The sequence below is a fragment of the Lactuca virosa genome, chromosome 5 (assembly GCF_052849685.1).
Source record: "Lactuca virosa cultivar CGN04683 chromosome 5, Lactuca_virosa_CGN04683_v6, whole genome shotgun sequence".
NCBI classification, from domain to species: Eukaryota; Viridiplantae; Streptophyta; class Magnoliopsida; order Asterales; family Asteraceae; genus Lactuca; species Lactuca virosa.
In genome coordinates this window covers 316,911,503-316,983,591 of record NC_136430.1, presented here as the reverse complement: position 1 = coordinate 316,983,591, position 72,089 = coordinate 316,911,503, and the positions used below count along the sequence as shown (strand labels likewise).

Sequence of the window (72,089 nt, the reverse complement as noted above, 5' to 3'; positions counted from 1 at the left end):
GCCTGTTGTATGAGCTGTATGCTAGGACTGTCTAGTCAACAGTAGGATAGCCTGATTAGGTTATGCTTGAAGTGGTTACTCGATGCACGAATGCTGCCTGCTTTGTGCTATAGGGGTCCTGACTAACTTTAACTAACTAGTGAGCGGATATGTAACAGTATCCGCAAGCTAGTTAGGGAATGTTGGTAGGGACTCCTAGTGCAGCTGATGGCAGAGAGTAGGTCGGAGAGTGCCCTAGGAAATCCTAGGATGAGATCAGTGGAAAGGGTATCGGAAAAAGGGACTCGGTGAAGTCGAAGTAATCCTTGAGGAAAGTACGGATAGATGTGGAAGGTAGTATGGGCCCGTACTACTGGAAGCAGAGGATCCGTACTCAAGTCAAGGAGGGCTGAGATGGAACCAAGGGACTTGGAAAATGTGTGAGACCTCTCGAGAGTATGTATGATCCTGATGTTTGTATGTTTATTTTCAGTATGGTGACCACGCGACATGGAGCGGGAGGCTCGGGGTCAGGATCAGGTTCGGGCTCGGGTGAAGGATCCGAGCAGGTGGATGGTGGACTACGCGAGTTCATCGCGTCGGAGATCACGATAGGTATCCTTGATTCGACCCCGGTCATTTTCGGGTCGATCAAGGAAGGGATCATCGAGCTGATGGAGGATCGCCTCCGATCATTCAGGAGTGATTTGGCGTCTAGCCAGGCAGGTACGCGCACACTGTCCTTTAAGGACTTCAGAGGGAGTGGTGCACCGGATTTCCATGGGGTGAAGGACCCCATTGCTGCTAGGAGATGGATCGCAGACATTGAATCTGCGCAGTTGACGAGCTTCTGCCCGGAAGGGTCGAAGGTTCGTTTCGCTGCGGGATGCTTGAGGGATCGAGCCAGAGATTGGTGGGAGTTGATTGGTGATACGTTGGGAGCCCCAGCCATTGAGGCTATGACGTGGTCAGATTTTGTGACCCGACTTAGGGCCGAGTTTGCACCAGCTGTGGAGCTCCAGCAGCTGGCCACGGAGTTCCTGGATATGAGACAGACTACGGAGACTGTGGCGGAGATCACCGCCAAGTTTCGGGAGAGGGCTTTGTTGGTGCCCCAGTATGTGGGTGATGAGGACATGAGGAGGACCCGCTACCATGACATGCTACGAGCCGATATCAGGGAGCATGTCAGTTTTTCAGCCTGCCCCACCATGGATTCCATGATTGCCAGGGCAAGGGAGAGGGAGATTGATCTGGAGCACATACGGAAGAGGAAGGTAGAGGAGGGACAGACGGCAGGGGCTTCGGGGAAGAAGCCCAAGGGATCCGATGTTAGGCCGAAAGGCCAGTCAGGGCGGGACTGCTGTGGGAAATGCGGTCGGTCACATGAGGGAGTTTGCCGCACTGGGCCGGGTTCCGGCTGCTATAAGTATGGCAAGATTGGGCATTTTGGCAGAGATTGTACTACCCCTACTCCTGTGATTCAGACATCAGACCTGATTTGCTTTCATTGCAATCAGAGGGGCCATAAAAAGGCCAATTGCCCCAGATTGACAGCAGCAGCGGCGCCGACAGCGGTGCCAAATCCGGCGACTGCGCGGGTTACGGATGGACGGAAGGTCAAGACGGAGGCTCCAGTGGTGTGGAGCCGAGCATTTCAGCTGATAGCCGAGGAGGCACGCGCTGCACCCGATGTGGTGACGGGTATGATTTCTCCTCTCAAATCTTTTATGTTATGTTGTCACGATTTTGATATGTTATATGTATGCGTTCTGTTTAGGATCGTTTCATGTGAACGGTATCCCAGTTCAGGTATTGTTTGATTCGGGTGCTACCCGATCGTTTGTCTCTCTTGCGCTTAACAAGAAGTTTCCTGAGTCTTCGGGCATGTTGGATTGCCCCCTTGAGGTCGAGATTGCAGACGACCGGTCAGTGCAAGCATTAGAGGTCTACCGAGATTGTGTTTTGAGGATGTTCGAGGAGCATTACCTGGTAGATCTGGTTCCCATACCCTTGCGGGGGAACAAAGTTATTATTGGTATGGATTGGCTAAGCCCCAATGGGGCAGTGATTGACTGCGCGCAGCAGTTAGTGCGGATCAGGACCCCAAGTGGGGGAGAGCTGGTAGTTCAGAGCGAAAGGCCACAACAAGGACCAGCTTTATGTTCGGCAGCGAGGGCTAGGCGCTACCTCCAGCAGGGTTGCGCCGGATATGTCGCCTATGTTATGGATACCCGGGAGGCGGGTAAGGTGACGGTGGGCGATGTACCCGTGGTGCGAGAGTTTGCGGATGTATTCCCCGAGGAGTTGCCTGGGATACCTCCGGAGAGGCAGGTGGAGTTCGGGATCGACCTAGTCCCTGGTGCGGCTCCGATAGCCAAGGCACCGTATCGATTGGCTCCTCCTGAGATGCAGGAGTTGTCTACTCAGCTGCAGGAGCTGTTAGACAAAGGATTCATTAGACCAAGTAGTTGCTCCTGGGGAGCCCCGATTCTGTTTGTGAAGAAGAAGGACGGGTCACACCGGATGTGTATAGATTATCGGGAGCTGAATAAGGTAACGGTAAAGAACCGTTACCCACTCCCGAGGATCGATGACCTCTTTGATCAGCTACAGGGAGCATCTTGGTTCTCCAAGATTGATTTGCGTTCGGGGTATCATCATATGAGGGTCCGAGAAGAGGATGTGCAGAAGACTGCTTTACGGACGCGCTATGGCCATTATGAGTTCTTGGTGATGCCCTTCGGGCTCACCAATGCTCCTGCCGCATTCATGGATCTCATGAACCGCGTGTGCAGACCGATGTTGGATCGGTCTGTGATAGTTTTTATTGATGATATCTTGGTATATTCCAAGACAAGAGAGCAGCATGAGGAACACCTGCGGGAGGTTCTGGATACTTTGAGGAGGGAGAGCTTGTATGCCAAGTTCTCCAAGTGAGAGTTCTGGTTGCGCGAGGTGCAGTTCCTTGGGCATCTCTTCAACCAGGACGAGATTTCGGTTGACCCGGCCAATGTAGAGGTCGTGATGAGGTGGGAGGTTCCGAGGTCTCCATCCGAGTTTCGAAGCTTCCTGGGATTGGCAGGCTACTATTTGAGATTCATTCAGGACTTCTCCAAGATAGTTGTGCCCCTGACCAGGCTGACGAGGAAAGCCGTGGTCTTTTACTGGGGGCCTGGGCAGTAGGCTGCATTCGAGACATTGAGACAGAGATTGTGCGAGGCGCCAATCTTAGCCCTACCAGAGGGCATGGAGGATTTTGTTGTATACTGTGATGCGTCCATCTCGGGCTTGGGTGCAGTATTGATGCAGAGAGGGCATGTTATTGCTTACGCTTCGAGGCAGCTGAAGCCTCACGAGGCGAACTACCCGACGCATGATTTAGAGCTGGGGGCTGTTGTGTTCGCCCTCAAGATTTGGCGCCATTACCTATACGGGGTTCGTTGTACTATCTACACGGACCACAAGAGCCTGAGGTATCTCATGGACCAGCCAAACCTGAATATGAGGCATCGTCGGTGGCTTGATGTGGTAAAGGATTATGACTGTGAGATCCTCTACCACCCGGGGAAGGCCAATATGGTGGCCGACGCGCTTAGCCGCAAGGCAGCGCCGATCAAGGATATCTGTATGAGGATGACAGTGGTGACTCCGTTGTTGGAGCGGATTCGGGAGGCCCAACAGGAGGCCATGAAGGAGGAACATCGGAAGAGTGAGCGGATTGTGGGACAGGTTTCCTCCTTCGACTATGATAGCCGAGGATTATTGACATCACACCGTAGGGTATGGGTACCGTACCTCGGGGGTGTGCGCCAGGTGTTGTTGGAGGAGGCGCACAAATCCCGATTCTCCATTCATCCCGGGGCGACGAAGATGTATAGAGATCTTCGTCTAGACTATTGGTGGCCCTGCATGAAGCGGGATGTAGCATGGTACGTGGAGCGGTGCTTGACCTGCAGGAAGGTCAAGGCCGAGCACCAGAGGCCACACGGAAAGATGCAGCCGTTGGATATTCCTCTGTGGAAGTGGGAAGATATTACTATGGACTTCATCACCAAACTTCCCAGGACCGCGCGGGGAGTGGATTCCATTTGGGTCATCGTGGATCGGTTGACCAAGAGTGCCCACTTTATACCGATCCAGGAGTGTATCTCGGCCGAGAAGTTTTCCGACATATACATTCGAGAGGTGGTGGCTCGGCACGGAGTGCCAGTCTCCGTGATTTCAGATAGGGATGTGCGGTTCACTTCCAGGTTTTGGAAGAAATTCCATGACGAGTTAGGTACTCGTCTGCACTTCAGCACCGCCTTTCACCCACAGACGGATGGTCAGAGCGAGCGGACCATCCAGACTCTGGACGACATGCTGCGGGCGTGCGTGCTAGACTTCGGTGGTAGCTGGGATACTTACCTCCCATTGGCAGAGTTCTCTTACAACAATAGCTACCACGCGAGTATCGATCGTCCTCCCTTCTAGATGCTATACGGGAGGAAGTGCATGACCCCGATATGTTGGGGTGAGGTTGGCCAGAGGGTCATGGGGAGCACCGAAGTGGTGCTCAAGACGACAGAGAGGATTCAGCACGTTCGGAGCAGGCTTCAGACTGCACAGAGTCGGCAGAAAAGTTATGCCGACAAGCGCCGATCAGACCTGGAGTTCCAGGTTGGGGATAGGGTTCTCCTGAAGGTGTCGCCATGGAAGGGCGTCATCCGATTCAGGAAGCGGGGCAAGTTGGGTCCCAGATATATTGGACCTTTCGAGGTTATAGCCCGGGTGGGCAAAGTGGCGTATAGGCTGGATCTGCCGGCCGAACTCAGTCAGATTCATAGCACCTTTCACGTCTCACACCTGTGGAAGTGCCTGGTGGACGACTCAGCAGTGGTGCCCCTGGAGGATATTCAGGTCGATGACAGCCTGAATTACATTGAGCGACCTGTGGCGATCCTCGATCGGAAGTCGAAGGACCTGAGGAACAAGAAGGTCGAGCTGGTGAAGGTGCAATGGCAGCACCGGAAGGGCTCGGAATGGACGTGGGAGCCGGTGGATGGGATGATGGAGCATTATCCGGAGCTTTTCCAGGAACGAGCAGCAAACTTCGAGGACGAAGTCTAAAATAAGTGGGGGAGATTTGTAGCACCTAGTTCCTGGTATGTATTTCCTTTATTTAAGAATTTTGCATTTTGTCTTGGGACTCGACGAGTTGGCGGCCCAACTCGTCGAGTAGAATCGGTTTAGACCCGGGGTTTAAGTGGTGGACTCGTCGAGTCGGCGGCCGGACTCGACGAGTAGATGCTGTCTGGACAAAAACCCTAATCTGAGGGTTTGCACCATATTTAATCATCTCATTCAGCCCCCACTCGTCCCTATTGCTCCCAGAAACCTTCCATAGTGAACCCTAATTGTGTGTGTGAAGATCTAAGGCATTTGTGGTGATTTTTGGTGGTTTTGATCACAAGGAAGAAGGAAGAACTTAGAGGGATCAAGAGAAGACCAAAGGAGTCCTTGTTGGTTCATCATTTGCAGTCTCCAGAAGGTATAAAGTTTATACCTTGCTTGTCCTTTTGTTAGATCCCCTTTTGGGAGATTTAGGGCTTTTAAGCCATATTTTGTAACCAACCATGATTGCAAGCATGGTTGGGGGGTCAAGGCTTCGGATCTAGGACCTTGGAGGGGTCACAAGGAAGTTAGGGGTTGCTTTTGCACCCATGGAAGGCTCCATGCATCTTAAGAGCTTATTTTTAGGCATTTTAGGCTCAAAGTCCCATGCATGCACGTAAAGTTTGTAACTTTACGTGCTAGATCGATCTTAGGGGCATAGATATATCATTTGGACAAGAGTTGCACTTCAGAAATCGAAGAATCAGAGCTGGACGTTATCGACTCGGCGAGTCGTTCTTGGGACTCGGCGAGTCGGAGACTTGACTCCCTTTTTCTGTTAGGGTTCGAAGGAACCCAGTTGGGTGATTTAAGAGTTTTAGAGGATCCAAAGGAGTGACCCAACGTATTGGACTTAGCCTTAGACCTGGAGTTCATGGGACTCGGTGAGTACATGAACAGACTCGGCGAGTCCAAGGCAATCTCCCAGCATATGAAGATGAGCTCGACGAGTTGTTCATACAACTCAGCGAGTCTAGGATAGGACTTGTTATTCAGATGAAGATGAACTCGGCGAGTTGTTCATACAACTCGGCGAGTCGGATGAAGGATCATTCGATGTTCGAATAGGAGGAAAACTCGTCGAGTCATTGCCTAACTCGACGAGTAGGGACGGGAATGAGGACAATTAGATGGATAAGGACTCGACGAGTTGGCGGCCCAACTCGGCGAGTCAGGTCGGCTGGAAGTTGACTTTGGCTTGACTTTGGCTTGACTTTGACTAGGTCAGGGGCAAAATAGTCATTCTACCATAAGAGTAGTTATCAGACCTTGATTGAGTGTTTTGTGGGAATTATAGCCGGAGGATTTCCGGAGCAGCAACAGTAGACAGAGAGTTCGCACACAGATCGACAGCTACTACTACGAGGTGAGTTACCTTCCAGTAGGGGTGGGTCTAAGGCATCAATGCCGGCCCACCAGTGGGTAGTTATGTTTGAGATGATCATCTTTGTGATAATTATCTTGGTATGTTAATGTGTTATGGTCATGGGATATGCCTGTGTGATATGCTATGTGTGTAGAAGGGATTAGTTGTCCCTACCCAGTTATGTATGACTGTATGATTACCTCTCGTTACGATATGCTAGTGCTAGGGGGTGAAATAGTCCCCAATTACCGGTTGAAAGATACCGATGGCGTGTACCGGTTGAAAGATACTGATGATGGTTACCGGTTGAAAGATACCGATGGCAGTTACCGGTTGAAAGATACCGACGGTGTTATGTGGTATGTGGTATGATGGGGGAACTCACTAAGCTTTGTGCTTACAGTTTCAGTTTTGGTTTCAGGTACCTCTTCGTCCAAGGGGAAAGAGCCGGCGGCGTAGCAGCGCATCACACACATGGTTTCCGCTTCGGATTTTCTGGGATTGTACTCTGATTTTTATTGTTCCTGATGATATGGTTTTCGAGACATGATTTTATGATTTTATGAATGATGAAATAGTGACAATGTTTGGTAACCTAAATGATTATTTACTTAATTTAAAACATTTTTTTGGCCTCAAGTTTTGGGATGTTACAGTTGACCCGTGAATGGGTTTTGAGCATGGAATGGTAGCTAAGTGGTTGTTATGTATAGGGTGTGAGTAGAGCCGGTTGCGGAGCAGAGACATTTTAGTTATTCACACGACTTTGAGGTGAGTTTCCTTCAGTAGGAACGGGTCGAAGGAACCAACACTGACCCACGTAGAGTAGATAAGTGTGGGTTGGGCCCGTATCTTAGAATTATTTAGGTTTAGTAGCTAAGTGTGGGTTGGGCCCGTATCTTAGAATTATTTATGTTTAGTAGCTAAGTGTAGGTTGGGCACGTATCTTAGACTTGTTTATGATTAGTAGCTAAGTGTGGGCAGGGCCCGTATCTTAGTATTATCTGAGTATGAATATGAATTGGTAGATTATGGTTATACTTGTTGTCTGCCTGATACTTGTATGTATATTTGGTTAGCGGAGTGTGGGTGGGGGCCCGTATCTCCTGGATAGCGGAGCGTGGGCGAGGCACGTACCTCCTAGCCAGCTGAGTGTGGGTGAGGCCCGTATCTCCTACTTAGCAGAGTGTGTCCGAGTGTGGTCAAGGCCCGTATCTCATAGTTAGCCGAGTGTGGGCGGGGGCCCGTATCTCCTTGAGTGTGGGTGAGGCCCGTATCTCCCAGCTGCATGTTATATGTTATGGTATGGGGTAGTTTGGGGTGACTCACTAAGCTTTGTGCTTACAGTTTTCAGTTTTTGTTTCAGGTACTTCCGATAGCAAAGGGAAGAGCTCGGGATGATTGCAGTGCACACACCATTCATTTCAGCCTGGGATGTTTAGACTCTGATATTTTGACACATGATTTTGATACAATATTTTGTTATGATGATTTGAGATACATTACTTATGTTTTTATGAGATGATGAATGGTATTTATGGTTTTATAAAATAATTAAAAACAAAATTTTTGGACCGTATTTTTGGGATGTTTCAAGTTGGTATCAGAGCCTTGGTTTGAGGGATTCGGGCACACTCTCGGGGGTGCCTGAAATCAAACTAACGAATTGGTATGAAAATTTTCAAAAGAAAATCATTTTTATAATAAGAGCTTTGAAAAGAGAAAAGAATTTTAAAAAGAGAAAAGGGTGTGGTGCATGCAATCAGCCGAGCTCAAGTAAGTACTCCCAAATTACCCATACAAGTTTATGTTATGATATGCTTATGAGAACTACATGCTAGATTAGGACTAAGGATCTAGGAAGGATGCCTTATGTGCCTGTTATATGTGTATCAGCTTTACGAACTGCATGCTAGTACAGATTAGTCAGTGATTTGATGGCCTAATTAGGATATGCTTGATTATGTTTACTCGATGCTCGAATGCTGCTTGCTTTGTGCTTTTAGGAGTCTTAGTTAACTTTTACTAACTAGTAACGAATATGTTAAGTTACATATTGCAAGGACTAAATAATTTCAGAAGGTTAGGTCTAGCTCTATTTCGCAGCTCTTGTTTGAGTCCAACCGTTATAGGGTAGGATCTCTCATTCGAATAATTATCTAGTCTTAGTGATATGTAATGGTATTCGCGAGCTAGTTAGGGGGATATAGCAGGGACTTCTTATGCAGCTGATGGCGGAGAGTGGGATGGTGATTACCCTAGGGCAAGCCTAGGATGAGAGTAGCACGTGAAGCAGTAGTAGTAGAAGGGACTTGGTGAAGTCAAGGAAGTTCTTGAGCAAAGTACAGATAGATATTGAAGGTAGTATGGGCCATACTACTGAAAGTAGAGGATCCGTACTCGAATCAAGGAAGGCTGAGATGAATCTAGGGAACTTGTAGTATACGTGATCCCTCGAGATATGATTAGTATTCTGATGTTTGTTATGATGTGTTTACAGAATGATGGTATTACGCACTAGACCAGTCGGCAGTTCAGGCGCCGGTGAGGGATCAGGCTCAGGCTCTAGATCCGGGCAGCCAGATGACCAGACAAGGGAGTTCATCTCCTTATATATCACACGCAGTATTCTGGATCAGACTCCTGTGATATTCGGCACGATCAAGGAGGGTATTTTGGAGCTTTTGGATGAGAGATGGAGTGCTTTCCGCACCGACGTGGCGGCCATGATGGGGTCGCGCACACTGACATTCAGGGAGTTCAGAGCATGTGGAGCTCTCGATTACCATGGGGCTCGGGACCCCATTGCGAGCACTAGATGGTTGGCTGATGTAGCCAACGCATTCCGCGCTAGTAGATGAACCGAGGGGGACAAGGTTCGACTTGCGTCCTGTCTTCTAAAGGAGAGGGCCCTTCTCGTTCCGCAGTATGTGGCGGACGAGGAGATGAAGAAGGCCCGATATCATGAGATGTTGGGGAGTGATATCCGCCAGTTTGTGAGCCGATCTAGCTGCAAGACGCTGGAAGATATGATTGCTAGGGCTCGAGAGAGGGAGTTGTATTTAGAGATGGAGAGGAAGAGGAAACCAGAAGGGGTCTAGTCAGGGAGTGTGGGTAAGAAGCCCAAGGTAGATTCCCGAGGGAAGGGCCATCAGGGCCGAGGCTACTGTTGCAAGTTTGGCGGGACACGTGATGGGGTATGCAGGGCGGGTAGTTCGGGCTGCTTTATGTGCGGCCGAACGGGACATTTAATCAGAGATTGTACAGCTACTACCACCACCATGATAGTATCAGACCTGATTTGCTTCCAGTACAATCAGATGGGACACAAGTGGTCCTAGTGACCAAGTTTAGCAGCAGCAGGGCAGGTGGCAGCACCCGCTCCTGCTACATTGAGGATTACAGATGGTCGTCAGGGCCAGGGTGAGGTGCATGTGGCGAAGAGCAGGGCCTTCCAGTTGACAGCAGAGGAGGCACGAACAACTCCCGACGTGGTGACAGGTATGTATCTTCTCCTTATCTCTTTATTTATACTGGTTATTGCTTATGTTTATGTGTTTTGTTATAGGATCGTTCTTAATGAACGGTATATCAGCATTGATACTGTTTGACTTGGGTGCTACCCGCTCGTTTGTGTCGCTCGCGCTCAGCAAGCGATTCGTAGGGGCTCCGGGAGAGCTGGATTGCCCACTTGATGTGGAGATAGTAGACGATAGGACCGTCAGGGTTGCGAGGGTTCATTGAGGATGTACACTGAAGTTATTTGATGAGTAGTTTTCTGTGGATCTAGTCCCTATTCCCCTGCGAGGGAATTAGGTGATAGTTGGTATGGACTGGTTGAGCCTCAATGGGGCAGTGATCGATTGGGAGCAACAACTAGTGAGGGTTCGGACTCCTGGTAGGGGAGGGTTAGTTATTCAGGGCGAGAGGCCGCAGTGTGGACCGACTCTATGTTCAGCAGCGAGAGAGAGAGAGGCGCTACCTTCAACATGGTTGCTTAGGTTATGTCGCCTATGTCATGGATACTCGGGATAAGGGTAAGGCGACAATCGATGATGTACCGGTCATGCGAGAATACCCGGATGTATTCCTGGAGGATTTTCCTAGGATACCTCCGGAGAGACAGGTTGAGTTTAGGATTGACCTAGTCCCTAGTGCGACTCCGATAGCCAAGGCACCATATCGGTTGGCTCCTCCCGAGATGCAGGAGTTGTCTACGCGGCTGTAGGAGCTGTTAGACAAGGGATTTATCAGGCCGAGCAATTCGCCATGGGTAGCCCCGATCCTGTTTGTGAAGAAGAAGGACGGGTCACATCGCATGTGCATAGACTACCGGGAGCTAAATAAGGTTACGGTGAAGAACTTTTATCCTCTCCCGAGGATTGATGATTTGTTTGACCAGCTACTGGGCACATCTTGGTTCTCCAAGATTGATCTGCGATCGGGTTACCACCAGATGCGAGTCAGAGACGACGATGTTCAGAAGACAGATTTTAGGACTTGCTATGGTCACTATGAGTTTGTGGTGATGCCGTTTGGGCTCACCAATGTTCCAGCCGCGTTCATGGACCTCATGAACCGCGTGTGCAGATCGATGCTGGATAGGTCTATGATAGTCTTCATCAATGACATCTTGGTTTACTCCAAGACTCAGGAGCAGTATGAGGAGAACCTGAGGGAGGTGCTGGAGACTCTGAGGAGGGAGAGACTTTTCGCAAAGTTCTCAAAGTGTGAGTTCTGGTTGTGCGAGGTGCAGTTTCTGGGGCACCTTGTCAACCAGAAGGGTATTCTGGTCGATCCGGCCAAGATTAAGGCCATGATGCAGTGGGAGATTCCGAGGTCTCCAACTGAGATTCGGAGTTTCCTTGGTCTAGCGGGTTACTACGGGGGATTCATCCAAGATTTCTCCAAGCTCGTTATTCCCTTGACCCGACTGACCAAGAAGTTGGTGACATTCTGTTGGGGGCCTGAGCAGCTGGCAGCCTTCGAGACTCTCAGACAGCGGTTATGCGAGGCACCGATTCTTACTTTGCCGGAGGGTGTCGATGACTTTGTGGTTTATTGTGACGCTTTGATCACGGGCATGGATGTGGTATTGATTCAGCGAGGTCACGTGATAGCTTACGCTTCGAGGAATTTGAAGCCTCACGAGGCTAACTATTTGACGCATGATTTAGAGCCGGGGGATGTGGTTTTCGCCCTCAAAATATGGTGGTATTACCTATATGGGGTCTGTTGTACCATTTACACGGACCACAAGAGTTTAAGGTACCTCATGGATCAGCCGAATCTGAACATGAGGCAGCGTCGGTGGTTAGACATGGTGAAGGACTACGACTGTGAGATCCTTTACCACCCGGGCAAGGCCAATGTGGTGGCCGAGGCCCTGAGCTGCAAGGCGGTAGCGGCCCCGATTCGAGACATCTGTCTGAGGATGACAGTAATTACTCCATTGCTGGAGCAGATCAGAGAGGCGTAGGTTTAGGGCCTGAAGGAGGAGCGCCGGAAGTGCGAGCGGATCATAGGCCAGGTGGCCTCATTTGATTATGACAACCGTGGGTTGCTGACCCTACATGGGATGGTCTGGGTTAGGTACTGGGGCGGAGTACGAAGGGTTCTAATGGATGAGGCCCATAAGTCGAGGTTCTCTATCCATCCCGGGGAGACGAAGATGTATCAGGATCTTCGCCTTGATTACTGGTGGCCCTGCATGAAGCGGGACGTAGCATGGTATATAGACCGGTGCTTGACCTGCAGGAAGGTCAAGGCCGAGCACCAGAGACCACACGGGAAGATACAGCTGCTAGACATTCCCGTGTGGAAATGGGAAGATATCACCATGGATTTCATCACCAAGCTTTCGCACGTGGAGTAGATTCGATATGGGTCATCATGGATCGGTTGACCAAGAGTGCTCATTTTATCCCGATCCAGGAGAGTATATCGGCCGAGAAGCTGGCCGAGATCTACGTGCTTGAGATAGTGGCCCGACATGGAGAGCCTGTCTCGGTGGTATCAGACCGAGATGTCTGTTTTACTTCCAGATATTGGAAGCGGTTTCACGACGATATGGGTACTCGTCTCCACTTCATCACCGCTTTCCACCCTCAGACGGACGGACAGAGCGAGAGGACGATACAGACTCTCGAGGACATGCTAAGCGCATGCGTCTTGGATTTTGGTGGCAGTTGGGATACGTATCTTCCGTTAGTGGAATTTTCGTATAACAACAGTTACCACGCCAGCATAGACCGACCTCCCTTCGAGATGCTCTACGGGAGGAAGTTTAGGACCATAATCTGTTGGGGCGAGGTCGGTCAGAGAGTCATGGGGAGTATTGAGGTAGTACTCAAGACTACAGAGAGGATCCAGTAGGTCCGGAGCAGGCTCCAAACTGCTCAGAGTCGGCAGAAGAGCTACGCCGAAAAGCGGTGTTCAGACTTGGAGTTTTAGGTTGGCGACATGGTTCTTCTGAAGGTGTCACCTTGGAAAGGTGTCATCCGGTTTAGGAAGCAGGATAAACTGGGCCCCAGGTACATCTACCCTTTCAGGTTTATAGCCCGGATGGGCAAGGTGGCGTACGTATTGGATCTTCCATCAGAGCTCAGCAAGATCCACAACATTTTCCATGTTTCTCAGCTGCCGAAGTGCTTAGTGGATGACTCAGCAGTTGTGCCTCTAGAGAACATTCAGGTTGATGACAGCCTGAATTACATCGAGAGACCAGTAGCTATTCTCGATAAGGAGACGAAGGAGCTGAGGAACGAGAGGGTTGAGCTGGTGAAGGTGTAGTGGCAGCACCGCAGGGGTTCAGAGTGGACTTGGGAGTCCGAGGAGGAGATGAGGGAGCACTACCCAGAGTTGTTTCCCGACACAGTAGACTTCGAGGACGAAGTCTAACACAAGTGGGGGAGAATTGTAATGCCCGATTCCCGGTACGCATTTAATTATAATTTATTCATTTTTGAAGAGCTACTCAACAAGTTGGGAGCCCCAGACTCTTTGAGTAGAAACGAGATTGGACGGGGGATTTAAGTCGCCTACTCGACGAGTCGATAAGCCTCGACTCGACGAGTAGGGCTGTCAGGATGAAACCCTAATTTCGGGGTTTTGCACCCTATTTAAGCATCTTAATCCCCACTTTATGGCCTCATTTCTAGCCTCCAAGTCCCAAACCCTAATCCCTGAAACCCTAAATCGTTTGTGATCCCTTTTGAGAGAAACTTGAGGTTTTGAGTGTGTTTTTGTGCTTGGTAAAGGAGTTGGAAGAACTAGAAGCCATCAAGCTTGAAGAGAAGCTTTAGATCTGGGATCTCATCTACCTTTGGCAGCTTTCTGAGGTAAAAAGTCACTAACTTGATGAATAATAACCTAGATCTCTCTTAGTTTTGATTTATGAGTCTTTTTGATCCCTTTGTGGGAAATATGAAGCCCTTCATGGATTGTATGTCAAGGATTCCCATTTCCACTAGTATTTTGCCCTTAGAATTATAAAAAGGGTCTTACACCCGTTCTTGTCCAAGAAAAGGCCATGTTCATGGAGGTAGATTGCTATAAATTGAGTTTGGGTCCATTTGAGGCGTGCAAAACCATCAAGTTGCCAACTTTATAGAAATGGGTCATGGAAACAATATGGATTTGTATTCGGGAACCTTAGATCTAAGGAAAAGGATGTATAGGTTAGATATGCAAGGGAATTGGCGAGTTCATAAAAGAACTCGACGAGTCCGGTCGAAAATTCCCGATCCTATTCATGAAACTCGGCGAGTCGGCAAGGAACTCGACGAGTTGTGTTAGGAAGTCCCGTTTCTGTCGAGTAGGAGAAACTCGGCGAGTTGGAGGAAACTCGACGAGTTAGATCGTGAGTTCACGATTCAGTAATATATGAGAACTCGACGACTTAAAGGGTAAACTCGACGAGTTGGGTCAACTCAGGGTTGACTTTGACTGGACGTTGACTTTAACCTTGACCTTGACTTTGATCAAGGTTGAACCGTGAAGGGGTTTTTAGCATGGAATGGTAGCCAAGTGGTTGTTATGTATAGGGTGTGAGCAGTGCCGGTTGCGGAGCAGGGACATTTCAGTTATTCACACGAATTTGAGTTGAGTTTCCTTCAGTAGGAACGGGTTGAAGGCACCAACACCGGCCCGTGGAGAGTAGCTAAGTGTGGGCTGGGCCCGTATCTTAGAATTATTTAGGTTTAGTAGCTAAGTGTGGGCTGGGCCCGTATCTTAGAATTATTTATGTTTAGTATCTAAATGTGGCTGGGCCCGTATCTTAGACTTGTTTATGATTAATAGCTAAGTGTGGGCAACGCCCGTATCTTAGTATTATCTGAGTATGAATATGAATTGGTAGATTATGGTTATACTTGTTGTATGCGTGACACTTGTATGTATATTTGGTTACCGGAGTGTGGGCGGGGGCCCGTATCTCCCGGATAGCGGAGCATGGGCGAGGCCCTTACCTCCTAGCCACCTGAGTGTGGGTGAGGCCCGTATCTCCTAGTTAGCACAGTGTGGGTGAGGACCGTATCTCTAAGATAGCTAAGTATGGGTGAGGCCCGTATCTCATAGTTAGCCGAGTGTGGGCGGGGGCCTGTATCTCCTTGAGTGTGGGCGAGGCCCGTATCTCCTAGATGCATGTTATATGTTATGGTATGGGGTAGTTTGGGGAGACTCACTAAGATTCGTGCTTATAGTTTTTGTTTCAGGTACTTCCGCTAGCAAAGGGAATATCTGGGGATGATTGCAGTGCACACACCATTCGTTTCAGCCTGGGATGTTTAGAATCTGATATTTTGACACATGATTTTGATACAATATTTTTTTATGATGATTTGAGATACATTAATTATGTTTTTATGAGACGATGAATGGTATTTATGGTTTTATGAATAATTAAAAATGAAAATTTTGGATCGTATTTTTGGGATGTTTCAGTATTATAAATGACGGTTACAAAAATAAGATAGATACATGTCAAAAAAACACCCTACCATATAATGATGGGTTTGACCTATAACAACGGGTTTTCATGGGTTATACTCACCGCAATTAAACAACGACATAACTTATCATTAATGACGCGACATTTCCTCACTACAAGAAAAATACCCTTTTACGTCGTGCAAACCACGACACTCATTGATTTATGTTACGCAAAAGAGAGTGACATTAAAAAAGTGTCATCTCTTCAAAAAATTTAAGGATTTAGGTCACGCATTATTGCGTTCCCTTAAATTAGTGTCAAAAGAAAAAAATTAAAAACACGGAGGGCGCTGTATCTAAAATGCGCGTCCTCTATAAGTGTCGCTTTATAATTTTAATGAAAGGCGCGTTTAGTAGATACTGGGCAAAATGAAATCCCCAAATTTTTGAAAACCCGTCTTCTTTTTTATCCTCCATTTTTGTTTCCCTCTTTCCCTAGTTACGATGCTCCTTCCGTCCCCCTCCACATTGACTGCCGCCTTGCCCTAGTTATCGACGTTCCTTCCTTCCTTCCTCACTTGACTTCTTCGCCTGACAATATCTCCAGAAGTATAGATCTGAAAGCGTATAACTCGGACTTATGTCACTACTACAAAAAAGAGCATTACCGACGGTCAAAACTGTCGCTAATCCGTCGCTAATGCTCTTTACCGACGGAATTGTAACACACCAAAATCCGTCGGTATATTCTTGTCGCTAATTGTTTGTAACAGATTTCCGACGGCTATGGCTAATTTGTAGTGACGGATTTTTCCGTCAGAAATAGTAACGGATCACCAACAGAATATAGTTTGCAACGGATTACCGACGGAAAAAGTTACTAACGGATTACCGACGGAAAAAGTTACTAACGGATTACTAACAGATTACCGACGGAATCTGAAATAACTTACTAACGGATTACTGACGGAATTTGAAATAACTTACTAACAGATTACCGACGGAATCTCGAAATGACTACAAAAAAATTTTGTGACAGATTATCGACGGATTTTGGCATTACAAAAAAATTTACAAATCAATGAAGAAATTAAAAACTAAAAATAATTACATATTCAACACATAAATTTTTTAAACATACATCAAATCTATATTTTGAAACCTACAAATATAGAAATAAATCCAAAAATTTCAATCCTTTGACATACATTAAATCTATAAATTTCAATCCATATTGTCAAATACCATAAATTTCAATCCATATTGTCAAATATTGTCAACAACCAATAGAGAATTCCTTCTTGATTGGCTCGTAGATTCCACACCTATCATTGAGAGTTGTTAGCTAGAGAGATATTTATATATTGTCAAATACCATAAATGCCCTCAAATGTTAGACCATAAAGGGCTTACTTTATGTTTTTATTCATTATAGTTGTATACTTTCAAATAATCATAATAGAAACCATTTTCAGTTTTTTCACGATTATACAAAATACTTTATGTTTTTACTCATAATAGCAATGTACTTTTGCCATAATCAAGAACTTTGGTAAAGTGCGTTGCTATTTCTCATAATTAAACCTTTAAAATATCAAATTATTTCAATATTAACTTTTATCTTCCTGTGAATTTTGCTTCAAAAGATTGGCTTGTATTTCCTCCTGTTTCTTCACTTCCCGTTCGAGCATGCTCTCTAATTCATTTATCTGAAATATATTCCAACAAACATATATAATTAGTATAAAATAGAGAAGGAAATAGCAACATACTTTACTAATTTTGAACTAAATAGAAGAAAATGGTTCATTGATACTTAGGTTATAGATCTTCAATTTTCAATGATAAACAAGAAGAAGTCTAAGTATTAAAACATGGAATAATCACATTGGAAGAAAAAAATTCATTGATACTTTTTGTATCAAAGGTCCAGGTTTATATTATCACAAATGGTTACTATTCAAAAAATATTAAACTTTTTTGATATCCCTTTTTTTTCTACATCTTCGGCCAATCATGTGGCGCTTAATGTGATTCAAAGAGATATTTGGATGCAATTGTTATCATGATGATATTTGGAGCATTTTGATAAAATTGTATCTCAATCATTCTTTTGCTTTTTTAATAGAAGCACTAAGTTAGAAATTAACTAAAGTTGGTTAGCTACACAAAGAGAAAATAAATGTTATTTTCTCTTTGTAATTTTTTTTTTTACTTATCTTGCTAGTAGTAGTAATAATTTGTCCGCCATCCACCATATCAGGTGTATGAGAAAGGTGTCTCTCCCTCAAGTGGTCGTTCTAAAAAAATAGTAATAAAATCTCTCTTGCTTTTTTTTTCATTAAAAAGAAAAGCATTTGAGTACTTTAAAAATGAAAGTGAATAGCTAATTACTTTTTTGATTGCAGAGTTCATTACTAGACAAAAATGCCAGAGAAAATGCTTCGGTGACTAGCACAGGTCAAGTACATCTAAATCTGATTTCTACCCAACTAGACAAAATAAATATGAATACTTTTAATTGCAAATTAGTAAAAAGTTGATAAATTGGTTAATGCCAAAGAAAATAAGAAATTACCTAAAAAAACGTCCAACACAAGTTCAGCAACTGTATCCTCTTTTCCTATCCAGGAAGAAAAAATACCTATACAAAAACCAATCAAAAAAAGTTTTAGTTTTATTAATCTCACAATTCTAACCATAATTAATACTTTAATTAAAAAAAAAAGCAAACAAACAAACTCACTCGTTTTTTGAATTAATGCCAAAGCTTACTACAAAACCCATTTCAAGGCCGCTTAACATTTATAACATCAGCAAACGAGTGAACCAACTGTCCAGACAAACTACACAATACTCAAAATTCTCCTTTCCTGTTCAGTTGACCTCAAACTAAAGAAACCTGAAAAATGCAATGCTATTAATGGGTTGAATTTTAAAAGGGAAATAAGCTTATAATAATAACAAAAGTACAATGCTAAAAATGGTAAAATTTTCAAAGTAAAAGGCCTTGACAAGAAAAAATTGATTGAATTTTCACTGTAAATAGCATTAATTTATAATGTAGAAATACTTATAGAATGTGAAGGATCTAGAATTGGAGTTCTTGTAAGTAGTCCAAAGATGTTGAGGGATGACGTGGCAGCGATTTGCTCATATGGGTTGTCAAAGAAATTCGTTTTTCAGTCTATCAGTTTTACCTGGTGAAAGAAATGGGAATATTTCTTTATAAATTATATAACATTACGTAAAAAAAAAGTTTAAGAGTACAATGAAAGATACCTTTCTTTCTTGAATTGAAATTTGCATTGTGTTTGTGTAATGAAGAAAAGTATTAAGTATTTTAAGAAAATGAAGTTCCGCCTTGTGTGATTAATTTGCTCAATTTCACATATTACAATAAGAAAAGAAACTCAGACAATTTAAAAAAAAATTATAAAAGTACTCTAAAAAAAGTTATAGTAAAGAAACAATGGGATGAACAATTAAAAAAAAAGTCTCTTATATACCAACTAATAATCCCCTTGTGGATCAGAAGCAATCACTCCACTCCATCTCCAACTGTATCTTTGAAGTACCTATTTTCATTAGGAGTGTATCTAAACTCATTATCTTTATGATAATACCAAAAACAGCTATAAACCTTCTAGAACTATAACTAATGCAGGGAATCTAGGAGATTGGGCAAACCTGATTGCAAATTAAGCATGACCAAGTTGATTTTTATCAAAAAGTAAGAGATTAAAGGCTATGTTCTTTTCAAATTAAGTTCATGATAATTGATTTATGAAGTGTACTTAATCATATCATGACAATCCTGGTTTTATGAAGAGTATAAAACTATTTATCAACATAATCTGATTGGATAGGTTATCTAATGCTAATTGGAGATATGATAATCCAATGAAGAAAAAATATAAACCTAAAACTCAATCGATGTAATAGAAAAAATATAAGTACATCCTATTACACCATAAATGATTACAAACGTTGGTATCTTGAGGAGCTAGATAAAAGAAATGGAGAAGCCAAGGGCAAAATGGTCATTTAGACGACCCCAGGTTGAAAAACATTAAGAAACAATGAAATGGCAACAAAAAAATGCTTAAATTTTTTTCTTGGACCATATCCGAAAAAAATGATATTTATCCATGGGGCAACGTGCACAACCGAATACTGTCGATGAATGGAGTAGCAGTTTAACAAATGTCACAAATGTTTCAAATGTTGCAAATGTTACAAATCCAGTTATCAAAAGGCAACAATCTGGAAATACTATGGATAGGGAACATGAAGCAAGGATACTTTCACAATCACAGCCATCACCTGAAGATTTGGTTCTTTTTTATAAAGGTTCAATTCAAGGTCCTTTTATTGGTATTGATATTATTGGATGGTTTGAGGCTTCATATTTTGGGATTGATTTGCAAGTACGTCTTGCAAATGCACCAAATGACTCACCTTTTGCTTTACTTGGTGATGTCATGCCTCACCTTCGTGCAAAAGCCAGACCTACACCTGGATTTACTGCTGCTAAAAGTGAAATCAATGATGAATCCAGTATTCCTAATCCTAATGATATGATGAAGAATGATCCAAGGTTTCAACATGGGTCGACCACAGAAGCTGAGAATAGATTCATTGAGTTCGGGATTTCTGAAGGTATGCAGGGGTATTTTGGGAACCCTGGTTCGATTCCAGCTATGGGAATTGCAAAATTGATGCAGCTTGAAAGGCAAAAATCTATGTCTAGTCCTTACTCTCTTTGGTCTGGGCCCCCTAAATCTGACATTCTTCAAAATCCTTCAGTTTTACCTCAAAATCCTCCAAATCCAGAGTTCATGTCTATTCTTCAAGGCTTATCTGAAAGGTCAAACTCTGCTGCAAACAGTGTAGCTGGTCTAACTTTCCTGTTCAAAACGGGTTGGACCCATTTCAGGGTAAACATTTCCCTCTTCAGAGACACCATTTGGGGCCCACCAGAGGCTGCAAGGACAGAATCTACCCTCACTGGGTCCATTAACACCCGAAAAGCTTCTAGCTTATTACAACAACAACACATGTCACAGATAAAACACTCAAATACCTACACCACAGTTGTCTGTATTGGATGAGTACTTGTTACTCAAGCAACAACAACAGAAACAAGAACAGCTTAACTGTTGATTGATGAAGAACAGGCCAGACCATAATTTACAAGATCTGAGAGCAAAAATCTTGCCATACAAAAGGAGAAGGGTGAAGGCTCCTGAAGTTGTGCCTTTAAGGAGGAAAGAGAGATCACTCTCATCACTGGTTGTCACTGCTCTAAGAGTCTCACCCTCACCACAAACACCAACACCAACGAAAACCACAATCACAATGACTGGCAAAAGGTCAAAAGTAACCCCAAGGAAGAAATCACGTGGTTCCAGTTTCTCCATTGAGAAACCCCTCCTCAAGAAACAAGAACAACAGTTTATTTACTCCTATATTGTACTGTTAATTAGAGATAAAAATGAATATGCAGAAGAATTGTTCAACTGCTAGCCATGATGAAAGAGAATAGGAGTAAGTCTTCAAAACTTACATCATGACAATCCTGGTTTTATGAAGAGTATAAGACTATTTATCAACAAAATCTGATTGATAGGTTATCTAATGCTAATTGGAGATATGATAATCCACTGAAGAAAAAATATAAACCTAAAACTCAATCGATGTACTAGAAAAAATAAGTTAGGGTTTTTTTTACCAAAACTTGGAGAGAAAAAAAGGTGAAATCGGACCAATGGTAAGGTCCACCATGTGCAGCAGCAACTTCGACGGTGGTGGCGGCGGCAATAGACTAAGGCGAGGGCGTGAGGCTAGCCGTCGTTCGCAAATAGATAAACGGGAGCAATTTTACTCGGTTAAGAGGCGGTGGGTTGCAGGTCAGAACGACAGTGGGAGGGAGAAGGTATGTTGTGTCGAAGACTTGGAGGAGCCGGAGGGCTTGGCTGCGGGCGGTGATGGCGGATGCAGTGGCCGGATGGTTGAAGATCGGAGATGAGTGGGAGGTGTTTGTTCTTCACGTGAACTGGAAAGAAAAAAGGGGAAGCGAGAGCAGGGCAAACGCTCTGTTTTTAGTTTCAGTCGCATATTTACGGACTTGCCCTAAATATTTGAAAAATAAAAAAAGAAAATCGAATTTAACTAACGGATTTCCGACGGAATTTCAATTTTGTGATTTCCGTCGGTAAACCGTCGGTATACTGTAACGGATTACCGACCAATTTTATCCCGTTGCTAAACCGTCGCGAAATCGTCGCTAATATCCAAATAGTTTGTCTGTCGGGAATCCGTCGGAAATCCGTCTCTTTTTCCGACGGATTTTTTCCGTCGCTGAAATTCTGTCGCTATTGCTGTGTTTTCTAGTAGTGTGTGTTGGAACTCTGGTAAACTGAATCTCGTTCCAATCTTCTATCGGTTTCGCCACAGAGTTCCGCCGTTCCAAAATCGCAGATGATAAGTTTCCATCGAAGAAGACGACTGTAAAACACAAGAACTTGAATCCTGAATGGAATGAAGAATTCAATCTAGTTGTGAAAGATCCTGAAGTTCAAGCTCTATAAATCATGGTTTTCGATTAGGAATCGGTAGGGAAGCATGATAAAATGGGGATGAAACATGTACCTTTGAAAGATCTAACTCCCGAAGAACCAAAAACCCTGAATCTCAATCTACTCAAGAACATGGATCCCAATGATTCGTATACGATAAATCACGAGGTCAAATTGTGGTTTTCCATGGCGAAGAAAAGAGAACTAAGGTTTGTTTCCCCAATTCAAAATTGACGCTAATTGCTTCTTAAATTGCATGTTATTTTACAGTTTTTTTGGGTGATTTACATCCTATGAATTTTGTAAACCCTAAACTTCGATTGTATGATTTAGGGTTTTATTTCTTCTATTTTTTTCAGGAATCTTTGGGTTATGTTCGAAATTGTCACCGGAGGAAGTAAGGGCAGTGGAAGATGATGAAGGGCCTTCAACAGTGCTTTGTTTATTACACTGTACGTATCAGTTCTAGAGTTCTTTTAAAAAAATTAGGTCATCTGTACCCTTGTAAGGAAGCATTTAGATTATTTACATGCTTTTCACTGTGAACTTTTTAAATATAATTTATGTTTGATGTTCCTATAGGAGGTTTGAGGGGAATTCTTTTGAAGGTTCAATACCACCTTCATTCTTTAATCTGACCCTTTTACAGGAGCTGTAAGCCTTTATTTTATTTATAATTGATTATTATGCTTTGCAAGTTGCAGAACTTGCAATAGAAGATGGTTCCACTTGGAGAACTTGTAGCTTCTGTTTCCTCAAATTCACAACAGCTGAGCATAATCATCAAACTTTTATAACATTTTTGCCCCTGGAGCTGTTTTGAAAGTTGTTTGGGCCTAGTTTGTTATTGATTTTGCATTCGGAGCTTTGTTGGAGTGATATTTCTCCTCTAATATTATCTAGTGGTGTTCCTGATGGCATCTCAACTAGGGCTTATCTCCTGTGGGGAGTTTGTAATTCTGTAGTTCTCCTTGGAGTTATTATATGGTGTTGTATTAGGTTTTTTTCTCTTATTTTTCTGTTTTACCTTTTTGTAATTTGCAGCTTTCCGATAGCCTTGGTTTTTTATTTTAACAGAGCTAAAGCAAGTCAGTAAGAGGAACCAGTTAGCAGGAGAATGGAGACAAGCAAACTGATATTAAATATTCAAGTTTCGTTGATTTCCACTTGATTTCCTTTATTTAGTTACCCAATCTGTGAACTTTCTTTGCAATTGATCTAATATGTAGTGGTACCACCTCTACTGATCCTACTATTCAAACATTCCAAACCGAGCTTCAGGAAACAGTTTATCAGCTCCAATTAAACCATCAGGAGGTATTACTATTCATTTCAACATCAATGAAAACCCTTGTTTTTTTTCTTAAACATGTGAGATTATATATTTTTATATATTTTTTTTTAACTTGCACAGGATACAGGGATTCTATGGATGATAAGTCAAAAGCAAATTTAGTACAAATAAAAGGTAGGTTTTATGTGACATCAGAAGACCTAGATCTTGTAAAGGATATTCCATTATGTATAGTTCCTTGAAGGTCCCCCAGGTAAAATAAAATTCCAAATATGGAATTATCTGTAAATAAGTAATTTCTTTTTATGTTATTTTAATTTAATGGCGCTTGTGATTCCTTATTATTTAATATATATAGGATAAATTACTGAGGAAGTCTGCGAGTGTAGGAGAGTGGATATTTGATTCAAAACATGTTTTTGTCTTTTTTTATAATTTCATGCATTGATGCAAAATTATACATTTCTGATTTTTTTGTGTGTTTGGCAGCCTACACCTGGGGAGATGAATAGCAGTTCTATTTCTATACATAACAATTTACCTGCATCAGTTCTCATGCCCCACCTTCAAAACCTCTTTCAGCAGACATCACTTCAATAGGTAAACTAATTAAACTATGCTTACTTTTTGTTAAAAAAAATCATCAACCCATTTTAATTTTTAATGGTGTTCTTTCTCCAGGATCTTATCTTGAATCTGTTGAATAGCTTGCAACCAGCTGAGGTATCAGCAGAAGGTGAGTTAAATTCTCCATTTATTATAATAAACAATAAAAAAAATCAATGGATGTATGTTTCTATTTCGTTCATTTTTAAACCTTTAATATGGTTGTAAAATATGTTGTCTGATTGTATTTCAGCTTCTCAAAAGGGGAAGTTGCCACCATTGCCTCGCAGCTCTGAGAACAATGGAGCTGTATGTTCATGACTTACTTCCTTCCACTCCTTTCTAGTTTATTATGCGTTACTACTTTTTGTTCTTTGAAATAATAAATTAAGCATTTCCAAAGGTCCATAAACATAAATTTAATTTTTAAATGGTATTTTTTTTTTTTTTCAGGTTGAAATTTCTGATAGAGAACGTTTGCTGCTTATCAAGGTTTCTGAGCTACAATCTAGGTTGTTACTTGTTACTCAATATAAACTGGGTTCCAGTAAAATCATAAATTTTTATTTCCTTTTCATGTCTTAGGAAGTATATTTAATTTATCTATTTTTTTTTTTCCTTATATAGGTTAACAATATTGACCAAGGAATTGACTGCCGAAAAGTCAAAATACGTACAGGTGAGTTGACCAAGTTCTTGTATTTAGTTTATTAAAAATTAAAAATGAATTAATAAGAGAGTTAACCTTGTTTTGGTTTCAGTTATATTTTTTATTCTATGTTTATGAACTAGGGGAAATGGGATTCCTAAAGTACTCTCCGTTCTTCTTTAAAATCATGATTAGTCTCAATTTGTCGTGTTCACTACTGATTGGGGTTTCTGCGTATTAGGAGGTGCCGCAATCACATGCAAGAATGACTTTAAAAAGATAAATGAAAGCAATCTTGTTGAGGGTTCTTCATAGTTGCGGGAGGCAATGATGTCTGGATCTTCATCTGGGCCGGTTCTTTAAATGGATTGGAGCAAACGCCCTGGAATTTCAGAAACTTCGGTTCTTGAAATGGATTGGAAGCTTTTGACTGCAACAGTTTCGTTGTTATTCATGGAGCTGGTGAGTAAAGAATATTGCTTGCTTATTCATTCTCTATGATAAAAAGTTTTCACTGCAATTAATTTCCAATGATTTGGTTCATTAACAATCAAGTTTCCTTTTTCTATCCATTTTATGTGCCACTTTGTTTTTCAGGTTCTTTTGGTCACTTCCAAGCTAGCAAATCCGGTGTTCATAAAGGGGGGTTGAATAAACCTCTAGTGAAAGCTGGCTTTGTTGCTACTAGGATTTCTGTAAGCTCTATTTCTTTACCACTAGCTTATTATTGTTGTTTCAAGGCTATACCCTCATTCTGTTTTTTTTTTTTTTCAAGTTGTATCTTTGTAATATCTACTTTTGTATAAACTTCACCTTCATTGACTTTTTAGTATATCTTATGTTATTCATTTACTACTAAATTTATGTCTCTAACTGTTTCTCATTTTATTAGGTGACATCCCTCAATCTTGAAATAGTTAGAGCACTTGCAAGAGGTAGACTTCTCATTATCAAACTAAAGTTTCCACTCATTTTAATTTTGACTTCTGGATATCCAATTGCATGTTGACTTATGTTTTTAACTCATTTTGCAGAGGGTATTCCATCAATTGCAATGTCTCCATTTTCTTGTGGATGGTCAACCCATGAAAGAAATGTGAGGAAGCACTCAAAAACTGTCTTCCATCAACTCATTTGAAATTTATACACCTTTTTCACAACAATACAACAATGAAAATCTTTTGTTTTTACAGATAGCATCTGCTGATGTGTCAGCAGTGGTTATTGCCCTTGACTGAGGTTTTGTTCCAGTAAGTTTTAGGTTTCTCAACACAGAAGGGTAAAATTGTCATTTACTGTCATTCAGAGTGTTCATTCACAATACGACCTTGAAGGGTAAGTTTTAGGTTTCTCAACACAGTAGGTTTTGCATGGGGATGCAGTACTCGATGAGTCACTGGTAAGTAGCATCTAACAATAGGGGTGTAATTGTAAATTGTAATTGTATGCACTATATAAAGTGGAGATGTAATTATAAGTCACTTGCAGCACATTTTGTATAACTAACAAAATAGATTACTTAGTCAAAAAAAATAATGAAACATTAAAATTTTCATATGCACTAAACTGTTGAATCTTTTTAATAAAAAAAAGTTATTAAAGCTTTTTCTAAGTGGTAAAAAAACCTTTTGGTTTTATCATGGTTTAAATGGAAAGTGATTTTTTTTTCTGTTGTTTTATACAGGTACAAGAACGATTGGTGTTTGTAGAAAAGTTATTAAAGCTCATCGAATTTGTAGCTGCATCAAGATCAGGCTTCTAATTCTTTTAACAGGGTAATATATTTTTTAGAGTAAATCATAAAAATGATCCCCATGTTATCTGGTTTTTACCGTGTTTAGTCCAAAGTAAATTATAAAAATGGTGATATGATGGATTGGAGACGTTAAGAGGTTGCATTATATTAAAGGTTGGTTTTTATCGTGTTCAGCTATGCATTTTGATTTAAGGGTTTATGTCACATTTGATATTTTATCAATTAAGTTTTTATGTAGGGAGTAGAAAAAGGGGAACACTTTGCTTGACACTCATTGGTTTTCTTTTCTGATTTGAACTACTAGAAACTCTCCTGCAAATTCAAAAGGAAGATGGCACAATCAATGAGTATCCTTTGGAAGTTGCCCTTGAGGCCACCAAAAATACTTTGATTCAAGGCAGCTACAAAACTCTTATTGGTAGATCATTTTGATTCCACTCTCATACATACCATGTGTATTATTAATTAGTTGATATTGATATTGTACAACTGGCATGATTATTGTGTAGGATTTCCGTGTTGTTCTTGATCAAGAGTTGGGATTGATATTGAAGCTAAGAGACATGATGATTGGTTGGATACATGAAGGGTTTTAGAGCTTCTTCAGACAGCTTAATGACGAGTTACTGAAACAAGAAGGTGCCCCTTTATAGCAATCTAGTATTAGGTTATATAGTTAGGGAAAACCTTTTAATAACAATGTACAATCAGATCTCTTTAATATTAATGTATTAAGTTTTTTTGACATGATATTGGATGAAACTGATTGTTTTGGGATATATGTGTTTCTATATTTTTGTATTATACATAAAAGAGTATAAAGGCACGTCATATATGCATATCGTAAATGGTTGCTGAAGTTTATGACACGCAAATGCGTGTCATCTTCATTTATGACAGCGGCTTTAATGATACGCAATGCGCGTCCTAAAGGTGCGTCGTAAGGTTACGTCACGCAAATGCGTGTCGTCTTCCTTTATGACATGGCCTTCCTTGATAAGCATTATGTGTCGTAAATGAGCGTCGTAAATGCGTGTCGTAAATGCGCGTCGTAAATAGACGACGCGCAAAAGCGTGTCGTCTCTCGTTATGACAGGGTCTTCCTTGACACGCATTTGCGCGTCTTCTGAGCGTTTTACGACACACATTGCGCGTCGTAAAAGGCTGTTTTTCTAGTAGTGCCTTAAACTTTGAATGAAAAAAAAACCGACATATAGTGTGTATAATGACGAGTTTTTTTTTTGTCGTGGATAAAGCTCAATTTTGTAGTAGTGATATTTTTGTCTACCCTTCTTTGAAGTTCCGACAAACACCTAAAAGCAACCCAAGAGCCATTTAACAAGTCTGATACATTAACTAGAGTTATTTTCCAAAAAGTTGTTTTAGAGCCTATGTAGTGGTAGTTTTGACACTACCATTGATGAATTTCATTGATCCTTCGTGGTCCTTTGTAGTTACTCCAATTTCTTTCCGTCGAAAAGCTACTAATCAGTTGGGAAAGTACCTTTTTTGCTACCACGGCTAATTCCGGGGTTTCGGCTCCATATGTTGACCACCAATCTATTGCGTCCATTGTCACGACATCCGTTTGTGTTGCCGCCATGGAATAGATTCCTTTTTTCATATGGAATGTTACGAATTGTTCTCGTAACACTCGTTCCTCCTCTTCGTTTTCGGACATTCTATGGAATGCTTTCATGACACCAATCACAACCTCTTTATCTAGATTTGGAGCTTTCCTTGAAATACCCCATGGTGCTAAATTTTGAAGATGAAAGACCCAAACTTTCATACTAAAGACATTGTTACTCCAAGTTACTCCAAAACATGCTATATGCATATTTATAAACAATATTTTACATTGATAATTTGATTACAAAAGACTGGATACAAACCGACTAAGTTTTAATATATTACAAAACTACCCAGTATATTAAAGTTTTTATACAAACGTAAACCCAAGTACAAAAGTAATAGTATAAACTATTCTAAATCTTCCAACGGTATATGACTAAACTGGATGCTTATTACATGCAATTGTTAAACACTGAGAGGGGTAAGCGGTGACGCTTAGTGAGTTCAATAATAGATACAATATAACGTTATGCCATATATATACTTCAATATGGCAGAAGCAAAGGAAACAAGGAACAACAAAGGCATATGTGAATCATGCGACAAGCTTTCCATATCAATCAATGATTTGATTCAAAGATATACAATCAATGAGACATAACAATTTCAATACTTGATATACATCAATAACGCTTCGGCCCAAATGGCACAGAAGACATACAATTTCTGATTAAACATTTTGGTAGATTTCAGGCTTTCAGCCCTATCTAACCTTCTCCCAATGCCATAGGGGTAGAAATCATTATCTTGCGAGACATGCTCTATACGGCCAGAGGCTACATACCAATACCACTGTGAATCTAAGTCCTTTCACTGATCACATGGCCAAAGGTACAACTTTGCTATCAAAATAGCACGAAATAATAACACGGGAAAATAACATGGAAAAGCACATATATCATATATAACACATAACATACAATTGTTCCTATATATTGAACTCACCGTGAAATAATTTGATTGATAAAATGATAATTTGGGCAGCACTTCGCCTCTAAATATGACTTTCTTTGATGAAAACGGGGAATTCTAGTTGAAAACCGTGCCTTACTCGGGCAGAGTTTCGACTTGAAAATATGATATCGGGACTTGCTTCGGGTGTCGGGAATGATACCGGGACTTCGGGGGTGTAGGATAGGCTGAAAGAGAGGCTAGAGAGTGAAAGAGAGTGGAATTTGTAAACAAAAACCAGAGGCTTCGCTTTATATTTATAGTGGGCTGAAAACCCTCCGTACGCTGGGCGTAATTCTAGTACACGGGGCGTACGCAATGCGGCTCTGTACGCTGGGCGTACCCTGATGTGTGGCATGAGACGTGTCGAACCTGCATGATACGTGTCGATTGCGAGGAATAGGCGACGTGGCCAATCTCGGACCGTGAACACGAGTACGCTGGGCGTACTCCAAATTTCCAATCTTCAAAAAATTCATATATTTCGCATACGCGCTCTGTTTTTAACGTTCTTTATATCCACGCGTAGTTGAGATTATACTCTACAACTCTTGTTTAGACTCCGTTGGCTAATTTTGACTTTATTTTTAAAGTTATATTTTTAACGGGCCGGGACAGGAAAAGTCCGTAAAAATTCATAACTTCTTCATCCGATGTCCGTTTCGTCTGCCTTTATACCGTTATACTACTATTGACGAGACCTTCGATTCTCGTTTAGGTTGCGTCGGCTAAAAATCACTCGATCTTTATTTCGAGTTTTTAGCTGTCTACTGCTATACCGAAACTTAGAAAAATCAGAACTTCCTCATATGAAGTCAGATTTTGACGTTCTTTTTATGAAAATTCTCGGTTTAACGAATACTACGACTTTAATTTAGATCATACAGGCTAAAAAGTAGTTTATCAAAAACTCACTTTTTACGTCATATGGCGTCGTGCCGGTTCTGTCGCGAAACTTTAAGGAGTCATAACTTCTTCGTTATAGCTCGGATTTCGTTGAGGTTTTTGCCTAAATGTTTCTAACGAGATTCTTTACAACTTTCAATAATATAATTTTACTTATTTTCAACTTTATATTTTCGTTAATTTCAATAGTTAACTTTTTGATCGGAATCTCATAAGACTTCCCATCACTTTCTGAACGATTCTAAACATAGTTTTACTTCAATTCTAGTAAAAACTATCTGTTAGAACTCAACGCTCATAATCATATAATATTGCATAATATTATTTACTTTTAAAATTACATAACACGATAACTGAACGTGTATGTTACAGAAGATATTGTCTATCATAAAATCTTGGAGTTAATGCAAACCCCAAATAATGTAATGAGATTGTCATTTTCTCCCATCTAGCTAACACTATCTTGTCAACTTGAGGGTAATAGCTTGAATATGTATTTTCTTGCATAATGTCTTTAATCTCCCCAAACATGTTATCCATTTTTTCATCAATCTCACCCATTTTAGGACCTTCCCCATCAAAAAATTTGATGAGTAGGAAAATGGGTTTTGTAATTGCTAAAACATTGTCTACATCTTACCAAAACAAATCATCTTTGATTGTATCCGCAACTTTTAAACCAAGAACTTTTGTGTTTTCATCTCCATTTTTAAGCCACTCCCTCCAAGAATTAAGGACTATAGTTGTGGCAAGAGCCTCTCTACAATCCTTGATTCTTTTTAACAAAATATAGTGAGATGCAAACCTAGTTTTAGCCACCTTTAACAACTCTAATGTGGAATTTTCTCGAAAATTTGACAAGACTTGAGTGTGGTTTATAAAGTACTTGACAATTGTTATTCCTCTCTTATAGGTATTATTTAACCAAAAAAAATTCATTTGATAAATCTTTGAAAATCAAATTTAGAGTATGTACGCAACAAGGTGACCAAAATACATGTTTGTATACCTTCTCGACTTGTCTTCCGGCGGATTTGCAGTTAGCTGCATTATCCGTGACCACTTTCAAAATGTTGCTCAGTTCAACCGCATCGATAGCTCCACGAAGATACTTAGAGATTTCCACTCCTGTTTTTTCGACCCCCGAGAAATCGTCCGCGTACATGAACATAACACCACAGGCATTCACCGCAAGAGCATTGGCGAGTGGCTTATGTTTGACATTAGACCACCCATCGGAAACAATAGAAACCCCTTACGTGTACCAAGTATCTTTGACTTGGGATAAGTCTTTCTCAACATCTCTCATGCACTCATTTAACAATACGGTTCTTGCCTTTTCACTAGACGGAGGTTTGTATCCCTCCGGTGCCTTCTTGAGTGCATTGAGCATTTCAATAAATTGTGGATTCCGCAAGACGTTAAACGGGATACCATTAGCACACAATCCTCTAATTATTTTCATATCAACCATATTTCGCTGCATAAGACCAAAAGATTCCTCAATTACTTTTCTTGATGTTGCTTTTTTTGAAAGTATAGAATTCTTTAAGGATTTTGAAACACCTTCGCTCTCGACTTCTTTCACCTTGCTCAAAAGTCTTTGTAGCTTCTCCCAGTCCTTAATCATAACCGGACATCTTCGTATTTCTGCGGTCTTCCCAGGTTGAGCCCCAAAGAAATGTGTGTGAATTCTAGTGTAGGAACTTGTGTACTGGACTTTGCAGTGGTTGTAAATCCATACCTTTGCTCCCCCTGCATTTTTACCAGTTCTAGAACCAGTAAAAGTGACTTCTTCCCACAGAGGCCTGCTAGCATCCTTATAAGTTGTTTTTTTGCTTCCTGATGTACCTATATCTGATGCTCTTTGGTCCTCATTCTCAATATCAACAAAAGCTTCAGGTGGTTGTGTTTCACTATCTTTTGTGTGGTTAAAAGAATTGCAAAATACCATTTTGACACCAAGCAAATCAATAAAGAAACAATATATTGGAAATGGTCTGTGTGATGAAGAAGAGTAACTAGAAAAAGAACCGAGCAATAGACTGATAGAGAGAGTAATGTGGGTGAACTGGTGAGTAGTGATGTGGGATAAGAGGCATGTTAAATAATTATTGGAATCGAGATTCACTGGAAGAATCAGATGTAGGAATCAAAGAAACATACCAGGAATCGATGAGATCGATAACTTTATCCTAACGTCAAATGTTTTTTTTCCTTAGAGATAAGCAATTTCCGCTCAAACCAAAATCGGCGATCCCAAATCCAAAATTGGCGATCCTAATCACGTTTCTATGCAATCCGGATCGCCGATTTCATGTTTCCAGTACCGAATTGAAGATTAAACAGGATCGCAGGTTACACGTATCAGAGAGCATTTCGGCCACCGATTGGAACGCAAACGCACCGCGTTTGGGAACGTGACGTTCGGAACGGGGATCGTGACTCATATGGCGATCTATGTGACTATGGTTTTAGCTTTCTGTAAAGTATATATTACTATTCTAAATTGGAGTTATAGTCTTAGTTTTTGTGTTTATATATTGATCCTAGTTTTTTATTGATTTTAGTTGCATTTAGGGATGTAGATTTTGAATCAGAGTTTGTTGAGCTCAAATTCTGATGTGATTTGTTTGAATTTTAATCCTATTAGTTTCTTTAGCCCTATAATGTTTTGTTTTAGCATTCTTTCTATGTGTGTTTATTTTAGTTCATTTTTTGTTTTTGTATAGACACAAAGAATAGTGGTGTTAGAGGGTTGACCAGAAGAAGAAGAAGAAGAAGAAGAAGAAGGGGGGGGGGGGGGGGGGGGGGGGTTTATGCCGGTGGCTTGTTGTGCAGGAAAGATATGTGAAAAGATGGTGGCTTCTATATAAAGATCTCCAATTAGGGGCTGTTTGGTAGCATCTGGAAGATTCATATCTGAACGATGCAGATGCTTGGATGATATAGAGGCTCTTTATGAATCTATATCTGAACTACAAATTGATGTTTGGTTAGACATCTGAATATCTATCTCTTAATGACGAAAATGACCATGTTAACCCTCTAAACTATATTTTGCATACAAAATAAACATCATACAACATTCAATTACATATCATACAACATCTAAATTTATCAATTTGATAATTCAAACTATGAATAAAAGATTAAAAGTAGATATAACTTGATCGTAAAATTGGATTTCACAAAGATGGAATCTGTCAAAAACACCAAGCTTTGTTCATCAACCTGATCACAAGCAATCAGAACATACCTAACAGAAATTGCACTGATGTTGACCAAGAATCTGTCAAAAACACCAAAATCTCATAAAAACCGAGTAGAAGGAACACGATTAAAACACCAAACACATAGATAGAGCACAAGGAACACGATTAAAACACCAATTTCATAGAAAACGAGCAGCAAGAACATGATTGAAACACCAATTTTGAGCAAAAAAAAAACAAATAAAAAAACTTACTGGCAAAGGGGAGGATGCGAGGGGGGAGGCGACAAAGTCAGAGATGGAGCAACGCTGCCTGAGGCTGGCAGGGGGGAGGCGACGGGGAAGCCGGTGCCTAGCAGGGAAGCTGTCGATGGGGATGATGAAGAGGGAGAATGAGGGAGTGGTCGATATGTAGGAAGAAGGTGAAGAATAAAAAAGAGACGGACGATGTTTTATTGTTAGGGCAAGGATAACAGATGTAATTTTTTTATTCAGACTCATCCTTAGGTCTTACCGAATCATATCTATTTTTTGGCACATCTTACCGATTAAGAGGGTGAAAAAGGTTCAACCAAACACTCCGAATCTTAATCATCCAGATCCCAGCCTCTTGATAGGATCATTAAGATGTCAAACAAACAACCCCTTAGTCGCGACCAAATCAAACTTTGGTGAAAATTTTCCCGCTAATTCTTTTGAGAGAACAAGTCCTTTCTAAATCATGAAAATATTTGAATTTTTCAAAATGAATTTAGAGACGAATTGTCATCTCAGAAGGTTAATATTTAGGGATGACTTGTGTTGTATCTAAACACTTTTCTTGTAGTGTAAAAATAGTTTAATAATAATACAATAAAATAATAAAATAGGGGGTATATTAGTCATTTTATATCTTTTAACGAAAGATTTAGAAGAAAATAAAAGGAGGGACGGAGACTACAATTTGTTAAAACTATAGGGATGCAACTTATCATTTCTTTTAATTTAGGAAGCAAAATTGCAAATTTGATCAAACCACAGGTACCAAAAATGTAATTTACTCTGATAATTATATCTATACTAAAAACTAGACCTGGAAAACGTGTCGTGTCGGGTTCGTGTCGTGTCAAAACATTAAACGGGTTGAAATGGCTTGACCCTAACCCGATCTGTTTAATTATCGTGTCGTGTCGTGTCAACCCGTTTATTTTCGTGTCGGTTTCGTGTCAGGTTTCGGGTTAAGGTTTAGACCTTGTAAATATCTTGTGTCATGTCGGGTTAAAATATTTTAAAGGTTGGAAAGTAGGAGTTGTGGAGGCAAAAAGGAAAAAGTGAAACACTGGAGTTATGAGATGGAATGACAAAATTTATAGTAACTTTAGAAGGAAAAATGATAAGAGGTAAAGTTGGGGAGCAAAAGGGATAGGTGGTGAGGATGACTAAAATTAAGTAACTTTGAAATTTTGAATATTACTTCTAATTCTTGAGTTTGGCCCACTACAAGTCTATAACATATAATATATTTATAAAATATGAAATTTATTATAAATAATATATAATTAAACGGGTCATATTCGAGTCATCTTCAAGTTGGAAGTCTTGACCCTAACCCTACCCGTTTAATTATCGTGTCGTGTCGTGTCAACCCGTTTACATAAACGTGTCGAAATCTCTGACCCTAACCCGCTAATTTCGTGTCGGGTTCGTGTCGGTTTTCGTGTCGTGTCATGTTTTGTCAGGTCTACTAAAAACCAAAGTCGGTGGCCTCGACTTTGGTTTTCAACCCCCTTAACTATTTCACTTTTCATATTTTCTCCTTTTAATATATTTTACTTTAGTTTTTACTTTTACTTTTCAAAATAACATTTTCATCCTTATACTTTATAAAATATTGATTTTACCATTTTACTTTATAATATATTTTCACCCATTTTATTTTCTGAACTTTTGTGTTTACCTCCGTAATATATATAATTTGACTTTTTATATACACCGACACTTTCTATTCCTCTACTTTGTAAAATTACTTTTTTCACCCCTCTACTTTTTAAAATATAGCATTTACCCCCTTAACTTTGAAATTTCTAAAATATCACTTTCATCTTCTTCATTTTTAAACTTTTGTGTTTACTCCTGTAATATACATAATCTGATATTTCTACAGTTACCACCCCTCAATTTTATAATGTCACTTTCACCCATTTGGATTTGGACTTTATCAAATTCGTTAACTTAAAAAAAAAAACTAATTTGTTATGTTTTTATCTATGTATGATGGCTATAAATTCAAGGATGTTAACATTTCGACGAAAATTTAAAAATTTCCTTCATTAATTAAACAAATTACTTTGTTTTTTTTATGTACGTGTCGATATAAATTCGAATTTGTATACGTTTCGACGTGATTTTTTTTTACGTTTTAGTGCTTAATTTCATCTATGATAAATAGAAAAGTCGGTGACCCATATTTTTGCTTTTCCACCCTTCCATTTTATTATTTTCCATTTGATTCACCCCTCAACTATCTATCTACCTATATTTTTCACCCTTATTGTTAAAAAGACAAAACTTCAAAAATGGTCCCTGTGGTTTTCGAAAATATCAAGTTTAGTCCCTAAGTTCAAAAAACCTCACAGATGGTCCCTGTGGTTTCAAAACTTTTAACAAATGGTCCTTTTCGCTAACTCCGTTAGCTTTTGGCTGTTAAGTGAAGGGTATTTCCGTCATTTCACAAAAGAGGGACCATTTATGAAGTTTTTTGTTATTTAAAAAAATATAATTATTTAATAAAGGGTCCCACCCTCTATCTCTCTCTCTCTCTCTCTCTCTCTCTCTCTCTCTCTCTCTCTCCCTCTCTTGAAGCCACAGCTTAGGAAAGATGGAAAAACGGGATGTCGGCCTCTCCATCTCCGATTCTCGACTGTTCCAGCCCCATCTCCATCCTTGCTTCGTTAATTCAACACCCACCACCTGCTTGTTGTATTTTCAAGTACCATCGACAACCAAAACAGCCTCCTAGCAATGCTTAAACTGCTAAGAAACTGTCACGAGAAAAGCACCGGCAACTCTCCCTTAGACGACCAAAAGCAGCCTCGAACACCCCCTCATTCCCTTGACCGACAGATGTTGCTACTGTCTCCCTTCTGTCGGGTTACGGCCGGCGATGAGGCAAAATGAAAGAAGGAAACCGCCGGAGCAGACCTGTATATCCGACGGCCCCTCCCCCCTTTTTCACGATCGCCAGCCACATGACCACCATTTTGACTGCCTTCGATCGCCTGATGCCTTCTCGATCTAATGAAGATGAAGATGAGGACCGAGGACCCTTTCTCAGTCCCACCTTGTGATCTGCTTGAACCTCACTAGTACCCTCGATTTTTGATTGCTTCCATTCGTGTTCTTCCCCGATCAGACGAAGAAGACGCACCATCTCCCTTTTGCATTTGAGTTCATCGACGAAGTGAAGATCCAGTTTAAGATGGGTTCTTTTGAGAGAAAGAGAGAGAGAGAGGGTGGGACCCTTTATTAAATAATTATATTTTTTTAAATAACAAAAAACTTCATAAATGGTCCCTCTTTTGTGAAATGACGGAAATAACCTTCACTTAACGGGCAAAAGCTAACGGAGTTAGCGAAAAGGACCATTTGTTAAAAGTTTTGAAACCACATGGACCATCTGTGAGTTTTTTGAACTTAGGGACTAAACTTGATATTTTCGAAAACCACAGTCCTGTGGTTTTCGAAAATATCAAGTTTAGTCCCTAAGTTCAAAAAACTCACAGATGGTCCATGTGGTTTCAAAACTTTTAACAAATGGTCCTTTTCGCTAACTCCGTTAGCTTTTGCCCGTTAAGTGAAGGTTATTTCCGTCATTTCACAAAAGAGGGACCATTTATGAAGTTTTTTGTTATTTAAAAAAATATAATTATTTAATAAAGGGTCCCACCCTCTCCCCCCCCCCCCTCTCTCTCTCTGCCTTCCCTTGAAGCCACAGCTCAGGAAAGATGGAAAAACGGGATGTCGGCCTCTCCATCTCCGATTCTCGACTGTTCCAGCCCCATCTCAATCCTTGCTTCGTTAATTCAACACCCACCACCTACTTGTTGTATTTTCAAGTACCATCGACAACCAAAACAGCCTCCTAGCAATGCTTAAACTGCTAAGAAACTGTCACGAGAAAAGCACCGACAGCTCTCCCTTAGACGACCAAAAGCAGCTTCGAACACCTCCTCATTCCCTTGACCGACAGATGCTGCTACTGTCTCCCTTCTGTCGGGTTACGGCCGGCGATGAGGCAAAATGAAAGAAGGAAACCATCGGAGCAGACCTGTATAGCCGACGACCCCTCCCCCCTTTCTCACGATCGCCAGCCACATGACCACCATTTTGACTGCCTTCGATCGCCTAATGCCTTCTCGATCTAATGAAGACGAAGATGAGGACCGAGGACCCTTTCTCAGTCCCACCTTGTGATCTGCTTGAACCTCACTAGTACCCTCGATTTTTGATTGCTTCCATTCGTGTTCTTCCCCGATCAGACGAAGAAGACGCACCATTTCCCTTTTGCATTTGAGTTCATCGACGAAGTGAAGATCTAGTTTAAGATGGGTTCTTTTGAGAGAGAGAGAGAGAGAGGGTGGGACCCTTTATTAAATAATTATATTTTTTTAAATAACAAAAAACTTCATAAATGGTCCCTCTTTTGTGAAATGACGGAAATACCCTTCACTTAACGACCAAAAGCTAACAGAGTTAGCGAAAAGGACCATTTGTTAAAAGTTTTGAAACCACAGGGACCATCTGTGAGGTTTTTTGAACTTAGGGACTAAACTTGATATTTTTGAAAACCACAGGGACCATTTTTGAAGTTTTGTCTTTTAAAAATGATGTTTTCTCATTCTTTACTTTTTAAAACGTCATTTTACCTTTTTAACTTTAAAGTCTTTAAAAAATCACTTTCACCTTTTTATTTTCCACCATTTGTTTTTTTAAATGTTGTTCTTTTACCTTTTAACTTTGATCTTTTTTCAATGTCACTTTCATCCCCTCGTTATTTAAACTTTCGTGTTTAACTACATCCTAGAATTGTTGGTACCCCCGAAACTGCAACTGAATTTTTAAATGTATGAATGTACATAACTTTTTCTACATAATGTGGTGCATGTTGTACCGGAAGACATGTATATTCAAACGAAATGAAAATAGAAACAACATTTTCGTCTACTTTCAACATTTTTGAATGTACGAATGTATATAACTTTTCCTACATAATATTGTGTATGTAGTATCTGAAGACGCATATACTCAAACGAAATAAAAATAGAAACAACATTTTCGTCGACTTTCAACAAATAACGACAAACTTTTACCTCTTAAATTTTTTACTGTCGCCGCAACGCGCGGTGGGTAAAATACTAGTAATATTACAAAGTACTAGTAATTGTTATGTTGTGAGGTCGGATAAATTGCAAAAGTTGATATGGTCGACGAGGTCATTAACTTATATTTATTGCCAAGTCATTGCATGGAAATGGAAGAGACATTAACTACATTTAATCATGTGTTTACCATCCTTTATTCTAATAAAAGAATAGTTTTAATCTCCTTTTGACATGTGTCATCCTATTAGGCCTCTTAATTAATGCATATTTTATTTTTCTTTTGCCACGTGTCACCCTATTAAGCCTCCTAATTAATGTATGCCACTTCTCAACCTATTAATTCTTCATTTCAAATTTCAAAATTTAAATTTCCACTCTAATTACATTAAATTAATAACATTATAATAAAATTAAAATAAAATTAATACAAATTATAAGGTGATATAATTTCACGTATTTATTTAAATTAACGTTTATAATTTTATATAACTAAAAAAATATCTCTTAATTAATAATTTATTTAAAATAATTGATTAATAATTTTGAGTTCTCACTATGAAAATTTAATTAATTTTGTAACTGTGGTTTCCACGGGTTATAAACTAGTTATACTTATATAATGTAGAACTAGGTGTGAATCTCGTGTACTACACGGGTTGTTTAAAAAAAATTATATATGAAAATATAAAGTTTAAATATATTTTTTTAAAGAAAACATTAAATATCAATAAAAAACAATAAAGTATGATTATTTTTTTTAAATAGATCATTTACCTAAAATTACAATGAACTTAAAAAAACATGTCAATTTTGAATTATATATATTGAAGGAAACATATTAAAATTTGAAAATATAGGGAAACAAATTAATGACACATTAATTACTTTCTATAACCTAAAAATTAGATAGTTAATTAAGAAAATCAAAAATTACCACAAAATGACAAGTGTAAATTAATTTTTAAGAATTAACCACAAAATTACATGTGTCCAAATGCATAAGAAATTGACAAGTGGCAAAAAGTTCTTTATTTATTAGGGAGGATGAATAAACAACTTATTTAACATTATTCAAAGTTTTCTTGATAGACAATATAAAACCTTAAATCCTTAATTGATTGCAGTACAAATCCTACGGATTTGGCCTTGACTTCCAGTTTTTATCTCGGTATTACCCATCTTTACCATGGATCTTCCAAACTCAATGTTGAATCTAAGTCTAGGTAGCCCCCTAAATCCCACGTACTGTTGAACAACCCTCTGGGTAGTCGGGTCACTCCAAAGCTTTGCATCGGATTCAAGAACTCCCCGTCCATTCCTCAAGTTTTCAAAGTAGGAAGTGTCAAAGCGGTTAATGCTGCCTGTGTCTAAGCCCACACGCGTTGACTCATCACCACCATTGGGACAAAGTGCTCGAAGCTGCGGAAGGAATGCTTGGTTGATATCTGGGTCGGATCCATTGGTGTTGTTAAAGTTATATAGCCTGTAGCTGAAAGTAGCACAAGACGCAGTTCCAATTGTGTGTCCTCCTGGTAAAACAAAGTTTTGTTAGTTTCATTTGTTATTGACACTCTGGCTTTGTGTAGTAATTACCGATATACATTTTTTTGATATGCTTACCAACAAGTGTAACGAGGTCTTGAATATTGAGTTGTTTATCCGCAAACTTTCTGATTTGGACACTAATAGGATCATTAGGGGCAGGTAAATTTGCAACATCAGATGCTTGTGAAACCAATCCATCTCTACGTCCTGTTGGCACTTCCCAACCGATTCCACCACTCTGCATGATGTCCATAAATCAATTTAACATGCAACATGCAACTTCTTAATTCTTTAGAGCATGTAGTAAACACATTTACGTAACTATATATGTCTATAAACTATAAATATGTTATTATATTCAATTACCAAAACAACGGAATCACGGGCAGCAAGAGCAAGAATATCAGCACAAGAGACCACTCCAGGGCAGATGGCTTCGAGCCTAGACTTTGCAGCATCAATAACGTCAAAGCCTTGCAAGGGGACATTGGGTACAGCCGTCTTTTCAGATGTTGGCCCATCAATAAGGATGGATACGTCGCAGCCATTCACAAAACAATCATGGAAAAACATTCTTAGTAAACCAGGTGCGACTCTGGGGTTGGCTTGGAAACCAGACAAAACTGCAGACTGCACTATAACTTCAACATTTGGGCAGCTGGTCTTATAGAAGCCAAGCCGAGTGCCTTGACCTAGTACCAAGCTGGTTAAGCTGGCTAAATATACAAAGATCAAGATGGAGATTTTCTTGAGCAAAGAATCCTCCATTACTATAAAAATAAAGCCTTTGAGCCTTTTATGCGTCAAATATAATTATGTAAGACGCTAAGTTTATGATTTAGTAAATGAGAAATGACCATATATATAGTCGGGAATGAAGCTATTTATAGCCAATGATACACGGGGTGCCAGCCAACCTTTTATGGGTAGAATAATATACAAATTAGTTTTAAGTATGGAGTTGCTACCAAAGAAATCAGAATGAGAAACTTGCAAACTTCTAAGACAAGGGGGATCAATTTGTTGAAAAAAAAAAAAGAAAAAAAAAATCAGTCACGAAACTTAAGTTTAGATAGTTAACTACTTGAATCTTCTTAAACAAATGGCCAAGTGGGAGCCGGGTGTTCCAAGTGGTGTCATGAGAATGAGAGAGCCACAAATTGTGGATTATGAATTTAAAGCCGGCCCAGGTACTGGGCGGCTTGGGCCTTGGCCCAGTGCATCAAAATTATATAAGTCAGAGCCCAGCTATTATGGATATATGTAAAAATTTCGGCCCATTTATTTAAATTAGTAGATCTTTATTACCCTAGTCGATTCGAGTGAGGGCGGCAAAAAGTAAATTGGGCGTGCGGTAGAACAGAAGACGAGGAGACAAGTCGAAAATTCCGATCCATTGGAAACGGATTGACACACCATTATTTACGCCCCTAGCCAGACGGTTGGAGATTTCATAGATGCAATGGACGTTAACTTGTGTGTTTGCGATTTCTGATTTTTCTTTATCGGTATAAATCGAAATCAGCATCTCTAATCTCCACTTCGATAATCATCTGTAATTTGTTAGGCTGTAATCTTCATCTAATTATCTAAGCTTTTAGTCTCTCACTCGCAAAGGCACAATATCACCTTCTAATCTCCTTCTCGTGATTATTGTGTGCGGGTTGTTCTTATTATAATAAAGATTTTAGAGTTAATTCAGAGTGTAGCTTAGCATCCGGAGTTATTGTGTGGTTGAGCGAAATTAAGTCCAAATGTGTTTTCCAGCTTTTAGAGAGATTGTCAGGGCTGTAAACGAACCGAACGAACACAAATGGGGCTTGTTCAAGTTCGTTCGTTTAAATTAACCGAACAAATAAACGAACACGAACGGTTAAACGAACGAGTATTATTGTTCATGCTCGTTCGTTTAACAAATTACATTGTTCATGTTCGTTCGTTTATGTTCGTGAACATGTTAAACGAACATAAACAAACGAACATAAATAAACGAAAATAAACAAACATATATGAATATAAATAAACATATAATATAGTAATTTAATCAAACACAATTAAACATATATAAACATAAAAGTAAATTATATGAGCGAACGTAACCGAACAACATAAATGAACGTTCACGAACATAACTGAACGAACGAGACCATTATTCATGTTCGTTCGTTTAACTAAATGAACGAGAATTTGTGTTCATGATCGTTTATTTATTAAATAAACAAACATAAACGAACTTCCCGCCAAACGGTTCACGAACAGTTTGCTGAACGTTCAGTTCGTTTACAGCTCTAAACATTGGTATCTTTTTGTTTTTTTATATCAAAAACACATTTGTATTCGAGTGAATGATGTATCTGCCGCCACTTTTTGTATTCAACTGAAACACATTTGTAGTCACTACATGAGCTAGGTTGTATCAAAAAAAAAAAAATTAACCTCATATTTGTTTAGTTGTATTTACAGTTTTGGTTATCAATTGTTTAACATTAATATGCTTGTCTTTAGACTTTTTTTGGTTGAACGCTAGAATGTTAAAGTTTTTTTTCAAGATTTTAATCCTTTGATTGCTTAGCATTAGCTTATAACCGTTTAGTTCTTAATCCGATTGAAGGATTTAACTTATAATTGTTTGGTTATTTTGGGAATTGTTCATCTAGACTTCAAGAAAGTAAATAGATGATTTGAAATTCTATACAAACCAACAATACTTATTCATTGTGTGTGGGATTATACACATCAATACATCATAAGTTCTTCATATCGGTTTGTATATCTGTATATTTGAGAGAAATGATGCACATTAAAAGAAGATGCTAAAGATAATGAGTTTCATATGGAGTACACTAAAATTTTGATTTGACAATAGAGTTGGTGTTTACAACTCTAGATGTTAATTTTTCAAACTTTAGAGTATAATCACAAGAATGCAAGCACTTCTATGAATAATATATCACTGGTATTTTGTGGTTCAACTTTATGAAAACGGGACATAATTATGCAATTTCGCCCTGGGCATGAAAAACCTTAGGACCGACCCTTAGAATGAAAAAAAAAGTAAAAACTAGGAAAGGAACAGCGAAGGGGTTGGATTTCGACAACCATAGTTTACTTTTTTAGTAGTGTTGTTAAAAAAACAAATAAGTAGGCCTCACTTTTCGGAGCTGTTCTTAGCTCACACTATCGTGGAGGAGGTACCGTGAAGAGGTAGGAGTGTGAGCAATCTGAAAATAAATAATTAACAAAAATATCTATTATAAAATATAAACAATTTAAAAACTTATTTTTATAAATCCACTTGTATAGTGAATAAAAGTATTTTTAAAATTTTTTGGATTTTGGAGAATTTCGTTTTTGGAATTTTTAAAAACTTATTTTTACAAATCTATATATATATATATATATATATATATATATATATATATATATATATATATATATATATATAGAGAGAGAGAGAGAGAGATAGAGATTTAAATATTATTTATAGTTTTTCATATTGCAATTTACAGAGAGTTGACCAGTTGAGTAATGGAATTTGATACTAATTTAGACGTAAATTCCATTGGAAAATTGTCACTAAAGATGGACCATCATAAATATGTCAGATGCAAGATCCTTCAAAGATTTTTCACTACGAAAAATCAAGGTATTGTTTTTTAAACGACAAATGTATTCTATTCTTAAACTACTTTTTAATTTCATATATCTCCATTGCGGGACTTGAATCCTCAACCTCAAAATGGGAGGGAAACATCGAATATGGTTAGACTAGAAGCCTTTTGATATTAAATACTGGAAAACCGATCTCTGAGAATTGATGCTAAATACAAAAAATGTACTAAATACTAGAAAACCGGTCTTTGATAATTGATACTGCTGAGCCTCAGGTGTAGGACCCCCCCTGTCACTATGACCGAGACTATGTAAATGTAGAACATCATAGAAACTTAGTATACTTTCTCATAAACGTTGATTTCGTTACACTCGATAACAAGATGGAATCATTGAAATTGGTTTGTGTCGAGTTTCCAAAGTAAGTTGTCTTTACCAAAGTGGATGTCATCGACTAACTCCTAATTGCGATCCCTTATATGTGTATTAAAATTGATAAAAATAAGGGATAATGACTTAAAAGGGTAATATATTTTCTGATTTGTACACATTTGATCACTGAGTTTTTTTTTCCGTCCACATTTACCCCTTCAATTTGTTAAACGGTATACATTCAATCCTTATGACCGGCTACTCCAGGTTACCCGGTAAAAATGACTTAATAGAGTAATATATTTCACACTTTGCACACATTTAGTCATTAATTTTTTTTTCCTGCAAAATAAGTCATTTTTTTTACTCATTCGGTACTTATAAATGATTTTTTTAGGTTTTTCTCACAAAATCTTATGTGAGACATTCATTAATGAGGTATATGAGGCTTTTGATGCTTATATCTATCGCGATCTCGACTACTTGGTTGTTTAGGTCATGTGTTCTGAACGTCATAACTTCTTCATACGATCTTAAATTTTAACGATCTTTATATCAACGCGTTCGTATTTTAGTCTACTACAACTTTCATTTAGATTACTCCCATTAAAAAATAATAAATTTTTACTTACGATTTTTATATCCATACGCGAGGGCGGATTTAGCATGGTCCCAGTGTTGCACCGACAACACCTGTTTTTTCTGTTCGTAGTGGAAAAAAATTTGATTTTTTTTCGTTTATACCTATTTTTCATGTATCGGCAACACCTATTTCATCTCGGCAATACCTACTATGTATTCCTGCGTCTGTCCCTGTCCATACGTTTTTTATAATGCATGTATGAATGTTTTTTTTATAAAATCGTAAATAAAAATATATAAGATTTCAAACGGAGTAATCTTAATGAAAGTTCTAGTAGACTCAAAAAATAAACACGTGGATATAAAGATCGTTAAAATCTGATATCGTATGAAGAAGTTACGATGTTCAAAATACAAGACCTAAGCCAAACCACAAGACCTACGCAACCAAGCAGTCGAGATCAAGTTGGACATAAGTATCAACAACCCCAAACACCTCATCAATGATTGTCCTACGTAAGATGTCGTGAGAAAAACCTAAAGAAATTATTCATAAGTACTGAATTAGTACAAAAAAAGGACTTATTTTGAAACAAAAAAATGTTAAGGACTAAATATGTACAAAAATATTAAGGACTAAATGTGTAAAAAATGAAAAATATATTACCCTATTAAGTCATATTTCCCGGCTAACCTGGAATAACCGGTCATAAGGACTGAATGTGTACAGTTTAACAAGTTGAAGGGGTAAATGTGAACGAAAAAAAAAACTCAGTGACCAAATGTGTATAAAGTCTAATTTCGACTAACTTCTGACCACTATGGATGTCATCGTCATTGACTAACTCCTAACTCCTAATTTCGATCCCTTATATGTGTATTAAAGTCTAGAAGTTGAACAAAAATCCTAAAAATAAATAATAATATTTGTTGAACTAAAACCAAATAAAAGTGTTAACCACGACATATGTGTCATTTGCTCTTTATTGAATTACTGTTATCTGAATGTTATCTGAAACTGAAACATAATTTTGCTAGAAATTGTGATTCGATCGAGAGAAAGAATATAGGTTAGATTATTAATTGTTTTAAAAACTTGGTTCTTAAACGTTATTTTGTAATTATATGACTTCTTGTATATATTTGACCTTATTTTATTTTATTTTTTGAGGTTAACAATTTGCTAGATATTTGAAAGTTTCTCTTTTTTGCTTGCACCGCTATATGTAAATTTGTTTGACATTTTCAAGTCGTGTGGAGTTAATATACTTTTTTTACATAAACACGGTTATGTTTCTACTAACTAGGATATATCGCATCAAAAATGACTTTGTGTATGTTATTATGGAGGTTGAAGGTTCCACATCTTCTAATTTGAAGACTGAAGGTTTAATTTAGAGATTGAAGGTTCTATGTTATGTTTTCTAACGGAAGGTTCTACATCTGTTAATTTGGAAATGAATACAAATGTAATGGCTAAGAATTTTGTTTGTTGACAATGTTATTATTGATATGTCTATTGATGGAAAATATTGATGGAAAAAAACGAGTCTCAAAAATCTAATAAGATTATTATGGATCGAATCACATGAAAGCCCAAATTACAGATTGAAGTTGAGAGTTTTATTTTTGTTTGATTCTAAAACAATATAAAATATTACCTTAGCCTAGACCGTTATTATTCACATGCAACAATCTTTTAGCCTCCTATAAATAGATTTTAATATTCATTTTTCCAATAAGAATCTAACACAACAATATTTCTCATTATTCTAGAAAGAGTCTACAAATGTTATTTGTTGAAAACCACCAACATCATAAACATGAACATCCAAATTATGAGCCAAAACAATATTTTTTTTTTCTAATATAAGAGCTTTTAAGGAAAAAAAAACTTAGGTATTTTTTCGAAAAAAAAACTCATCAACTACCAAAAGATTACCGGTAAACCTACAAATGAGGTTAAACCTTTGTTTTTTTTTTTTTTTGGAAAACTACGAGGTCTTTTGTAACGTTCATGTTTCTCGTTAGACATTAGTTATAAAAGATGTATTTACGTCGATCGATGATTGTAACATTTTATGAATAAATGAAAAAGAATTATTTGAATATATGTGTTTATATATTATGTACGTGAAAATTGGATGAATATTGTGTGTATATAATATTTGTATAAAAACATATTTTAAAAGTTAATAAATAGGGCTAAAATAAACATTAAAAATAAAATATTATTTACGATGAATAGCCTTGATGAAAGTTGAAGTAATCGTGATGAAGATCTCAGGGATATAAGGAACGTTTAAATCTAACTTCGTATGAAGAAGTTATGATTCGTCGACGTTTCGCGTTCAACCCTATATGGGCTGCTTATTAGCCTAAGTAATCTAAAAGAAAGTCGTAATAATAATAAAAGCAAGAACGTGCATATAGAGAACATCAAAATCTAACTTCGTATGAGAAATTTATAATTTTTCGAAGTTTCAATGCGACACAGTACAACAGCGTGCGACATAGAAATCAAAATTTAGATCGACTGATTGTTAGCTGTAACGACCCAAAAATCAGAGGTAAAAATTTCATTTTTAATATAGCTAAAACATTGATACCATTTGTTTCAAACATTCCAAATCATCATTAAGTAAAATAATTATCAGAGTTCGTCCCAAAACCATTCATTGCGGAAAGCATAGGTGTGTGCACTGCGATCAATATGAGCCCTTCATTTCCAAATCGATGCAGCTTGAAACCAAAACTGTAAACCGTAAGCACAAAGCTTAGTGAGTCCCCCAGAGCATACCCCACACACAATCCACATAACACATATCGTATTTGTGACATCCCCTAATTTCTCGGCCAGAAAAGACCGATTTAATTTATGCTTTTTAAAATAAAGTCAGAGAATCTTTTTAAAAGATATTGCGGAATTGGTCCCCAAAAACAAAGCATGATAAAAGTTTGTCAAAACCTTTCTTTAAGAAATATATAATTTCCTTTTATATTAAAACCTCGGGATGTCATGTTCCGATACAGATCAAAAGCATAAACAAGACATTATAAGCCTTACAACAGTTATTTATAACTACTGGCCTATAATCCATAAATCACTCATCATCATCATCTGACTATGCTCGGGGTCCACTACCTGTAATCATAAAAAGCTGAGTGAGTCAGGCTTGGAAGCCTGGTGAGCATATAGGATTTTCAACCTACAATAAATAAATTTATTGTACTTAAACATCAATCAATCAACCAAATTACCCCAACCCCATTATCTTATTAATTTCTTAAGGGTTTACCCTAAGATTCAACTATCACTCCTTCCTAAGGATTCATCCTAAGGAATAGGCACAAGGTCACACCATCACCAGGGTTTATACAACAGGCACTAAGTCCATAGCTGCCAAGGTTTATTCAACATGTGCTAAATCCATAGCTCTCATTTATCGACAGTATTATTTACAGGTATTCCCCCCTGCAATACATGTCAATGGGTTTTTAGAGTACATCAAATGAACATATAGTTCATTACACCTACAGGTTGCGGGCCTGCTAGTGTTCCACAGACTGTCTAGAATAGTCAGGGTTGTCATCCATACTCTGCTGAATGACGGGGGCCAACATTTTGGGTAAGTGATTCTCTCAAATTTCACCACTCACCCTCAACTCATGATCAATATTACTGATCATCTCCTTTATCCAACTCACCTTTCATCACACACCCATTATTTCATCTACCCATGTTTTACCCAACATTTTTGTAGATAAAAATACATATACAGTTTAAATTATTTAAAAACATGTATAAATCACACCTTCAACATCCAACTCAAATAAACAAACAATAAATATTCACACAATACGTATTTTATGTAAAATACTTCATATCTATGTGTAAGGTGAAAGTGACTACACACTCACCTGATTTAATGAAAATTGGGCAGCAATTCGTTTCCTAAAACGATCGTTTCTAATAAAACCAAGAGTTTTATTGAGAAACCGGGCTCTACGAAGGGTCGGGCTTCAAAACCGAAAAGATAAATTTTCCAGGCTTCTCGGGCACTTCGTGGCGTATTTCGGGTGTTAGAATCGATACCCGGGCTTTGGGGGAAGTTAGGATGAAAGAAATATTGAAAAAGGGCTAAAAATGACAAATTTTCAAAGTATACCCGGGAGGTCTCGCACCCTCCTATTTATAGGGGCCGAAGCTCCTGATCCAATGGCTGAGAAGTGGCCACGCTCCGCGGATCCGACGGCTCGCAGAGGAGGCTCGCACAAGGGCTGCATGTGGGTCGCACCTGCGAAGGCTCGCTGGCAGTCTCCTATTGGACCGAGGTCTACTGGTCCGAAGCCTAGGCACCGTGGCAGTCAGCGAGGGTTCGGTCTCGTGCTAAGAGGGTACGTGTCGCATGGCTACTGGACCGCTTCGGATAAGGCCATGTGCTCGGATGACTCAGCAGCTTCGCCACGTGGCTTCGCATGAGTCACAGATTTTCGGACACGTGTCACATTCTAAGCGAGGGTGACGTGGCAATTGTGACTATGCGAATTTTCTCGGTTTTTGTGCAAAAACTTCTAAAATCCATAACTTTCGCATACGAGCTCCGTTTTTGACGTTCTTTATATGCACGCGTAGGTAAAATTACGCTCTACAACTTCCGTTTAGACTTTGTCGGCTAATTTTGACTTTAATTTTTATATTATTATTTTTAACAGACCGGGACAGGAAATCCGTTAAAAATTCATAACTTCTTCATCCGACGTCCGTTTTCGTCAGACTTTTTACCGTTGTGCTACTATTTACGAGACCTTCGATTCTCATTTAGGTCGTGTCGGCTAAAAATCACTCGATCTAAAATTCGAGTTTTTAGCTGTCTACTGCTAAGCTGAAACTTCGAAAAATCATAACTTCGCCATACGAAGTCAGATTTGGGTGTTCTTTTTATACATACTCTCGGTTTAACGAACACTACGAGTTTCGTTTAGATCACTGAGGCTAAAAAGTAGTTTATCAAAAACTCACTTTTTACGACATTCGGCACCGTGCCGGTTTATCGTGAAACTTCGACAGGTCATAACTTCTTCGTTATAACTCGGATTTCGGCATTCTTTATATATCCGTAATCCTTGTCACGCCCACTACAAGTTTCTTAATAGATATCGGCTTTATCTAAAATTTATTTTTTGACGCTCATTTTTATTCTTAATTAATTAAACCCTAATAATTAAGCATAAAACACATAATTCACATAATATTCACATAATTCCTTTTCATTTCTTCTAAATGAGTTACAAAGGTTAACTTAGACCATTATGTCAATATTAATGCCTATCCTAGAAACACGGGCGTTACAGTATTAGCTGTAAAAAGCTATCTCTACCGTTATCACATATCAATCAACTATAAAGGCTACTCTACCACATATCACATATCAAATAGCTATAAAAGCTCTCTCTACCATTAGCACATATCAATTAGCTATAAAAGCTACTTCTGCCACATATCACATATCAAATAACTATAAAAGCTATCTCTACCATTGGCACATATCAATTAGCTATACAAGCTATCTCTACTGTTAGCCACAAATACTATCTCTACCATTAACCACAAGGCTATCTCTACCATCAGCCATAAAGGCTATCTCTACCCTTAACCACAAATGCTATCTCTACAGCATATCACGCATATATATATATATATATATATATATATATATATATATATATATATATATATATATATATATATATATCACACACCTCTACATAACAAGTATACCAACTATCATAAAATGGGTCGGCCTTGGTGCCTTAGACCCATTGGTATGGTGAGAAGACTCACCTGACACTGCTGAAGCCCCGCAGATAAAACTCCCCATGCTGGTTGACAGATTCTCGAACTGTCAACATCAAACTATACCCAAATTAATAATTGGGTTCCAACACATAACCACCACTCTATACTTGGGGTAAAAGACTACTTTACCCTAACTCAGCTTTATTTAATTCAAGGCCCAATTCAAAGCCCAAAAGCCAAACCATGGACCAAAGCCCAACACATGTCACAATTTTCCAAATTGGGCCCAAACCTCTATATAGGCTTATCTTAAGGCCCAACCACCTATTCCAGTCCAAATGATTGGCATTTTGATGGTCCAATAGCTAATAGCCCTCAAGGCCCAATTATGGCCCACTTATGGCCCAACTTTCCAAATTGGGCCCAAGCCTTTCTAATGGGTCCTATCCTAAGGCCTAATGATTTCTTTAGTCCATAGCACGTTCCCAATTGGCCCAATAAGAACCCAAATCCAATTTAGGGTTTCTCACATAAAATATCGATTAGGGTTAAGTGTTCCTACTTAACCCATGAAGGACTTAATCCATTAAGTCCATTATTGCCTTAAGTTAATTTGCCAATGATTATTAATTAATATTTTAAATTCATTAAATAATCTCGATGCGGTCCCGATAAATCCCAAATTAGGGTTTCATGGCATTAGGGTTTTCCAAACCCTAATTAGGGTTTCCAACCCATCTTAGCCCAATAGGCCCAAAACCAAGTTCTTAAGCCCATTAGGGTTTCCTTAGGCCAATTAGGGTTTATTAGAACCATTAGGGTTTCACTAGGCCCAATAGGGCTTCATCGGGCCCATTAGGGTTTTAAGCATCCAAAATGAATCACAATACAAACGAGGCACACCGCCACCCGACACGGCGGCCGGTGGCGGCAGGAGGTGGCAGCCACCACCTCACGGTGGTGGTTTGATTTTTCCTTTCATTATTCCAATTTGTAATTTACACTTTACAATGCTAAATCTCAAAATAAACACACACACTACACAAAATAAACACACACACACAACCACCTTATGGTGGCCGGTGGTGGTGGATGGTGGCAGCCACGACATCATGGTGGTGAGGGTGGCTTCCTTGCGATTTCCGGCTAGACTAAACATGCACTAATCAGAAATACATGCTCACACACCCGCTGTATGGTCACAAAACAACCCCCCAGCCACCCACCAGCGGTGACCGTCGACGGCAGCAACAACTTTAGGATGGCAGCCACCACCTCACGGTCGTAGCAGTGGTTTCCCTCGTTTCCCATTCAAACAGCCACACCCACGAAATAGCACAAACCACTCGGACTTGAAGCAACAACGCACTCGCGCCTACGTGAAACACGAATATGGAGGCTGGAACGCACGCTACCACCACCCTCGGGGTGGTAGATGTTGACCGGAGCAACAGGCGACGGCCGTGACTGCTTGAGGCGCTGATGATTCAAGAAGAACAACCCATCCATGGCGTGCGGCGGTCCTTCCTCGGCAGTTCACGGCTTCTCCGACAGTGAAGTCGTAGCGGCAGTGCTCGGACTTGACTGACAGCGGCTACAGCAGCTTCGCTCGTAAAACCCCTCATAGCCCCGTCGCCAAAACCTTTGACCTGTTGAACTCTCTCTCTCTCTCTCTCTCTCTCTCTCTCTCTCTCTCGTCGGCAGAACACATGGTGGAATTCCGGTGGTGCTAGGCGGTCGGGAAAACGAACGAAAAGGATGGCGGCGATAGAGCAACGGCGGATGGAGGTGGGTGACGGCTGCAACATAAGGGGGGGGGGGGTTTAGGGTTAGGGTTTCGGGGGTGGTTACTTTATATACCCGGGTCTCAAAAGTTAATCCCATAATGACACTAATGACCCCTCACTTCCAGATTTATTTTCAAACCTAGTCCATAATTTACCAATTCGACCCTGCCCTCTTAAATTCCTTTCAAATCAAGCCCCAAACTTACACTTTAGCCCCTGGCCCATAAAATCTTCTCAATTTTAACCAAATAATTACCAAACATACCATTGCTTCTAAAGTTCTTCTCAAAACAACTTTGTAACTTACTAAACAACCCCCAACTATCAAAATTCTTCACAAATTAGTCCGGGACTTACATTTATTAATTTATTGAAATAAACGGGGCGTTACAACTCTCCCCCACTTAAATTAGATTTCGTACTCGAACTCATTCCTTACCATTCCTTACACGCCAAACCACTCATATAACATGGCCACAATCCTGCGCACACCATAGTGTTCCCCAAGGTAACCGTGACCATCCTTCGCGAGGCCCTAAATTCTGCAGATGAACGAATTCCTTGCAACAAGATCACATCTACTCCGTCTGAAATCTGCTGTCTTGAGATGGTCGGATTCTCTGACAGACCACTCATATTGAATCATTATTGTTAAATATAGTCTGTTTATCCCTCAATCGACTACCTAACTTCTGATAACTCGAGGTTCCCACTATAAAACAGGATCACAGACCTAATTATCTCTGCAGATCACTTGTACCTAGCCAAGGCTCATATACTCCTGCTGTGAGTGACTTGTTACTCCCCAAATCATCTAGCTATTCCGTCCGTACTCGCAACCTGAAGCACAAATGCTAACATTGCCCAAATGCTGAAACTTCTTGAACACTGAACTGCCTGAAGCAGTATGCTGCTACATAGTTGCTTCCCAAAATCTATCGAGACTTGCCTGGTCTCAATTCGTTCGCCAACCATCTGAATTATCGGGTTCCGACCCGGATGCGGAGCCAAAGGACCCACACGCAGTCGCTCCATGCGACTTCTGAACCAAAATCCCTGCCTACCAATCGTTGCCGTTAGTTACCTTACCATTATGGCCCTAACAACCTCCTGATTCAACCGATCGGGCTCATGCATTGAATCCTGACGTCTCTAAACCCACGACTAAAAGAGATTGCTACCTAACCAATGGTAGCCTAATATCCCAAATGACCTTACACAGTCCATTGCTCCCCTGATCTCATAAACTGTAGGGGCGATCCTACAGTCTTACCACGGGGTCGATCAGGTCTAATCCATCTGTGTAATTCTGAAATCCGATCCGTTGACTCCCATATTCTCACTGCTGCACCCGAACTGGTAGGTACTACTGTCCCTTCAGTGGTCTAATAACACTCTCATGCTATCTACCAACCTAGTGAATGCTACGGCTCCCCCGTAGTCTTACAACACTTTCCACACTACCTGACTACTAGTGAATGCTACGGCTCCCCCGTAGTCTTACAACACTTTCCACACTACCTGACTACTAGTGAATGCTACGGCTCCCCCGTAGTCTTACAGCACTTTCACCCTAACACAACCGTAGCCCAATACCTTACCCCTGATCTATCGATTCAAACGCATGCGGAATCAATCACATACTCGACCGATCACCCGAAATGAACTCGATTCATGACTGGAGTCCCAACCTGCTTCCCCAAATTCTGTTATCAAGCCCCAAGGAAGACACGGTTCACATGACGGGGAGTCTTACCGGACTCCCAACTCGCATAACCCTCAAAACAAATAACCACTTGGGCTGCCATTTTCCCTCGATAGGGACGAGAAGCCCATCCCGATCTCATACATGTCCCTGTCCTGAATACATGCGCGATTCTCTCCCACTTAGATTCGACTAAGTCTTCGCAATACATGAGATTTTAAGGATTCCCGATCATTCTTACTCTTTAATAACCAACTGCTGACAACCTGTTTCTTCTCCGTGCGAGTGCCCTATTACGGGCCCAAATCCCCAAGGACCACACACTCCTAAAGATCAGACAAACACTTCCCGAATCCCAGAGAGACTAATAATCTCAGACGCCTTGAAATGATGCCCCACTTATATCTTGTAGTCCAAGTAACCGATGTCCAAGCCAAGCCTCAACAGTAAACCACTTCCCTTAGTGCCTCCAATAGCCGACTCGAGCATAATGTCTGAGTCACCAATCTCGTCCGTAAACCTTCCGCATCATATCTCTGAACTGATCCCGACCCTAGACCCAGATAACATTGAACGCTCCAAACCAGCAAAGAGGTAAAACTGTTGGATTAATGTCTAACTCCATAACTATAATTGGTAAGACTTGACCCGACCCGGCATGGTCCATTTGGGTTGCATGACATCATGCATTTGGATAGACTATAATGAGAGAAATAACACTTAAGGTTGGTTAATATATTATAAGTTCTAATATATTAATAAGGTTATTTAATTAGTATTGGTCAGGAATTAATTTGGAATTAATTAAGTGATCAAAAGGAGACTAATTAAATATATGGGTTGATTGTGTAAATCATTCATTCTTATATATGTGGGCTTGTGATCCAAGATTCCTTATGTTGGACTAAGTCCATGGGGTGACCCATGGATACTCCATGGAGGTTAAAATCCATGGAGCATAAGGAATGGGTAAATTTATGAGTTACATGGTGTAACCCTAATAGCCACCATATAAAAGAATCTCATGGCTCAAGAAATCATGCACTAATGTGTGAGTGTGAGGGCTAGACGATTTCAAGGAGTGTTCAAGTTTCTCTCAAGTTATTCCAAGTGTATTTGGTGTTGTGTGAACCATTTGAGGTGTCACACTTGGGGCACTAGGCACTCAAGCTTCATGAAGACATTCTACATCAAATAGGTATGTATTCTATCTTGTTATATTTATTATTTTGTATGCTTGATTAGGATAATACCTTGGATGTTCATAATTGTATGTATAATAGAGAAAACATAGATCCAAGGTATTTAGGGTTGCATGTACACTTAGGAGTGTTAGAATGCTCATAACCCAACAGTGGTATCAGAGCCTAGGCTTGTTTTCTTGTTATACTTGCAAAAGTAGCTGAAAAATCGAGTTGGATGCATATATTCGATTGTTTTGGCTGGAATTGGACTAGGAACATTACCCTAAGATGTTTTTGGACTTATAAACTTGTTTTTGATGTGGTAATGTTCATGCTAATCCAATTTCTAAGATAATTGTCATAATTTCAAGATTAGTATTAGTTTGTATGTTCATGCTAATTTCTTGAAGATTGATGATTTGAATTATCTTGTTCTTATGAGGTTCTTAGATTAATAGAAAAGTTGTGTGAAATAGTTGTTTTCAATCCATTTTAATCTAAGAGTTGATTCCAAAGTGTGTTTTTGTAACTTGTCCTCAAGTTATATGAAAAGTCACATTTAAGAATCATAAAACTCATAAAAGTTGGCAAAGGTTACAAAATGAAGAGTCTAGTTCTAATTAAATGGTTTTATGACTCCAGAACTTGTCCTCAAGTTATGGAGGTTCAAGAGTCTCTTCATTAAATTAAAAAAAAAGTGTAACCTTAATTAGTTCCATAAGTTACAATAATTTTTTTTTTATTAATTAGTTTAAAGTCTTCCATAACTTGTCCTCAAGTTATGGAACTTGAAGAGTTTTTTTTTTTTTTTAATTAAAACTACTTTAAACTCATAAGTTATGAAATTAATTAGTTTTGAATAGTTTCAAAACTTGCCCTCAAGTTTTGGAATTTGAAAAGTATTCACTTATGAATACTTTAATTCCAAGTTAGCCCTTAGAATTTTAAAAGTTAAAATTCAACCCTTATACTTTATAATATTATAAGTTAATAATATTTATATATATGTATAAGAGTAAAGTCAGTCTTACCGTTAGTAGGCCTCATTCACGAAGCCAGTCTATAAGGGGGGTATAAGGTTACTGCCTATAAAATGGCAGTTTAATGGGTGTCCACTCTCACCCACCGCTTCCTTGACTGGTGGAGGGTCGTTAGCCGAACGGGTAGGACAAGGACTATAATTCTCCTTTCATTAAAAGTATTAATGATAAATACTAAGTAACTAAACTCTTATTAATACCCAATCTTAGTTACTTAGGAAAATGTGAATTTGGTGCTAACCCATGAAATTACACTTTGCACTTTGCTTAAGTCGTTAGTGGAGCGTGTGTGGTTAACCGGCACACTAACCTGGACTTAACAAGGTAGGCAAAGGGTAACTTAATATTTATCATAGTGTCGGTGGAGCGTGTGTGGTTAACCGGCACACTGATTAAGGGGTAAATATTAAGGGTACCAAGTATATTTGCATGGTTATTCACACCTTGTTTTGTGATCCTCAGCATCCCAGTCACAAAACCTGAAGGGCACACTCGAGATTGAAACATGCCTTTGAACAATTCAATGAATCTCAAAGATCTAGGACTTTCAAATCCAATTAAAACCTAATAAATTATTTCGTTTTTCATGGTGGAAATTGGTGAATCGTCATTCACCTACCTTCAAATATTTTATAGCTTGGATTACGACATCCCTCTTCTAAGTTATAAAATAGTTTGTTGGGTCCTAGCCTTAATATTTCATATTGGGTGTCATATTAAGGACTTTAAATCAACTATCTTGAATATCTCCCAAAAAAAGATGTCTGGTCTAGACATTTATGATCTTCCCAAATCTCTTGAAACAAGCTTTCCTAAATGAAGATGATGTCCCATGGATATCATACTTCTTTCACCTCCTCCAATTATTCTCCCTAACCCACAAGTTCCTAAAAAGTTTAAGGTCACTCAAGCCCTATTGGTAAGGCAAGGTCTAGGTGTGATCACATCTTGGAGATGTAGTCACATATTGACACGCCGGGAGAGTTGGGTGTCAAAGTCTTGAGAAAGTTGGTGGCTCAACTACTTTCTAAGTCACATAGTGAGTTCTTTTGGGAATCCTATGAAACAGACTAAGACAAGACCCTTAATGATCTTATCTATTTGCTAAGATCAACTTCCTAAAACGCTATGGACATTGACAATGATGACATTGGATATCCAGTAAAGCTCTCTCTTCCCAATGGAAAGGGATCGGCCATAGTCAACTCGGTTGACCCAACGGTAAAGAGAGAGGCGAAGTCTAAGATAGTCCCATTATCAAGGGTCCATAGGTTACTTTTTCCAAAGGAAGGGGCATTGGTTACGAAGCTGCCAAATTTACCTAAGGATGTTAAAGTCAATAAGTTTGGCTCTACTTCAGGTAAAGTCCATTGTCTAACTCTATTAAGTACATGCTGATTCTGATCGCGAAGATGGATTTCAATCGCATGGTTCGGTGATCAGAATTTTGGGCTATTACTTAAGAGTTATGATATTTATATTGCTTAGGAATAGATAACAACGTTTTCATATGGATTGTAAGGATAAGTTTTTCCGCAAAGTTTTAAAATAAAAGAAAAAGGTTTTGATTTTATTTATTTTAAGTATCCTTACAATGGCATTTGTGAAAAGTTGTTGCTTATAAGATTCTATTGATAGCAATATTGGAAAAATGGATTTGATTCTTTCGGTTGTGGTAGTGTCTAATATTACCAAATAAGGAAAGATTCTCATCACCCAAGGTTCAATTAGACCGAAACTTGGAATCATGCAAGTTGTATAGTATGATGAATGAGAACTTTCAGCTTGGAAAATTAAGACTAATTCCTTATGTGAATAAGGAAAGGACTAAGGGATCGAGTACACATTCTTGTGCACTGGTCAAGTCCACCACAAAAGATCAAGAAGACTATTCGTCATGATTTACTTAAGTTCAGTAAATATGGTTATACTTATAAGTTTAAGTATAAGTCTGTAGCATTGGAGAAGTTTCAATGTGAGACAGAACGAATAAGAAGAATCAAAGTATGGCGGAAAGATAAAAGTTTCTCAAATCTGAAAAGATGGGAGAGTACTTTAGTATCATGTTTATGATCATCTTAATGATTAAGATACCATATCACAATTGGTCCTCTAAAGTCATCTTAGTGCATTCTTATGACTAAGAATAGGAGTCATGAATTGTTGAAATGGTTAAATCAAAAAGATGAGTCATACTTCGTTCCAAAACAATTCTTAGAGTCATACTCCAAGATTGTAACTTGGGTGACATATCTTAAAGAGGGTTTGTTAACACTAGTCAAATGTAAGAGTAAAAGGTTATCTACTCTTGTACATTTAAAATTGGTAAGTTGTGATGTTTTTGGATAAAACAGAGACCAACTTAGGCCAATTGTGTAAAGTGTTAGTCTTGATAAAGAATCCGCACTATCTCTTGAATATTTGACAAGGGAGTCTTATATGTCAAGAGGACAGTGGGTGTCTTAAAGCTCTTGAAAGTTTCAAGACTTAATCAAGAATAAAACCTAAAGTCCTTCACTAGCACACGACTTGAGGTTTATAACCTATCGTGTTGAAATTTTTGTGCCTATTCAAGTTGGCTTTGCATAGGAGTTCTGAGAGTTCTCAATTGGTTGCACAACTACTTGGAAGCAATGGCAGGCACCTGAGCTGCCAAATGGCAAGAATTTAAGATTGCACAAGTTTAATCAATATGAGTTTGGATTTGTCACTAACCTTGTCTTGTGATTATGGTTTTGACAAATTCACATGGATAAGAACACATACACTATTAAATCTAAGTGTCATAAGGTTTCTCTCCGATTCATGAAAATGATGGTGAGGAAACACTTTCACTAAGTAGATTTTAGCTAGATAGCAATTGTGATATTTGCATTCTCAAAGTCGTTAGTGGAGCGTGTGTGGTTTACCGACACACTAACATGGATTTGTGAGAAGTGGAAAAGGTCTAAACAATTGAGACTATGGTTACGGCATCCCGTTTCATAGTTCTAAAATTGTTTAGACATACATGTGAGCTATCTAAGAGAGGTGTATGATTTTGATAAAGTTTTATCAAAACAATCTAGTATCAGAAATCTGAACTTTGGTAAGAAAGTCAGCTGATTTCTGAGTACATGTCAAAGCTAGTGGGAGCATAAGTGTTATGCTAATAATCATCATGTTAGTGGGAGCATGATAATTATGACAAAGGTTGCAAGTTAGCAATGTTAGTTATAAAAAACAAAAGTTTCAATTCGTGAGGTTGCAGGGGTTGAAAAAGTTGTTTTGCTATAATTAAGGGAGAGGAAATTATACTTCATTTCAATTCTAAAAGCTTAGATTGAGATTTTAATCGTATTTAATCAAGGATATATATATGAATTTCATGTTGGAATGGCTCAACATAAGAAAATTCTATATATGGGTCCATTATTTGCGTTCTAAAATTCGATTATGATTACGGCATCCCTTTTCATAATCTGAATTTTGAGAACTTGGCAAATTGAAATGGAAATATTATAGCAAAAGACTGGTTTAGTCTTTATGTGAGACATCATGAATCGTGTCCCATATGCTTCGGATATAGGATCGATTACATGTGCTATATTCATCCTTTCTAAAATTTTCCAAATGCCTGGGGCATTATGAAGGGAAAAGGTCTAGAATTGGATATGACTAAAATGATTAAGCAATTGTCGAGGAAAATCTAAGGTTTACCAAAGATTGGTTGCTGAAGGACAGTTGGAAGTATAATGTTAATTCTGGAAGGACCATATTGACATAATCTGTAAGGAGGCAACTCTTGTTCAGAAGTGATAGTCAAAATGGAATATGGAAATGTTTCAAAGTTAGAAATTATTCAATATGTGCAAGATTAGGAAACTTAATGAAAGAAGGATGTTTCCAAGGAGCTGATCTCCTTTGGAATGCTCTGTAATGATTGTTGTCAAGTCTTTCTGACTTCGTGCATAATCATTAAGAGGATCAATGCATATAAGTTTAGAATCTAACATATTTCAGTAAATGACATGAATTTGGAATTCTTGCATTTGCAGTAAGGATTTGGGACTGTGAAAAGAGGATCATTGGAGTGATGTTCAATTGATCTATTTTACAAAGTAAAGATCATAGACAAACATAGTATGCATACTTGGTGTATGGCATGACTAGTGTTTAGAAAACATAGTGTACATGCTTGGAGCATGGGACAACTATTGTTTTAAATTCAAGTATAAAGTTGATAAAAGCGATATCTGTGGGCCCCTCGGGATAAAAGCGATATCTGTGGGCCCCTCGATGATTTAAAGATGATACATGTGAGTGCTTGGCCAAGCCAGGACTGATTTGATTTGTTCAATCAGTCAGTCATCATGAATCGGAAATCGGGAAACAACAAATGGACAGAGAGAATGATTGATAATCCATGTCTCAGTCCATATGATATCTAGAATGGAGGAATATATGATCCCTTATCTAATGGACAAGTCATTAACAAAGGTCAGAGTTCATCGACAAGGTCATAGTTCGACAAAAGCTTTTGAGAGCTACGATTGCTGATCGGTTCCTGAAGTCATACACAATAATAGTTTTAGACTTATCCAAGTGGGAGACTGTTGGATTAATGTCTAAGTCCATAACTATAATTGGTAAGACTTGACCCGACCCGACATGGTCCATTTGGGTTGCATGACATCATGCATTTGGATAGACTATAATGAGAGAAATAACACTTAAGGTTGGTTAATATATTATAAGTTGTAATATATTAATAAGGTTATTTAATTAGTATTGGTCAAGAATTAATTTGGAATTAATTAAGTGATCAAAAGGAGACTAATTAAATATATGGGTTGATTGTGTAAATCATTCATTCTTATATATGTGGGCTTGTGATCCAAGATTCCTTATGTTGGACTAAGTCCATGGGGTGACCCATGGATACTCCATGGAGGTTAAAATCCATGGAGCATAAGGAATGGGTAAAGTTATGAGTTACATGGTGTAACCCTAATAGCCACCATATAAAAGAATCTCATGGCTCAAGAAATCATGCACTAATGTGTGAGTGTGAGGGCTAGACGATTTCAAGGAGTGTTTAAGTTTCTCTCAAGTTATTCCAAGTGTATTTGGTGTTGTGTGAACCATTTGAGGTGTCACACTTGGGGCACTAGGCACTCAAGCTTCATGAAGACATTCTACATCAAAGAGGTATGTATTCTATATTGTTATATTTATTATTTTGTATGCTTGATCAGGATAATACCTTGGATGTTCATAATTGTATGTATAATAGAGAAAACATAGATCCAAGGTATTTAGGGTTGCATGTACACTTAGGAGTGTTAGAATGCTCATAACCCAACAAAAACACTTTTCACTAACCACCCCGTAACTCACGGAATGCAAATAGCATAAGACAATGTTTGAAGGTATAACCCCAAACACAAGCGGGGAAACAAACCCCGATATACACTTACCAAAACCCTTAAAGCGAAAACCCTCGTGTAGTTTCCCACAAGAACTGCACTGAATCCTGCCCTGATGGCCTCTCACAACTGACTCGATCCCTTGGGTCCCTTTCTGGGACCCTCGAATATATGTACCTGATCTGATCCCCTTTTCCCAATGTGCTCCAAATCAATCCCTGCTCTCGAGCTCTAGAAATCATATCATTCAGGGTCTCGCACCATGACACACTCACCAGCTCAATCGTCAACGACTGAACTGCAATAGTTAGAGCAACCTATGCTCTATAACGGGCTACTAACCAACACCAAGACATAGTCTCCAATCCCGAAAGTGCAATAGAACGCACAATCAATCTGTGTCGTCCGATACGAGAGATCCACGACGAACTCAAAACCCTGGCAGTCCTTCCACTAAATGGCTCACTACCGGAGCTGGGACCAAACCCTGGTCCTTCCCCTTGTGTGCTCATCCGCATTTTGCATAGCAGCTATCCCCACTATCAGAACATAACCAAGAATTCCCCTTCCTATCAGCTTCTTAGATTCTCCAAGACTCTCACTGATTCGAGTATGGATCCTGTGCTTTCAGTAGTATGGGCCCATACTACCTTCCACACCTATCCATACTTTCCTCAGCAATCCTCCCGGATCCTCTAAGTCACCTATCCCACTGATGCACCAAATATCTGCCACACAGCAACACAATATCCACCGAAGCACCTACTAGGCTCCACCTAAGCTCCCAACCTCATTGAACCGCCCCACTAACTCATTGGAGCATATCCTAGGCTTTCCTAGGTTCCCAACCTCGCCCTGCCATCAGCTGCTGAGGAACTCCCCATGATGTCAGTCATCTACCTGCTGGATATCGTCACATCCACTTAGTAGCTGACTCCCATCACTTAAGAGTTCCACAAAGCACAAAGCAAGCAACATTCGTGCGGTTGCACTCCAATCCAAAGGAATATTATAGAACATTCAGCCCAGATATCGCAACTCGCGCTATCCACATCCATCCATCCTCACTGTCGGCTGCCTTATGCATGAAAATTATACACAGAACAGGATCTAATAGACTGTCGAATAATAGACTCTACCCTAGGACCATAACCAGACAAGGAACAAGAAATAAGGCCAAATCAATTATTCTAAGGCTATAAGATCCTAACCGTATACAATTTTGAAAGCATACACATAGCAGTTACAAATACCAATTATCATTGTCATTCCAGCATGGCATCCAATATTCTCACGGCTACAAGCACTACATATCAGGCCAACCTATTGCTGACTACTCAGCACTAGCATGCAATTCTACCAGCTCATACTGATGGGTTTTATACAAACAATCCTATGTGTGCATGCAACCCTAGATACGGATCTATGTTTTCACTATTAGTTATACAACATTATGAACACAAAAGAAACCTAACATGCTCCTAGGTAATTTCGAAAATCATAAAGGAGAATGGAATACATACCTCTTGTTGTTATGTTGCAATAACAACTTGTATCTTGAATCTTCTTGTCTTTGAAAGCAAGTACCACAAGTGTAGTACCTCTAATGGCTCACAAACACCAAGAGAAAATGGAGAGGCAAGAGAGAGAGAGAGAGATGAGAGGTATGAAATTCGACTCTAGGAACCCTAGGTATCAAGTGGCCGAATTTCTTATGCCAAGGGGTCTTTATATAGGTGTAGGAATTAGGGTTTCAACCCTTATCCTTATCTGGTTGCTTAGCCACCAAGCAGCCCAATGGATAACCCTAGAAACCTTATCATGGACGAATTCTAAGGTCTTATCCCCTTGAATTCTTCCACCCTATCATATAGGGCATCCTTTGCCTACTTTGCAACTATCACATAATTACAGTTCAGTCCCCCTAGTTCAATTAACTTCTTTTGATCATAAAATTATTTCTTAATTAATTCTTGACCAATGTTAACTATGATTTCTCTTTTAATATATTATTCATATAATATATTAATAAAACATAATAACCTCTTTCTCTATTATTTCTCCAGTAAAGTTGCTTTGGTGAAGGCAACCCAAAAGGACCATGCACAACCGGGTCAAGTACTTACCAAATATGGTTACGGGCTTAGACACTAATCCAACAGTCTCCCACTTGGATAAGTCTAGTAACTATAAATGTAAGTACAATCCGATTAGCAATTGTAGCTCTCAAAGACATTGTCGAAATCTGATCTTATTAGTAACCTGTCCTTCAGATAAGGGATCATATATTCCTCCATTTTAGATATCGTATGAACCGAGACATGGATTTTAATCATACTCTCTGTTCACGTGTTGTTTCCCAATTTCTGATTTATGACGACTGGCAGCTGACTATAGTTGAACACATCAACTTAGTCCCGGCTTGGCCAAGCTCTTAGGGTGTCATCACTAAATCATCGAGGGGCCCACAGATATCGCTTTTATCCCACTTTGGGTAAAAGGAACGGATAAACTTTGACTCAATGCTCGCTTTTACTCACTTACCGAATCACACACAAGAATACATTTTATAACACCAAGTTACTGGTGGGTTTACATATTGTCAATGTGTAACCGACTCGTAACATACAGCTCACACATCTTGGTTTCAAGAATATAAGATATTACCGTCTCACCAATCACTCGTGCTAAAATCCATGAAGCGATCCAAATGAGCGTGGGTTTAATCCAATACTCTAATCTTATAGCAGCACTCATGAACTCAGCAAACCTGTGCTATGTCTAAACGCTTTAGTCAATCTACAGACGGATTCTTGACAATCTTCTTTCATACCTACTTCCAAAGTATGAGCGACTGTGGATGATTTTAATAATCTTATTATTCGGGAAGTCAAAACAAAGTGAAACACAAGAATAATACTAATCCCATATGGCCCCAAACTTTAGGTATAAATAAAACACCTTTTATTTAATCACCATATTGATTACTCATTATTTGTTGTTTCGGTTAATCAACTTCTTACTTGAATCACAACAACAGTTGTCCCATGCTCTAAGCATGCACACTATGTTTTCCTATGGTCTTTACTTTGTGAAATAGATCAAATGAACACATTTCCAGTGATGCTCATTTCACAATTCCTAATCCTAATCAATTAGTGTAAGAACACAAAATTCTCGCCACTACTAGAATATGTTAGATTCTAACATTTTATGCAACGATCCTTTCGTAATGTCACGGCACAAAGGTCACCAAGACTCGACCAATGAAATTACAAAATGCTCTATTGGAGATTGTTACAAGACAATTCCAGATGTGAAGTCTCACATTCAAAGTACATTCCTTTGAACATCCTTCTTGCATAGAAGTTTCTAATCTAGGCATAGATTCTTAACGTCCAACTCCCAATAAGGAAACATTTCCATATTTGCCATATGACAACTTATTCTAAATAGAATCTTATCTATTCATAATAACTAGTAGGAATTACACGCGCCGTTGGCGCCGGGTCGGATCAGACCGCGGTTCTTGATTCCTCCGGTCAACATGCAGTCCGTTCAAGTTCTGTTTTGAGTCCTGTTTTGGTATTATAAGCGTAGTGATATTAAAAACCTTTTTTTTCTACAATCACAATAAAATAACATAATTACCTTTAGTTGCAAGAGCAAGTCATGTTACCAAGTTCTTCCTTAAATTTTGATTGGTATTTAAGCCGCTATATGCTGGATACTGTACCTGTGTTCCACATTATCATTTAGTCTGTACTTTCTAAAAAAAATTAAACATAAAGAAAAAAAAGTAAATTTCCATAAATATAAAAACTTAAATATGAAAATTAGACGGGTAAAAAGCTAATTACCACATATTTATTCCTAAAATGACCTTTAGTCATTCATAATCACAGCTTCCCTCAACAATGCTCTGTAAATGTATGAATCGTTAACACTTAGATAGATAGATAGATAGATAACTTAAAATGCAGGGACCTATGGAAGAAGACACACTCAAATAACATTTTGAAAAGGTTATTGTGATTTCAAGAAAACAACATTATAGAAAGCCACATGTGACTTTTTTTTGTCTTCAAAAATCAGATTTTTTTTTAAAATATAGGACATTATTATTTAACTAAGATTGCGCCATTTGTCCTGTGAAATATATATATATAATTAAACAGAAAGAGAACTTTTTCATAGAGGGTACACTTGGAATAACATAAAGATTATCATAGAAGATGAAAGGTGGAACCTTTAGATCTACAGGTGTTCTATGACCTGAAGATGAAAATAGCAGCTTCTCCTAGATTCATCTTCAGACCCACTTGAATAACTCTCAATTTGGTTTTCATGTTTTGAAGTAAGAAGATATAAATTTTATCATAAGCCCAAAGTCTTAAAAAATAGTTAAGGGGTATTTGTGTAATTTACCGAATTTGGTAGACTGAGTTTTTGATATTCTGTTGGGCATTGAGAGATAAAAGGTACTTGAATGGCTTTACCAAAATCCACACCATGTTCTTGAACAGAGTTGGTGATTATTTGATGTTGACAAAAAGAGGTTAATTCCATTCTGGTTTGTGCAAACTGGGCTGGGAGATTCCCTTCTTCATCTTCCTCATCTATGAAAGATTTTGAAAAATCTTCAAATTTATCTTCGGTTTGGACTCGGTTCCAAAAGTGTTGCCAAAGAAGTAATTCTGTCATTCGGATTTCAGAATGGAATCCGTTGGTGAATTTTGTATTCCGAAATTACCCTTTATCACTGAAAAAGAAACGAAAATGTATTGCTTAAATTGTTAAAAGCTGCTCAAATTTATAAACAATAGAAAACATATTATACCTGTAGCAGTTGGAAGATGAATGGTTTGTATGAATTGCTTCGTTTTCCTTGTTGGTATATTTCCAAAATAGGATAAAACATCAAAAAAAGAATAGAAAGAAAAATATATGTTATAAACTTCAAAACAAACGATTGCTAATTACTGTTCATACATGTAACATACCTTAGCTGAGTAATTCAACAACGATTTGAAACGTCGTGTACAATTCAAGAATCAAGCAGAGGAACCTGGAAAAATTAAACATCAGAAAATGTCATAGCAATTCATGTATGTAACTAATAATGTGTTGTTTCTTAGAAGGACCGATGGATTGATAACAGAAAATGGTCAGGGTTCATAAACATTTTCACCTTACAACCAAATTAGGGCTCCCACATGATTCAATTAAGTAGAAAATATAAAACATAGAAGAGGAAGATACCAAATAGAGAAACATGATTGAGTGGAAGAGTGAGACATTAATGTGGTAGCCTTTCCTGTAGAAACCCCTTCGTGTATGCCTCTGGTAAAAAACCCTTCACAAATCAAAAACACTTAAATTAGTAGAAACCTGATCGTGTATTCCTTTGAACGTCGAACATAGAAAAAAGGAGAAGTAGAGAAAGATGGTTGATTGGAAGAGGGATGCGGTGAAGATGGCTTCCATGGGTTGCGGTTCCCAACCTCCCCATTCGCCCAAAATCGAAAACCCAATTGATTAGAGAGAAACATCATTCCATTTATGTAACAATCAAATCTATCAAACCTATGGAAGCACTTATAAACAGATGAAGAAGAGATAGCTTGGTTTACATTCTCTCACATCTCTATAATAAATCAAGGAAGAATCGAGGAAGAAAGTAAGTAGAGACACCGCCGGTGAAGTGTCCAGTGGGGAAGAAGTGAGAAAAGGAAGCGAATAAAGGTCCAGAAGATACCTGTAATGGCGGTGAAGGATTGTGATTGGAGGAGAAGGCAGCAGGGATCAAACTCAAAATGTACAAACTGTTTGTGGTGAATTTCTAAAGACCGGAAAATATATTGTGGCCAAAAGTTAAAGCGGGTAAACATTGTGGTGAAACAGTTAAAGGCAGAAGATCACTGTTCACCAACCTTTTAGGAATTGATATATATATATATATATATATACATATATATATATATATATATATATATATATATATATATATATATATATAATGCCAATATGGTCCATCCATGATTATACTTCCAATTGTCCGCAAGCGACTAATCCTTGGCGAACCTTAGATTGTCCTTGACAGTTGTTTAATTATTTTAGTGAAATCCGGTTCTATTTCTTTTTCCCTCTAAATGCCCTAGGCATTTGGAAATTTTTAGAACGGTCGAATATTACAGCATATGCAATCGATCCTATACCCGAAGCGTATGGGATACGATTTATAATGAAAAACGTAATACTTTACCAGTTTCTTGCTATAATATTGTAATAATGTTCCTATTTTCCGTGTTCTCAAAATTCGAACAATGAAGAGGGATGCCGTAATCATAATTGAACTTTGAGAATGCAATAAATATATCCTTGACTAAATTCAATTAAAATTTCTCGATCTAAGCTTTTAGATTGGAAACGAAGTATAACATTCTCTCCCTTAATTATAGCAAAACAACTTTTCAACCCCTGCAACTTTGCAAAGTGAAACTTTTTTTTTCTATAATTAATATTGCCAACCTGCAACACTTAAAATAATAATCATGCTCCCACTATCATGATGATTATATCCATTCCAGCATAACATTTATGCTCCCACTAGTTTTGACACGTATTCAGAAATCAGTTAAACTTCTAGAAAACAATACTTATTGACTTCCACAGTTCATCTTTTCTAATACAACATGCTTCGATAAGCCTTTATCTAAGCTTCTCAAACTCATACACCTTTCCTTAGATAGCTCACATGTGTGTCTAAACTAATTCAGAACTTATATTACTAAGTCCCAAACGTTCAGACTAATCGCCAAATCTCACAATTCGAACTATAAAGAGGGATGCCGTGATCATAATCGAATTTGAGAATGAAATTTACATAATCGCTATCTCCTTAAAATCTCTCTTAGTGAAAGCGTTTCCTCACAATCATTTTCATGAAGGAGAGAAACCTTATGACACTTAGATTTTATGGTGTATGTGTTCCTATCCATGTGAATTTGTCATAACCATCATCGTAAGATAATGTTCGTGACAAATCCAAACTCATATGGACTGAACTTGTTCTGTAACATCCGGATTCCCAGGTACTCTATGTTATTCTTTTATTTTGAGTTTTGAGGAGGGACCCGACGAGTTGACGCCTAGACTCGTCGAGTAGGATCGCGTTTTGCTGACTGAATTAATGAAGGGACTCGACGAGTCGATGGGTGGACTCGACGAGTCCGCGCTGTGGACAGAAACCCTAAATCTTTGGGCCTATGCCCTATTTAAGGGTCCTTATAGCCCTCATTTGCGGCTACCAGTCCAGAGAGAGAAACCCTAGAGAGCTTGAACGAGTTGTGTGAGAGAGAAAGCCATTTTAACCCCTTTTTGGTGTTGTTTTGCAAAGAAGAAGGTGTTTCCAGCTAAAGGAGGACAAGAGGGTTGCTAATCCGTGGTTTCCAAGCTTGGATCTACAGTGTTGAGGTAGTAAATCGATCCTTTCTCTATTTGGTTTAAGATCCTTGAATTTTAGGGTTTTCTATACCCTTTATTGGCTTGAAATGTTGAGTATGTTGTCCCTTTGAGTGTTAGACTCTGGATTTGGACCTCTAGACGTCCAGAGGGCCTTATCCATTCTGCTTTATGTGGGTTCATGGAGGGAATGAGACTATGTTTCCATTTTAGAAGCCATTTCACCAAGGAAAGCCTTGTGTGCGTTGCATGAATGTCAAGACTGAACCTTTACGTGATTATCGTGTTTGTGAAGGTCAGATCTATAGGTTAGAGAAGCAGATCTGACCTCAGAAGGTCATTTGAGTGTTGCCATGGAAGCAACTCGCCGAGTTCATAAGTGGACTCGACGAGTCGAGTCGGGGTTGCCCCACGATTCGTGACAGGCTTAACCCGTCGAGTGAAGGGATGAATCGACGTGCCAAGTGAGGCCAGAAGGATTCTGAGGACCCGCATGGACTTGCAGAGTCGCCCATGTGCACTCGACGAGTCGGGTCAAAGTTTGACCATTGACTTCAGTTGACCTTAGGGCTTTGGTCAAGCTGATTCAGGAGAGTTCAGGGAGGGGTAGGATGACCTTCTACCCAATCTTTAGAGACAAGGCTATGAGAGGGTATTGATCAGGAATGTTATTCGTATGATAGGAGGAGGCTAGGTCGGGACGTCAAGCACGAGAGTTTATCCGACTTCGTACGAGGTGAGTCTTCTCACTATGCTGTACCTAGAGTGGTACCTATGTGTGACCGGAAGGTCTTATATGCTATGAGATGTATGTGATGTATACTGTTATATGATATTGATGTGTTATGTATGTTATGAATGCTAAGGACCGGAAGGTCATTATGATATGGACCGGAAGGTCATTACGGGTAGGACCGGAAGGTCTACCAGGGATGTGGGACGGAAGTCCTCTGAGACATAGTGACCGGAAGGTCTTATAGCCTTGAGTGGCGTATGTGGTATTTTGGGGAACTCACTAAGCATTTATGCTTACAGTTGTTGTGTTATGTGTTTCAGGTACTAGCGAGGATCGCGGGAAGGCGCCGACATGATCCGTACATACTCATGGAGTTTATGTTTTGAGATTATGGGATATGTTTTTGTTATGATAACTTTGGATACATTATGTTTGACATTATGTTTTAAAAATGAAAAATGAAAAATTGTTTTGGAAATTTTACGTTGTTACAAGTTGGTATCAGAGCCTTGGTTTGAGGGATTCGGATACACCTTCGGGCGTATCTGAACTCAAACTGAGGATTTCAGAAAGTTTTTCATAAAAAGGAACAATTTTTCTAAAAGAGTAAAAGACTTTGAGAAAAGCAGAGAGGTGCAGTGTGTACGATCAGCCAGCGCCCGAACGGTGATTTCCCAAAATTCCCTTACATTATGTATTATGAGATATGTTATGATATGTTATGCATGCTAGAGTAGGCTAGGTATTCATATTAGGACTAGACTGGCCTGATTTGTGATGCCTTAGCCTAGGAAGATTTCTGCTGCTATGTGATGCTTGGGAGTGAGTAGGTAGCAGTGAGGAGCTTATGAGAGGTCTACCGAAGGGTAGCCTATGCTAGCGAGGTGTAGAGTACTTGTGATCTGGGATCCTAGGAGGAGGACTTGGGGTGAATACTGATGCGGTGTGGACGGTAGTATAGGGCCCGTACTACTGAAGACATCGGATCAGTGCGCAGTGCAAGTAAGAATCCTTAGGGTACTAGGGAACAAGTAGGGTTGAGTGATCGAGTGAAAGTATGCTCGAGCGAGTCTCTGATATTTTATGTTTGTATTTCAGAGACATCATGGTTGGGACACGCCACAGACCTGAGATGAGCGGCGTGAGTGACGAGGAGCTTCGTCAGATGATCCACGATGAGGTGGCAGCGGCGATCCGGGCCGAAATTCCGGAGATGTTTGGGTCTATCAAGACCACATTGATTGAGACTTTTGATGAGCGGTACGCAACGGTTACTGAGGCTGCGGCTGCTGCAGCTACCGCTGCTGTTGCTTCTGCTAGACCTCAGGGGGGCGATTCGATGTTGTTCCGGGAGTTCAGCAACTCGAAGCCACCGGAGTTTGATGGGACGCAGGATCTGATTGCTGCGATGAGATGGATTTCTGATATCGAGGGATGCTTCTACACCTGTTCGTTTCCGGAGCATTTGAGGGTTCGGTTTGCACTGAACCAGCTTCGCTTGGGAGCGAAGGACTGGTGGAAGTTTGTGACGGCAAACTTCACTCTTGCAGAGATTTCGGAGGTGACCTGGGAGAGGTTCACCAACATGTTCAGAGACGAGTACATTCCCCCGATGGAGAGGGAACGGTTGGTGCAGGAGTTTTTGTCCCTCAAGCAAGGGACGGAGTAAGTGACTGTGATCACACAGATGTTCCATGAGAGGGCGTTGTTTTGCCCTGAGCACGTGTCGTCTGAGCAGGCACACATGAGTCGGTACTTGAGCATTTTGAGGAGGGATATCAGGGAGTTCGTGGCGAACTCGTCATACCGGACATTTGCTGAGCTCCAGTCAAATGCCCAGAAGAGGGAGATAGAGCTGGAGACTCAGGCCCGGGAGGAGGCCGAGTCTCAGGGGAAGGATCGGCGGCCGGCACAGTCTCAACCGGCAGCCAAGCGGGCAAAGCCCGCCGATTTGAGATCTGGAGGCCAGAAGGGCCGCACTTGTGGAAAGTGCAGCAAGGGACATGATGGGGTTTGTCGATCAGGTGCTTGCCACAAATGTGGCAAGGAGGGGCACATAGCCAAGGATTGCCCCAAGGGGTTCATGGTTTGCTTTCATTGCAACCAAACCGGACACCGGAAGGTCGAGTGTCCGCAGCTGCGGGGGACAGCGCAGGGAGCACCGCAGGGATCTGCCCCTGCTGCCGTGCAAGCTACTGAGGTTCGGCCAGTGAAGGCCGAGGCACCGAAGGCTCGCGGGAGAGCCTTCCAGTTAACAGCGGAGGAGGTCCGCGCAACGCCCGATGTCGTGGCTGGTATGTATTCTTTCATTTATTTATGCTGAGTTTGAGATATTATGCTTATATTATGATATGCGTAGGTACTTTACTTGTGAATTCTGTACCTGCTTTGGTGTTATTTGACTCGGGTGCGAGTCGATCATTTGTGTCTTTAGCCTTTAGTCAGCACATCAGTATTCAGCGGGAGGCG

The 72,089-nt window shown here is 39.4% G+C and overlaps 2 protein-coding genes, 2 long non-coding RNA genes and 1 pseudogene across 12 annotated transcripts; 2 read left to right on the top strand and 3 right to left on the bottom strand.

Annotated features, from left to right (window-relative positions):
• Positions 1 to 16,523: 16,523 nt before the first annotated feature.
• Positions 16,524 to 21,553, bottom strand: LOC145115518 (uncharacterized). Of its 9 annotated transcripts, XR_013711592.1 has the most exons (6): positions 21,168 to 21,551; positions 18,943 to 19,011; positions 18,180 to 18,335; positions 18,012 to 18,077; positions 17,049 to 17,142; positions 16,524 to 16,758 (listed from the first exon to the last, which is right to left on the bottom strand). It is a non-coding gene; the product is annotated as an uncharacterized LOC145115518 (long non-coding RNA). The 9 variants fall into 9 exon arrangements; XR_013711586.1 differs by having other exon boundaries at positions 18,180 to 19,011; positions 21,168 to 21,553; XR_013711588.1 differs by lacking the exon at positions 18,943 to 19,011 and having other exon boundaries at positions 18,180 to 18,633; positions 21,168 to 21,552.
• A 1,375-nt stretch (positions 21,554 to 22,928) lies between these two features.
• LOC145113112 (uncharacterized) lies at positions 22,929 to 24,724 on the top strand (annotated as a pseudogene).
• Positions 24,725 to 24,926: 202 nt separating this feature from the next.
• LOC145113111 (isopentenyl phosphate kinase-like) lies at positions 24,927 to 25,843 on the top strand. Its single transcript, XM_079049226.1, has 5 exons — positions 24,927 to 25,029; positions 25,161 to 25,258; positions 25,456 to 25,498; positions 25,598 to 25,659; positions 25,757 to 25,843. Exons 1-5 carry the CDS (start codon positions 24,927 to 24,929, stop codon positions 25,799 to 25,801), a joined length of 351 nt encoding a protein of 116 aa, XP_078905352.1. The 3' UTR covers positions 25,802 to 25,843.
• Positions 25,844 to 30,727: 4,884 nt separating this feature from the next.
• On the bottom strand, positions 30,728 to 32,489 carry LOC145111581 (uncharacterized). The gene is made up of 2 exons (XR_013710329.1): positions 31,378 to 32,489; positions 30,728 to 31,291 (listed from the first exon to the last, which is right to left on the bottom strand). It is a non-coding gene; the product is annotated as an uncharacterized LOC145111581 (long non-coding RNA).
• Positions 32,490 to 39,495: 7,006 nt separating this feature from the next.
• Positions 39,496 to 40,698, bottom strand: LOC145115679 (peroxidase N1-like). The gene is made up of 3 exons (XM_079052029.1): positions 40,297 to 40,698; positions 40,006 to 40,168; positions 39,496 to 39,914 (listed from the first exon to the last, which is right to left on the bottom strand). Exons 1-3 carry the CDS (start codon positions 40,696 to 40,698, stop codon positions 39,496 to 39,498), a joined length of 984 nt encoding a protein of 327 aa, XP_078908155.1.
• Between the last annotated feature and the right edge of the window lie 31,391 nt (positions 40,699 to 72,089).

Bases quoted from the DNA above. Each gene is read 5' to 3' on its own strand.
- LOC145113111 (XM_079049226.1), top strand. From the start codon at position 24,927: ATGGATTGGAGCAAACGCCCTGGAATTTCAGAAACTTCGGTTCTTGAA. The intron at 25,030-25,160 runs GTAAAGAATATT...TTTGTTTTTCAG, and splicing joins GTTATTCATGGAGCTGGTGA to GTTCTTTTGGTCACTTCCAA. The intron at 25,259-25,455 runs GTAAGCTCTATT...TCATTTTATTAG, and splicing joins TTGTTGCTACTAGGATTTCT to GTGACATCCCTCAATCTTGA.
- LOC145115679 (XM_079052029.1), bottom strand. From the start codon at position 40,698: ATGGAGGATTCTTTGCTCAAGAAAATCTCCATCTTGATCTTTGTATAT. The intron at 40,169-40,296 runs GTAATTGAATAT...GACATCATGCAG, and splicing joins CCCGTGATTCCGTTGTTTTG to AGTGGTGGAATCGGTTGGGA. The intron at 39,915-40,005 runs GTAAGCATATCA...TTGTTTTACCAG, and splicing joins AGACCTCGTTACACTTGTTG to GAGGACACACAATTGGAACT.